At 48.7% G+C, this 69166-nt stretch overlaps 3 protein-coding genes and 1 pseudogene across 8 annotated transcripts; all 4 read right to left on the reverse strand.

The window, feature by feature from the left end:
• Positions 1-1263: 1263 nt before the first annotated feature.
• Positions 1264-20951, reverse strand: BCL7B (BAF chromatin remodeling complex subunit BCL7B). 2 transcript variants are annotated; one of them, XM_055341022.1, is made up of 6 exons: positions 20742-20951; positions 16325-16400; positions 6094-6190; positions 3750-3920; positions 2544-2623; positions 1264-2323 (listed from the first exon to the last, which is right to left on the reverse strand). In XM_055341022.1, the coding sequence occupies exons 1-6, from the start codon at positions 20831-20833 to the stop codon at positions 2231-2233; spliced, it is 609 nt and encodes a 202-aa protein (XP_055196997.1). In that variant the 5' UTR covers positions 20834-20951; the 3' UTR covers positions 1264-2230. The 2 variants fall into 2 exon arrangements, with proteins under 2 accessions (XP_055196997.1, XP_055196998.1); XM_055341023.1 differs by having other exon boundaries at positions 16325-16417; positions 20742-20858.
• Positions 20952-28629: 7678 nt separating this feature from the next.
• LOC129519910 (ATPase inhibitor, mitochondrial-like) lies at positions 28630-33510 on the reverse strand (annotated as a pseudogene).
• A 49-nt stretch (positions 33511-33559) lies between these two features.
• TBL2 (transducin beta like 2) lies at positions 33560-45348 on the reverse strand. 2 transcript variants are annotated; one of them, XM_055340733.1, is made up of 7 exons: positions 45168-45348; positions 43558-43688; positions 43127-43311; positions 42502-42653; positions 42015-42141; positions 41435-41587; positions 33612-41210 (listed from the first exon to the last, which is right to left on the reverse strand). In XM_055340733.1, exons 1-7 carry the CDS (start codon positions 45295-45297, stop codon positions 40748-40750), a joined length of 1341 nt encoding a protein of 446 aa, XP_055196708.1. In that variant the 5' UTR covers positions 45298-45348; the 3' UTR covers positions 33612-40747. The 2 variants fall into 2 exon arrangements, with proteins under 2 accessions (XP_055196709.1, XP_055196708.1); XM_055340734.1 differs by lacking the exons at positions 43558-43688; positions 45168-45348 and having other exon boundaries at positions 33560-41210; positions 43150-43225.
• Positions 45349-49585: 4237 nt separating this feature from the next.
• MLXIPL (MLX interacting protein like) lies at positions 49586-68031 on the reverse strand. 4 transcript variants are annotated; one of them, XM_055340930.1, is made up of 17 exons: positions 67683-68031; positions 63654-63760; positions 59511-59593; positions 59283-59372; positions 58921-58965; positions 58216-58417; positions 58010-58090; positions 54623-54792; positions 52771-53317; positions 52428-52492; positions 52198-52348; positions 51926-52041; positions 51715-51834; positions 51401-51528; positions 51196-51319; positions 50665-50794; positions 49586-50371 (listed from the first exon to the last, which is right to left on the reverse strand). In XM_055340930.1, the coding sequence occupies exons 1-17, from the start codon at positions 67973-67975 to the stop codon at positions 50253-50255; spliced, it is 2571 nt and encodes an 856-aa protein (XP_055196905.1). In that variant the 5' UTR covers positions 67976-68031; the 3' UTR covers positions 49586-50252. The 4 variants fall into 4 exon arrangements, with proteins under 4 accessions (XP_055196905.1, XP_055196904.1, XP_055196906.1 ...); XM_055340929.1 differs by having other exon boundaries at positions 51926-52345; XM_055340931.1 differs by lacking the exon at positions 51926-52041 and having other exon boundaries at positions 51715-51860.
• Between the last annotated feature and the right edge of the window lie 1135 nt (positions 68032-69166).

Genomic DNA, 69166 nt, shown 5'->3' on the forward strand with positions numbered 1-69166 from the left:
AAAAGTCTCGAAAAGTTGGAGAAAATAGAAACCCAGTTCCCTGGTTACTCCCTACACATAACCCCATGCTTTGCTGTCTCCATTTGCTTGCCTGTGCTAACCTATCCTGAGTAGTCTTTCCTTATAATCAGGGAAAATTTTCAAGGCCCAGCCTTGACTGCCACCTCTGCTGTAAGCATCCTGTGATCTCAAAGCTTTTTCTCTGGACCCTCACAGTTCTCTACCTTCTCTACCCATGGTGACAGGTGCTCCTGTCTACCTTCTCTACCATACTGTAAGCTCCTGAAAGGCAGAGACTTTTCTACCAGTTGTACCATATACACAAAGAACCCAGAATATACTTTTAACCAATATTTATAAAAAAAAAAAAAAAGCCATTTTCCAAGATAAGAGTAACTTAAGCATGGAAATCTGCTCCCTAAGTGCTCAACTTTTCCATACTCCAAAACGCTCATGTGCAAAATCCATTAAGCACTGTTGATTTTTTGTGCTTATTCATATTCAGCGCATTTAGTTAGCAGGCTATTTTTCTTAAAAATTCAAATGTGCATACGCATTGGGCCTACTGATACCCAGAGGCAGTGTTTTGAATTATTTGTGAATAACTTGCGGTCACCGCTTGACGATTCTTCTCTTTTTCTTCTCTAACCCTTATCCCATCAAGATTCTGGAATGTTGTTGAAGATGGCTAGCCTGGTTTCTTAGAATATCATTGAGAAGTGGTACTAAAGTACAAATCAACAAGAGAAGAGAATGGTTTCTATTACATCTTTTTCATCCTCCCACATGTTCTTTTGTGGGCCCCACTCCAGCACCCTCTATACGAAGCTTTAGGAGGTTCTATGTAGAGGTCTACTCCCTCACCAGTCTGTCTCCTGAGGGACAGAATTCCTGGCCTCCGTGTGATGACTCCACAATATCATGAATGTACTTAGTGCCAAGGAGCTGTATACTTTTAAGTGGTTAAAATGGTAAATCTTATGTTATGTATATTTTACCATAATATAAAAAAGTAAGAAAGAAAAAAACATTCATGAATGCCTCCTAAGGACCTGGAGCCATGGCAAACATACATTGGCTGAATTCCCTGTACACAGGGACAGAAATATAAATCAGACTACATGACAACTTCAAAGGGGGTCTCCAAATCATTTCTATCAGAAAATCTCTTTGTGGAAGTAAAATAATTGGTAGGCATTCAGCCAACACCCTACTAGCCCCTGCCTCCATGACCTTCAAGAATGAAGCACTCAAACAACAAGATGTATTTCAAATAGTTTAATTTTAAAAATATTCTATTCAGTGCTAAAATAGGTCTTCACTCACTGTTGCCCATTTCCATTTTCTTAAACTTTTTTGAACAAAAAATAAAATCACAAAGTTCAATTAAACATGCAGATTTCAAAGAAGAGGGAACTTTCTAGAAAGTCTGAGCTGAAGGAGTACTGTGGGGGATGGGTACTGTTGTCAGAACCTTAAATCCTTGCTGGGGCAGAGTCTGTGGCCGGAGGCAGGGGACTGTAGCAGGAGCAGGGGATATTGGGATAAAATGTACAGGTGAGAACAGGGAAAGCTCTATGTGTGCGTGTGTGTATTTGGTGAAGAGGATGGTTACAGCAGGGGACAAAGGACTGTCAGCAGCTGGAAAGCCCATGAGAGGCAGGATAACCTCAAGAATGGGCAGAAGTGCCAGGACAGCAGGAAACCTATACAAACTTTTCTGCCCTCTTGTAGAGAAGAGCCTTTCCCTTCCCTCCAAAGTCTCCACCAGGCCTTCTCCAACAGCAGCTTACAGGCTCCTAGCCCAATGGGAAAGTTCATAAACCTACAGTCTCCATTTAAGTTCAAGTAACTTAGGCCCTCTGTCCTCTAGAGGGTACCTTCCACATCTCTTTCCTCCTGTACAAGCGCCAGCAGCTCAGTCCAGAGGTTCTGGAGCAGAGACTGCTACCTGGAGGTGACAGATGAACCTTGGGACAGCTGATACTGGGGTGCAAAAAAGACATAAGTACTCCTTTTCTCAGGAGCAAGCAGACACAGGCGCCAGGGACAGGAAGATGATGCTACAACCCCAAGTCCTATGTCCAACCTTCCAGCCCATCCCAGAAGGCTCCTATGTGCAGGCTCTGGACCCCAGTGCTTGCCCTTACCCCAGCAACAAAGCACGCCCAGAACCAGAATGCAATAAATAGAGGCAGGGGGCCAGGAGGCAAAGGGCACCAGGATGCTGCTAGCTTTCTGATGCTGTCTGCGACACTGTGGGTTGGTCCACACAGAAGCGTTTCAGGGGTGGGGCACCTGAGTCTTCCTCTTCCTCAGCAACCTAGGAATAGTCAGAGTATGAAATTATAATAGGGTCACCCCTCTCTACCAGAACCTTCCCATTCCCCCTAATTACAGCCCAGAAACCCACCCCCAACCTTCCTGCAGACAGCATTTTCCCTTGCTGCCTCCCCCCATATTCAATGCTATAAGATCCAATTCACATCAACAGACTCCTTACTTTTTTTTTCTTTTTAGAAACTGGGAAACTGTGTTCTTACCTGTGTCTCTAGTGGAACTGGTTCTTCCTTCGTGAGGGTGGGAGGTTCATCAGCAACTTCTGAGGCAGGGAGGGAGGGCTCTGAAAAAGCAGCAAGGTCAGGGGTGCCTGGGTGGCTCAGTTGGTTAAGGAACCAACTCGATTTCGGCTTAGGGTTGTGAGATCGAGACCCATGTTGGGCTCCATGTGGAGCCTGTTTAAGATTCTCTGTCCTCCCCACCCCCCAACCGCAAAAGCAGTAAGATGAGTACAACTGCACAACCTCTCCTCCCCAGGCAGGAGACTCCTGCGGAATCTGCCTCAAGCTGGGGGAGCTTCCCTAAGAGCTAGGTGAAGGTACGTTGGTGAAGAACACCACCAGCTGGAGAATCAGTATATGTTATCAGAAGAAATGTGAAGGATACAATGCAAAGAGCATAATTTCTGAAGTCAGAAGGAGGGATACTGGACACATCCATTTCTACCGGTTATTAGCTATGCAATCTTGGACAAGCAGTTTAACCTTTCTAAGACTCCACTTCCTCATCTATACAACGGAGATAATACCTATTTCACAGAATTTTGTTGTTGTTGTTGTTTTTAAAGACTTTATTTATTCATGAGAGACACAGAAAGAGAAGCAGAGGCAGAGGGAGATACAGGCTCCCCACAAAGAGCCCAATGCAGGACCCGACCCTAGGACCACACCCTGAGCTGAAGGCAGACACTCAACTGCTGAGCCACCCCAGGCATCCCTATTTCATAGTTGTTTTTTTTTTTTAAAGATTTTATTTTTACTTATTTATTCATGAGAGACACAGAAAGAAAAAGAGGCAGAGACACAGGCAGAGGGAGAAGCAGGCTCCATGCAGGGAGCCCGATGTGACACTCGATCCCGGGTCTCCAGGATCATGCCCCGGGCTGAAGGCAGCGCTACACCGCTGAACCACCCGGGCTGCCCTTTCATAGGGTTTTTGAAAGAATTATACCAGGCATCAAATATGAAAAGTGCCTTACACAGAGTTTGGCGATCCATTATGTTGTTCGCTTTCTTCTTTCATTCCATGAGGGTAGAAAACACAACCCTTCCCCAGAAAAGCCCAAACCATTAACAAATGGTTCAAGACTGTCAGGCCCAGGGTACCTTCTCTAACCTTCTCCTCTAAAGAAGTAAACATCAAGAACACAGGCTTCTCCAGATGCTCATCCAGGGTCAACTGCAACTCACCCTCGAGGATCTCCTGGCCCAGAGTAGGGGGCTGGGAGTCATCTGTGCGGAAGTCAGAGGTGTGTGCTGGGCTCAGGGACTCACTCTGCTGGGGGCTGGGGCTTGAGTTGGTGCTGCTGTCCACCTTGAGTTGATAGACATCAGACACGGAACTCTGGTTGCTGTTTTCATCTGAAAACCAAACATGACAAAGGCAACAGCTGAGAGTAGTAATTTTTCTTGAGAGCAACTTGGTACAGAGCTGAGGGCTTGGTGTCTCCTTAGGCAGCCACAGTCACAACCAAATGTAATGATCACTGCTCAAGACATCCCCTGAGCCAAAGGCAAACAAACAAAGGCAGGGCAAATTATTAACAGTTTAAGTTGATTAAACATTTTCTTTCTCACATCATATTCTAAGCACCAGATCCAGCCAGAACCTTTAAGTTTATGCAACATTTATATCTCAGGAAGGTCAAGAGAGGCTTAGTAATCCTGTCTTTATTACTTACCAATTATAGTTTGGACCTGGTATTTTCTCCAGTGGGAAGGAGTGATGTAGCTGTGCCTCCCAACCTTTCTCACAACACAGGATGAAGAGAAAATGCTAAAATCTGCCTGGCATTCTTGGCTATCTCAAGGAGGACCTGGAGGTGGTCACACTCAGGCTCTACCTCAAGGACCAAGAAATTCACACCTGGGAAGGTCTGTCTGAAGGCTACAAGTCACCACCTAAGTTAAAAATTCAGGAGTCAAAAACTTGTTTGTCTCCCTCACCTGCAGCATCTGGTCAACAAATCTGGTCCATCCAACTGCTCTGACATCACTTATGTTCATTCCTTCCTCTCCTGCCACCTTAGGTCAGGCCTCATTATCTCTAGCCTGGCTTCCTGCAACAGCCACCTGACTGTCCTTTCTTCAGTCTCCTGTACTCACACCTGTGCTTCTCACTATTGCTGGAGTGATCATTCTAAATCCTTCAGTGGTTCTCTGCTGCCCAAAGGATATAATCCAAACTCCAGGGTTTCCCTGGGCAGGCACAGATGGCCCTATTGCAACCCACAAAATCTTTTGTGATATCTAAACTCACTGCCTGCTGTTCTAACACACACAAGCGTTGGCTCTGGCCAAGGGAACTAACCTAAGATCTGCTTCATGCACAGATGTCTGGTAGGACTTGCTCTTTCCAGTCTTCCTGGAAAGCCCCGATACATGCCACTGTTCAGCTCAAGCATCACTTCCTCCATGGAGCCCTGTGTTCCAGGCTCCCTTGGGTGGAAATGACTACTCTCTTTATTATGCTCCTGTTGTAACCTATGCACACCTACATTCATTATTTTATATGCCAATTTCCTTCCATAATACTCTGTGCAAGCAGGCTTTGTGGCTTACTTGTCCTGGGATCTCCAAGGCAACACACATTATCTGGCACATAGTAGGAGTTCATTAAATGTTCACTGAATGAAAGGGATGGGATGGTGCCCAGACTGAGGAAATGGAGCCTCCTATGTCTCCCAGAGCTTTGTGATTATTGGACACCCCACACATAGCTAGAAGACTGTTCCCTTGTATTCTCATTTCTCCATCATACTCATTACCTTAGCAGGCAGTGGAGAGGTAGGGAGGGGGAATACCTGCACACTCCCAGTCTCATTCCAAAGGGAAAATTGTACACCCTTTCTAGTCTTTACTTCTACAAAGATCAGGATCTTCTACCCTAAAACAGAGGCAGCATTTTACTACAAAAAGAATAAAGTTCCATTACTTCTAAGTTTAGGCAAACACTTCTCTGAGCATAGGCTTTCTTCAACAGGGCTGATAACTGCCTGCTTTACATCATAGGCTGAGGTAAGGATAAAAACAAGAAGTTCACTGCAAGTCCTTCTGAACAGCAGCCACCACACAAGTGTGAAGGTAGTCCTGGGCCTGCAGTGCCAACACAGGTGGGGCATTTACTGAAGACCGGTTCAGGAGGTGGAACTTTGCTCAAAGTGGAGAGGAGAGGCCCTGGCTTTGGGTGGCCTACTCTAAGACACTATCATTATCAAACATACAATATAAAGAAAAGAGCTTCTGATCCAGAAAGCCAGGACCTAACACAGTGTCTGTCACTTACTGGTTATGTACTTTGAGATACAGAACTTCACCTCTCTGAGCCTTGGTTTCCCTAAATAGAAAACGAAGTTCCAATCATCTACCTTGCAGGGTTGTTATGTGGTTTAAACAAAAAGATGATGTGAAGTGCCAGCAAGATACCAGCAGAACAGCAGGCACTGAAGTGACACATGGAACTATTCTTCTCATTCTTAATGGGTTCATCTAAGTGCTGCTTTTCCTGCAAGGAAGACATATGGATGCAACTCACCCTGGAATTCAAGAAGGAGAGAGGAATTGGCTGAGGCATCAGAGGGAAAGCCATTAGGTTCCCGGGCTGCTGAACTGTTCGATTTTGACTTTTCTTTCTAGAAAAGGAAAAAAAGAGGAATATGACAGAGCCAAGTAGGAGACCCACAGAAAGGGAGAAGGGTGCTATGTGAGACACCACAGAGGTCTGGATTAGGACTGAATAGGAATAATGACAACAGTGTGAAAATCCAGGAGCCAAAGAATAACAGAATCCTGGACGAGGTGTCCTCAAGCCTTGGTGTCTCTATCTTGTAAAATGGATCCTGCCAGCACTAATGTCATGACTCAGAAGTAAGGGGCAGATACACAGGCTTCCACTAGAGCTCCTGTGGTTCTCTTCTGCTTTCTACCCTGAGCAGAATGCTCTATCTCACCCTTCCCTATGTGGATGGATGAGAAATACAGAGTACTCATCTGAGAAGGATTCCTGTTTTCGTAGCACAGCAGGAAAAAGGGAAAGAATGGGCCTATGATTGGACCCAAGAAGAAGTCACTTTATATATAATATAAGCAGTGATAGGACCAATCAACCCATCCATTCAGAATGATCACCCGATGTCTACCTTTGCCTATAACATTTCCTTCAAACAGGATGTAGGTTACACACGTGAGGAAATCACATGCGAAGGTAAGCGCTAGCTTGCAACAAACAAGCCCAAAGGAAAGGAAATAAATCCATCCAAACATTTGCAAATGAGAGAATCCCAACAGCCAAAAGTTTAAATCTGGGTAATCTCAAATTTGCTAATTTATACATGTTTATTTATTATACACACATTTAATTTTTGTTATAACTTTCAATCCTCTCTTTGCAATGCATCAACTACACAAATTCATGCACCACTTTCCCTTCATTTTTCCCACATGCAGACATGATTTTAAAGCATTTACACTTCACATTTAACCACAGAAGCTGCATAAACACAATTTTTAAAAATGTATTTATTTAGAGAGAGCAAGCATGTGCTTGCGCGTGGGGAGGGGCAGAGTGAATGGCAGAGGGAAAAAGTGAGAGAGAATCCCAAGCAAACTCCACGTTGAGCACAGAGCCCAATACACCATGATCATGACCTGAGCCAAAATCGAGTCAGATGCCCAATCAACCAAGGCGTCCCCACTGAAAACTTTTAAATGTACACTACATGAAGTTTGTGCCAATTTTTTAAAAAGATTTTATTTATTTACTCATGAGAGAGGCAGAGAGAGAGACAGGCAGAGACATAGGCAGAGGGAGAAGCAGGCTCCATGCAGGAAGCCTGATGCGGACCATGATCCCAGAACTCCAGGATCACGTCCTGAGCTAAAGACAGACACTCAACCACTGAACCACCTAGGCGTCCCTAGTTTGTGCCAATCTACTCTCTCATCAGTTATATCTCACTTCCTTGATCCTTCCCACTTCACCAATTTGATCATTTCCAATTTTTCCTAATGTAGCAGGTCTATACTAGTACCTTAGAAGATGGCACATGACCATGGACCACTGGAGGGCAGATAAACTGAGAGGCCTCAGCAAACACTGTGAGAAGCCCTTGGGAAACACAAAGGGAAGAGGGTCCTGGGCAGAGATGGGGAGGGGATTTCTACCGGTGCTTCCTACCCCATTTTCATGCCCAAGAGATTTAACTGCCTGACCTTTGGCCCTTTTGGGTAATAGAACCACTAGGGCCAGGGCTGGATGAAAAATCAAGGATGACTCCAGAGCTCCCCTAACTTTCATCCACCAGTCCCCTGGGGCTGGCAATGACATGGAAGGATGGCGGCTCCCAGATAAAGGTAGCACTGAAGACTGGTACTAGAGAGTTCCCTGGGAGGCAGGGGAAGAGGGGGCAAGGGAAAGGCTGAATCCTGAAGCTCACTCAATAATCTGAATTCACTCAGAGGGAAACCAGAGCCTGGGGCTTATATCCTCCTTCAGTTAGGTATTGCTCGCCAAGGCAGCTCAGAGTCCCCAGGGAATAAAAAAGGAGTGCACAGAAAAAACTAACCAGACACTGCACCATTAAAGACAATAAACAGAACAAGCTATGCCAGAAGGAGACTAACAGAACACAAGAATTTAAATAAAACGTAAGTCTTGGGGCCTGGGTGGCTCAGTCAGTTGGGAATCCAACTCTTGATTTTGACTCAGGCCATGACCTCAGGGTCATGAGTCCCCCCCACCAACTTTGGGCTTGGCCTGAGTGTGAAGCCTGCTTAGGATTCTTTCTCTCCCTCTGCCCCTCTCCCCATCCCCAACTTGTGCCTGATGCTCTCCCTCTAAAAAAAAAAAAAAGAAAAGAAATTTTAAAAAGTCTTCTCAGAAAGATAAGGATGCTGGAAAGTTGTTTTGAAGAACCACCAATTGAGGAAATTTTGTATGAACAATTATTGAAAATAAAAATTATGTGAATGAGTCTAGTAGCAGAAATAGATACTGCTAAAAATGAGCAAAAATTGGACTGAGAAATCAGAACACGGAGAAAAGAATGAAGAGATGAAACAAGAGGAAAGGGAAAAAATAAAGAAGCTAGATATGAACACCACAGGATATTCTTACAGAAGTCCTAGGAGAACAAAGACAGGAAAGAAAGTCTAGAAGTTTCCCGCAATACAAGAGGACCACCTATGAAGAATCAAGAAGAATTAGTCTGACATTAGATTGCTCAATAGTAAAACCAGAAGCAAAACAATTGAGTAAGAGTTTCAAAATGCTGAAAGAAAATAATTTTGAACCTAGCATTCCAGATGTAGGTAAAATGATCAGATAAACATGAAAATGAAACAAAGGTTTTTTCAAGAGTAAGAAGATATTTTCAGAAAGTTTTCTCCACAAAAGCTCTCTTTAACAAAACTCTTGAAGGATACATTCCAAGAAAAGACATGAATCTAGGATAAACCAATAATAAACCAATAATAAATAGGTACAGTTAGTATATAATCAGTAACACTTACTTTGTCTAACTAAGCAATGACTAAAACAAGAAATATTTGTAAAAACTGAAATACATGAACTGAATATCTGATCTGAAATTCCAGCCAAAACTAAGGACAGGGTAGGGATGGAAGTGGGGGGAGGGGTGAAAGAGAAGTGGTTAAAAATGTGTCATGAGTATTACCAAGTTCCAAGGGTAAATGCAGATTTTTAAAGATTTTATTTATTTATTCATGAGAGACATACAGAGAGAGGCAGAGATATAGGCAGAAAGAGAAGCAGGCTGCAATGTGGGACTCAATCCTAGGACCCCAGGATCACAGCCTGAGCCAAAGGCAGATGCTCAACCACTGAGCTACCCAGGTGCCCTAAATGCAGATTTTGATAAGCTTCACACATTGACAGGGAAATATAGTAAGTATAAGTCTTATTAAGTTAGAGGTAGACAATAGAAAAATGAAAATACAGAACTTTCAAATCAACAAAGAAAAGTTTGTTTAGCCATCATGAGAAGAAGACAGAAAAGAAGAGCATATTATGGCAGAAATCCTTGTCCATATTAATAGAATTTTTAGGTGGTCACACTTCCCCAGCCTTCCTGGACCCTACATGTCATACAAGCTATTACAAACACACATAGCAAGTATACATGTCCTGAGGCAATTTCTAGGAGATTCCTACTAAAATTCATGAAAATCCCATCTGCCCATCCTTCCAATCCTCTGCTGTCTAGAGCCTAAATATGTAGAATGAATGGCTGGACCTTGACCTTGGAATACAAGGTCAAAACTAGAGCAGAGGAATGGGGAATTACTTAATGGGTATAGAGTTTAGTTTTGCAAGATGAAGAAGCCTGGAGAAACTGTACACTTAAACATAAAAAATAAAAAAATATACTGTACACTTAAAAAAATGGTTAAGATGGTAAATTTTATGGTACATATCCTTTATCATAATTTAAAATAAACTAAAATTAAGTCATTACTCTCTTAAAAAATTTAAAAAAAAAAAGGAGCAGAAAGGTTGGAAGAAGCCTGGGCCCTGGGGACTTCTGGAGATCCATAACGAGTCCTGGACTGCATGCTTCTATTCCTCTAAGAAAAAGAGTAAAATAAACTTCTTAAGCCATTGCTATTTTGAGTTTTCTGTCACCCACAGCAAAACCTAATGCTGATACACCCAATAAAAAAACACGAAACAGAATTCCAAGACATACCAATCAAACATAAATCAAAAGGAGACAGGGTAGAAATTATAATGTCAAAGTTGAATTTGAGGTGAAAAAGGGCTGGATATAAAGGACAAAGAAGGACATTACATGCTGGTAAAATGAATGACAGGTGAAGATGATATAATAATAATGGCACAATCATAAATACATCAAAAACAGAGCTTCAAACATAAAGTAACAAGTGACTCATCAGCCATGAAGAAGCAAACAAGTCAACAATTTCACACACCCTTCTCAGAATCAGAAACAGTTAAGACAAACATAAAAAAAAAAGCAAAGATACAGAAGATTTGAGTAACATAATAAATGCTTCAATTATTTAATTTCATATCTAGAGAGTATATTTTAATCACAAGTGAATGATCTGAAAATCATGTACCAGACAAGATCACCAAAAAAAGTTCCAATAATCCCAAGAACTAATATCCTACCAATTCAATAAAATCAGTACACCCATTTTTTAAAAGATTTTATTTATTTATTCATGAGAGACAGAGACAGGCAGAGGGAGAAGCAGGCTCCCTGCAGGAAGTCCGATGCAGGACTCTATCCTGGAACTCAAGGATCACACCCTGAGATGAAAGTAGACACTCAACCACTGAACCATCCAGGCGTCCCAATCAGTACACCAATTAAAAAGAAATAGTTCAAAAATAATCTAACACATCTAGAAATTAAAAATAATTATATTAAATAAACTTTGGATTAAAGAGGAAACCAAACCAAACTCTTAAAAAGAGTTTTAAGTTTATGAAAAACTTAAAACTTAATTACTCCCTCAAAACAAAAAACAAAAACCTTAATTACCCCACTGATGACATTCATACATGTCAAAATTTGGGAGATGACTAAAGTGAAATATACTTCATTTTTAATTAATCTCTATGTCCAACGTGGGCCTCAAACTCATGACCGTGAGATCAAGAGTTGCACGTTCTACCAAGTGAGCCAAGCAGGTGCCCCAAAAGCAAAGTATTTTTAAAAAAAGGGGGGGGTATCTGGCTGGTTCAGTCAGAGGAGCATGTGAGTCTTGATCTCAGGGTTGTGAGTTCAAGTCCTATGTTGGGCAGAGATTACTTAAATAAATAAAACTTTAAAAAATAAAAATAATTTTTTAAAACTAGAAAAAAAGGAAGTTCAATACAATAGGCTAGAAAAAGAACAGAGTAAACTCAGTAAAACAAAAAGGAAATAATGGCAAAAACTAATTAAATAGAGAACAAAGCAAACAAAAGATCAACAACAACAACAAAAAAGATCAACAAAAATTACAAGATTTTTAAAATAAAGGCTTTAGGAGAGACAATAAATCAGATCATATTATGGGAAAAACAACAAATAATTGTAAAAAAGGTAAAATAATTATCAATATAACGAAGACTTTAAGGTACATAATAATATGAATAACTAACTGCATACCAACACATGTGAAAACTCTGATCAGTGTTCAGAGGTACTGTTGGCATCTGAGCATCCCAATTAATTCCTCATTGTACAAAGACTGAGTCATGCACTACTAAAAGTTTAGCATTACTGGCCAACTGAAAAGTACCCTGCCTCATTTCTAAACACAACTGGAGAAATGAAGAATGCGGATGACCTAGCACTGAACCCTATTAAAGAACCAATGGCCTATTTGGAATGCATAGTTTCTAGGAAGTATATAAAATGCAGAATAAGTACAAAAAAAGGAAAAAAAAAAAGGAGAAAACCTAAATACATCAATCACCATTAAAGTTACCATGATGATAATCAACATCCCTCCACTAAAGGCCCAGAGAGTACTAAAGGTGACCTCTACCAAACTTCTTCATTTTATACTAGTTGTTCTAGAAATCAAAAAAGGGGAAATTGCCTAACTTGTTTTAGGAGGTGAATGTAATTTTAATATCATAACAAGGTAAAGATAGCATAATAAAAGAAAATTATAGACCAATTTAACTTATGAACCAGATGCAAATATCTTAAATGTAATATCTATGAATGGATTACTACATCCTACGGTGGGGGGGGAGAAAGCAGATCCAAGTAGAATATCTCTTAGGGATACAAGAATGTAAAAGTTTCAACATCAGAAATTTAGTAATATAATTCAGCATACTAATACATCACAGATGAGAGAAGGATAATTGCATGAATACTTCAGTAAATGCAGGAAAGGCAGCTGGATAAAGTCCAACATCTATCCATAATTTTTTTGTTTTTTTAAGATTTTATTTATTCATTCATGGGAGACACAGAGACATAGAAGGAGAAGCAGGCTCTCCACAGGGAGCCTGATGTGGGCTCAATCCCCGGACCTGAGATCCCCTAAGCCAAAGGCAGATGCTCAAGCACTGAGCCACTCAGGCATCCCTCTATTCATAATTTTTAATGAATCTTAGAAAAATAAAAAGAGAAGTGAATTGTTATTTTGATAAGGCTATCTTCCCAAGAGAGAAAATTCATCCTACTTAAATACAAAATACTGATGGTAAATAAAAGTTACTTTAGCCCAGGAGGAAAGTACAATAACAACAAAATGGAGAGCTCAAAATCAGATCTAGATATGAATACGGCACACAACAGAGATAACATCACAAATCAGTAAAGGATAAGTTATTTAGTAAATAGTAGTAGGGCAAATAGCTCTCTGTATGAAGGAAAATTAGAATTAGATCCTTATCTCCATCACTAAAGAAAAACAACACAAAACATAACAAGAGATGGAGATGTTCTTTATGATCATGCAATGCAGAATAATTTTGAAACAAGAATCAAAAAGCAAAAGCTGAGGTACCTGGGTGGCTCAGTTGGTTAAGCATCTGCCTTTGGCTCAGGTCATGATCCTGAGGTCCTGGGATGGAGCACCTCCTCCCAGCTCCCTGCTGCTCCCCCCCCCACCACCACTCCCTTTGCTTGTTTTCTCTCTCAAATCTTTACAAAAACAAACAAACAAAACAACCAAACAAAAAACCCACGAAAAACAAAAGCCATAAGAAAAAATTAATTTGACACAAAAAATTTAAAGGAATTAAAGGCTATTACTCACAGTTATTAGACAGGCAACGTGTCAGACAAAGGTATCTGCAATGTACAAAACTAACCAGAGTTTTTTGTACCTAGGATATTAACAAATAATCCATGCAAATCAGAAAGGGAAAGACAGGAAACCCAACATAAGCAAAAGAAATCAAAGAAGGTATTTATTTTATTTTTTATTTTTTTTATTTTTATTTTTTATTTTTTTGGTATTTAAATGGATAAAAAGGAAATCTGAATGGAAACCTGAAGAGATGAAGTCATTCACCTCATAAGTCATCAGAGAAATGTAAAATAAACAAAGAGATCTAGCCGACTGGCAGGGTTGGTAGTATCAACTGCTGGTGAAATAGAAATGTGAACCCCCTGGCACTCCTGGGGAAGTGTACTAACTACACTGGTGCAGCCCTAAGAGAGAGACTGGGCAGCAGTTAGAAAAAACAATTGGCATGTACACCTTAACAGCAATCTCACTCTTGGGCATTTATCCCAGAAGTCATCTCGAAGAATGGTTTAAGGGATGTCCATTGCAACCATCTGTGCTCCCAAAAAACTGGATGCAAACACACAGAAACACCCAAATTCAGACACTTGAAATATGGCAAAAGTGGCTCTACAAAGCAGGAAGAAAAGAACAGTCTTTTCAATAAATGGCGTTGGGACAAATGTACATCCAGGTGGAAAAAAATGAAAATTGGCCCATACTTCAAAATATACAAAAATCAATGCCAAGTGTGTTATAAATGAGAACTGAATAGAAGACTCTGTGGAAGATTATCTTTGTGGGCTCAAAGAAGGAAAAGATTTTACGACATTTAATAGTACTAACTTTAAAGGAAAAGATTAATTATTTTTGTCCGCATTAAAATTAACAACTTCTGTGACAAGGCAGCCTAAGTAAAGACAGTACAAAGGGAAGCCGTGGAACAGAAAAAGGTATGGATAGTATATAATCAAGAAAGGATTTGTTTGTCTAGAACACTGAGAATTCCTACAAGTCATAAGGAAAAAACAATCAAATGGACTTAAAGAGGCACTTCCTGAAACAGGAAATTGGAAAAGTTCAAGCCTAAACACTGAAAAGGTGCTCAATCTCATTAGTAATTACATAGTCACCAAATTGAAATCCCAAAATATCTTTACATGTAAGAAATAATAGCAACTGTTGATGAGGGTTTGGAGCTCTGAGAACTCTCCTGGTGGGAATACAAAATGGTACAATCACTCTGAGAAAGTTTAGCATTAGCTACTACTATAGTTCAATATACCCATACTCTCAAGACTCAGCAATTCCACTCCTCGGAGCAAATCCTAGGAAAACCCCCACATATGCTGACCCATAAACTGAGTAAGAACGTTCACCAGGAACATTGTTCCTATTACCCTAAACTGGGAACAACTCAAATATCCATCTACAGGAGGACCAGAGAGGTAAATCATGGTACAGGCCTATAATATTCCATATAGCAACGAAAAGGGACAAATGGTTCCAAAGACAACATGGATGAATTTCACAAACACAATGCTGAGCAAAAAAAGCAAGACACACAAAAATAGATCCTTTATAATGCCATTTACATAAAGTTAAAAGTGTTTACAAATGAATAGAGCAGTGATAAGAAAAGCAAAAGTAAGAGGGAGGCTTCCTCTGGCGAGGGAAGGGAAGCCAGAAAGAGTTAAACAGAGGCCTCTGGGGAAATGAGCAATGCTGTTTTTTGACCTGAGTGGTTTTTACAAGGGTACTAGCTTTATGTTTTTTCATTATACCATATTATGTTTTATATATTTTTCTGTATGTGTCTTCTATTTGAACTTTTTGAAAACAATTACGGAAAAAAAGTTGGGAGACCATCTCAGTGTTTATCACTCAGGGAAGGTATAGATGAATGTGGTCACTGCATATAAAAGAATACAACATAAAATTCAAAGGTAGTAACTCTATTTACAATTATAGAAACATGGATAGTTCTCAAAAACAAGGTTGAACAAAAGAAAAGAAATGGGTTTTTAGTACAATGCTCTATAAATTTTAAAGAGCAAACATGATACAATGCTATGTATTTTTCTTTAAAGATTTACTTATTCGAGATAGAGTCAGAGATATCACACTCACCACAGCATGAACAGGAGGGGAAAAGGGAGACAGAGAGAGAATCTGAAGCAGACTCTACAATGAGTGCAGAGCCTGACATGGGGCTCAATCTCACAACCCAAAACCAAGAGCTGGACACTCAACCAACTACACCATCCAGGTACCCCAAAGCCATGTATTTTTCAAGAATACACAAATATCCATATAAACCCACAGAAAAGGAATCAGAAAAGTATAGATACATATAAAACACAGGGCACTTGGGTGGCTCAGCGATTGTCTGCCTTTGGCTCAGGTCATGATTCCAGGGTCCTGGGATCGAGTCCCACATCGGGCTCCCCACAGGTAGCCTGCTTCTCCCTCTGCCTATGTCTCTGTCTCTCTCTGTGTCTCTCATGAATAAATAAAATCTTAAAAAAAAAAAAAAAACAGCCATCCATATAAGTCCATGGAAGAGGAATTATAAAAGTATATATACATATAAAACACATACAATAGACTATATAGTGAACAGCTATTCAGATAAGAGCAAGTTAGCAAATTTTTTCTCACAGGGCCAGATAAATACTTTAGGCTTTGCAAGCATTTAGGTCTTATGGCAACTACTCAATTCTGCCATTATAACTCAAAAGCAGCCACAGACAATAAGGAAACCAATGTGCATAGTTGTATTCCAAACTGACAATCACAAGGAGCAGGCCTGCATCGTGGTTCATCAAGCCTTGAAAAAAAGGAACAGGTTAAGGAAAGGGAATAAAGGAGGGAAATAATAGTAAGACAGACTTTGCATGGATCAACCACAAAGGGTGCCATGAACTACTTTCAACTCAATTTTGGGGAATAAATTCCTTTATAATTAAGAGACAATGAAGGAAAGAACAAAAGGAAGTGAACAGTACCTTTTTGTTGTTTTGATTTTCTTCCACACTTACCTCCTTGCTGTCTGTCACAGGAACCCATTTAAATATCCTAAGAGATGTGTCACCCACAGTCACCCACTTTTTCTCCCTGAAAGAAAGACACTTCTTAAAACCAATAAATAACGAAAGATATTTCGTTCATAATGTGATTTTCTACCTCTCAGATCATTCCTTCAGTCTTTCAAAATAATTTTTATTTTTATTTATTTTTAATTTTTTTAATTTATTTTTGATAGTCGCACAGAGAGAGAGAGAGAGAGAGAGAGAGAGAGAGAGAGGTAGAGACACAGGCAGAGGGAGAAGCAGGCTCCATGCACCGGGAGCCCAACGTGGGATTCGATCCTGGGTCTCCAGGATCGCGCCCTGGGCCAAAGGCAGGCGCTAAACCGCTGCGCCACCCAGGGATCCCTCAAAATAATTTTTAATTTAAGTTTATTTATTTTAGTGATCTCTATACCCAACGTGCGGCTTGAGCTTACAACCTCAAAATCAAGAGTCACGTGGTCTTCCAACTGAGCCAGCCAGGTTCCTCAGGTTTCTTCAATCTTGAATGTCTTCTAAACTTCCTTTCCAGGGACGCCTCGGTGGCTCAGCAGTTAAGCATCTGCCTTCAGCTCAGGCCCTGATCCTGGGTCTGGGGTTTGAGTCCTGCATGGGGCTTCCTGAGAGGAGCCCACTTCTCCCTCTGCCTATGTCTCTGCTTCTCTCTCTGTGTCTCTCATGAATGAATAAATAAAATCTTTAACAAATAAATAAACTTCCTTTCCATCAAATTACACATTAAAAAAAATGTTTTATTTATTTGACAGAGAGAGAGAGCATAAGCAGGAGGAGCAGCAGGCAAAAGGAAGGGAGACAGAAAGAGAAACAGGCTTTCTGCCTGACAGGGGGCTCAATCCCAGGACACTGGGATCATGACCCGAGCTGAAGGCAACACTTAACTGACTGAATCACTCAGGTGACCCTGTACCTTACCTTTCGATGCAAAATCATCACTTCCAGAAAGACTTCTCTATCAAATTCCTTTGGCTCTGAATCTTCTGCTTGCCTTTTCTCAGTGTACCAAAGCCCTTTTTATCTTACTGACTACACTCATATCAAGTACCAGCACATTTTCACACTCAGGTATCTACCAAGCATTACTTTATTTTACAAAAATTAATTGAATTCCACTGATATTTATAAAGCCCTATTAAACAAGGCCCTGCAAGGATCCCTGGGTGGTGCAGCGGTTTGGCGCCTGCCTTTGGCCCAGGGCACGATCCTGGAGACCCGGGATCGAATCCCACATCGGGCTCCCGGTGCATGGAGCCTGCTTCTCCCTCTGCCTATGTCTCTGCCTCTCTCTCTCTCTATCATAAATAAATGAAAATTGAAAAAAAACGAAAACAAAAAAACAAGGCCCTGCAGAAGATAAAGAACATGTAAGATATGGACCCTCACAGGAGCACATAGCAATAAAAAACTCAACAAGGACATTGTTGTGACACATCAAAGTGATAAGGAAGCAGAGAAAAAGGCTGAAAGATGGTAAGGCAGGGCTATGGAAGGAGAATTCCTAGGTCTCCTGTGGAACTCCAGGTTGAAACACAATTCCATTCAGAAATAATCGCAGGCGCAGAACACGATGCTTCCAAGTCTTACACTAGTTTCTGGAAGAGATTGAAGACGGAGCCACGCAAAGACTGCTTTAAGGTTTTGTCTTACAGGTAAAGTTACTTTTGAGGTAAGCCTTAAAAAAATTAAGCCTTGGGCAGCCCTGGTGGCTCAGCAGTTTAGCACCGCCCTCAGCCCAGTGATCCTGGAGTCCCGGGATCGAGTCCCACGTCGGGCTCCCTGCACGGAGCCTGCTTCTCCCTCTGCCTGTGTCTCTGTGCCTCTCTCTCATGAATAAACAAATAAAATCTAAAAAAAAAAAAAATTAAGCCTTAAAAGAATTAAGCCTCGGGGCACCTGGGTGGCTCAGGGGTTGAGCATCTGCCTTTGGCTCAGGTGATGATCCCAGGGTCCTGGGATTGAGTCCCACATCAGGCTCCCCACAGGGAGCCTGCTTCTCCCTCTGCTTATGTCTCTGCCTCTCTGTGTCTCTCATGAATAAATAAATAAAATCTTTAAAAAAAAATTAAGCCTAAAAAAAAATTTCCCCCAGTTTTGGGGGAATGCAAGTGACATTCTTGAATAAGGATTAGATTATGGACAAGCAGAGCTGGGGAGCCTGAAGAATGACTTGTCAAAGTTTCAAATCCAAATGTGAGGTTACAGAAAAGCAAAAAAAGCAAGTGTTGTGACTGCTGATACTGATGATGCCGTTCAACAAACAGAAAGAAGAATCAACTACAGACTTCGCAAACTGAAATTAATTCCTGGACTGACCACTCCACTTCCTCATGATCCTGTGCTAGACCTTGGGCACACAGGCAGCAAGATGTACAGTCCCTGCCCTCACAGAGCCTCATTCCAATTGGAAACAGAAATCAAACAACTCATTTCATAGTTGCTTAATCATTAGACTTAACCACATCAAACTGCCACTTCAGTTAAGTTAAAAAGTCAAATATAGGAAATGTCTTATTATTCAATCTAATACAATTGTGGAAAGTTCTATGAAGGGGACCTGATTTAGACTAGGAATCTTAAAAGGTGTCCCTTGAGAAAGCAATTTTTGTGAGTAGTTAACTGGTCAAAGAGAGAGTAGTTAACTAGTCAAGGAGGAAAAGGTAGATGATACCAGGCTTCCTGTGGCTCCCGCTGAAAGATGGCAAGCCACACGGGGAAAGAGGGCAGTCTGAGCCAGTCCAGTGAGGCAGGAAGACCATCTTTGGTCTTTAACCTAAGAGCAAGAAGAGGTCACTGAAGCATTGTTTCTACAGCAGGGGAATGCTATGATAACATTTACACTGAAAAGTGAAATCACTCTGAGTGCAATGTGATGAACGGACTGGGTAATGAGAGTTGAAGAAAGCCAAGAGTTCCAGATGAGAAAAGATGGTCGTCTGGCCAGACTGCTGGGGCTGGGGGTCGGCGTTCAGCAGAGATGGCCAGAAGAAAAAGAAAGGTGTGCTGATTCTTAGGTTTCACCAAAAAACAAACAAACCCCAACCCTAGGAGGATTAGATTTGGAGGGGAAAAAATCATTAATTATTTAATATATATGAATCTCAACTACATATAAAGCTCTTATATATAAAGAAATAAGGAGGGGCAGCCCCGGTGGCCCAGCGGTTTAGCGCCGCCTTCAGCCCAGGGTGTGATCCTGGAGTCCCGGTATCGAGTCCCACATCAAGCTCCCTGCGTGGAGCCTGCTTCTCTCTCTGCCTGTGTCTCAGCCTCTCTCTCTCTCTGTCATGAATAAATAAAATCTTAAAAAAAAAAAAAAAGAAGGAAGGAAGGAAGGAACGAACGAACGAACGGACTTGTGAGGGAGGGGGATCCCTGGGTGGCTCAGCAGTTTAGCGTCTGCCTTTGGCCCAGGGCGTGATCCTGGAGTCCGGGGATCGAGTCCCACGTCGGACTCCTGGCACAGAGCCTGCCTCTCACTCTATCATAAATAAATAAATCTCAAAAAAAAAAAAAAAGGAACTTGTGAGGGAAACGAAGAGACACGCAAAAAACAGAAACAACACCTGAAGTAATGATGCCCCTGGAGTGGATAGAGGTCTCTGGAAGGAAGGCTAACCCCTACCTGGGCTTTAAAACTATTACTAGCAGTCGGCCAGATTAAGACTCAAGAAGTTGGAGCAAACAGTTGGCTGTTAAGCTTTTAATGTGATGATGCATCGAAGTTCCTGATACAAAACAGGCGGCCAACCGGCCCTGCAATGAACATCACACAAGCCGTTTCCAAATGAGGGTAGGTCTCGACGACTGCTTTATCAACAGCACGCAGCACCGAGGAAAAACAGCCTACCCAGCTGGCTGCGAGCGGGCCAGTGCACTGGGGGAAAGGCGGGTTTTGATTCCCTTGACCACGGCTACTCCCGTGGCAAGTAGGTTTAGCGAGCAGCTCTCACCAAACTTAAAACGAGTTAACACGTACAGCGCTCGGCCTGGCTGGCGGGAAACCCCCACAGATTGTCAGCTATCACGCCGGGCAGCTCAGAAGCAGCAAGGCTCCCGAGACCGCCGGGTGGGGCGCGGCGCGCGAACGAGGCCACGCAGCCACCACGACGGCCGGAAGCCCGCAGCCCCTCCGGGAGACGCGCGGCCCTCGGGCAGGTGGGCGGGCCCGCGAGCCGGGCGACCCCCTGATTGGCGGCAGCCGGCGCGCCCTCTGACCTCACGCCGACGCGAGCTGCACCCTCCTCCCGCCTTCTCCCGCTCCCCCCTCCCCCCAGCGCCTGCCGGTCGGCGCCCACCCCGCCAGCCAGTCTCGCGCTCCTCTGGGCCTGGGCTGGCGACCCCGCCGGCACCCTCGGGTCCGGCCCCTCACCATTTCCGCACTTTCTCGATGGCCGCCATCACCTTCTTGATGTCGTCCTTGGCCCGGCTGCGGGTCTCTGCCCGGACCGACCGGCCCGACATGGCGGCAGCGGGAGCGGCGGGGGCCGGGGCACTGCTCCCAAGACACAGGGAATCGCGCGCCTCACGCACCGCCGCCCGCCCGCCGCAGCAGCGTCACCGCAGCCGTCGCCCCCTCCGTGCGCGCGTGCGCGAGGAAGCGCGCGCACCCGCCCGCCTCTTGGGGCTCGAGGCCTCAGCGCGCCTGCGCGCCCCGCCCCGGGCGGCCCTCTCTGGGCGCCCCAGGAGTCTCCCCTCTGCCCCCGTGCAGGCCGCGGTTCCCGAAGAGCGGCGGCACGTGCTGCGGGCAAGGCGAGGTGCGAGGCGCTGCCCGTGGGCTCCCTTTCAGGGTTTGGAGGTCGGCACCTTTGCCCTCTTGCCGTGGTTGCTGCCTTTAGCTACGTTTTATGCATTTGACCCGAAAGGGTGCACGGTTCTGTTGCCTCTCCTCTCCAGCTCCCTTGCTTTCCGGATAGTACTGTTGTGCTCTAACCACAGAATCTCACACCTTTCTTCAGTATATTCTCCTAACTTTTGGCACACCGGCTCCCTTCCTGGAATTCTCATCACTTTACCTGTGAACTGACCGCGTAGTCTACTAACATCCAGATCCAACTCAGAGAAGCCTTCCCCTGCTATCCTCAGGTTCCGCTTAGCACTCTACATCACTGTCTGATTTAATCCTGCAGTCGTTAACTGAGTGGTGCTTGCGTTCTGCAAGGCTACGTGGTCAATGCTGAGGACAAAACCTGGGTTTTTGCCTTCTAAGAGCTTCCAGTTTAGAACATCCAGACCAGAAAACAGGCCTTTTAAATGCCATTTTATAAATGATAGGCCAAAGTAGTCCTAATCTAAATAAGGGGTGTCCAGAGGCTTCCGGGAAAATATAACCTTGAAGTCGACCTCTGAAAACAGGATACAAGTGCAACTGATCCAAGACATGTGTCCACACATTGTAGAACATGCTCAATAAATATTTGGGTGAATGTTGAATTTTGAAAGCAGCTTCTTTGCTCTCCATCCCCTCCCCCATATTTATTGATGCCTGCGGTATTTAGGGAGGCTTCATAGAGTAACAGCCTCAGGAGACATAAAGTAAGCAGGTGACAGTTTGCATTGATTGATTGGCAGTGGTTACTTCTCTCACCTCTAGAGAAACCTCCTTCTGTATGCCTCAGAAAAATGCCTAGCTAACTCGAACTCGACACAGCCTCTGACTATGTTCAGGCATTCATGACTAACATCACGATTTGATAAGCATATGCTGTCTTGCTAATGAGAAGCCTGGGAATAGCATCTGCCTGACTGAGGACTGGAAGAGCTGAACCAGCATGTGGAGAGAAGGGATGATTCTAGAACTAATGGGATCAGAGGTGGCCTGTTTCTCAAGCCGAACTGATCCAAAATAACTCATTGCAAGTGCTGCCTGAGCACCTGTTATATGTCCTAGAGCATGTAGGCCACTGTGATGCCAAGATGAGTAAGACACACTCCCTGCCCTTGAGGTGAGGATAAAGAAAGCAGAAGAAAAAACACAAGGCAGAACATGCATGCCAGGTGTCATGAAAGAGGCCAGCTTTCTAGGATTCTCCCAATTCTGTTCACAGATCCCGCTGGTGCAAGTACACAGCTTAACAACCCCTGGCAGTGGGCAGCCCCGGTGGCACAGCGGTTTGGCGCCGCCTGCAGCCCGGGGTGTGATCCTGGAGACCTGGGATCAAGTCCCGCATCGGGCTCCTTGTATGGAGTCTGCTTCTGCCTGTGTCTCTGCCTCTCTCTGTGTGTGTGTTTCTCATGAATAAATAAATAAATCTTTAAAAAAAAAAAAACAACCCCTGGCAGTTATGTCTAACTTCTCTCTCCCCTTTGTCTAAGTGCTGGCCAGCCTCCCCTCTGAGTTTCTTGCCTATAGCTTCTTTCTACTCCAAGGCCCACTGCTCCTTCCAGCAGTGCACTAGCATCCTGCACCCAGCTGTCCTCTAGCCAGTCATCCACCTTCCTCAGGCCATCCCCTGTTCTGAACACTCCATGATCTCCCTGTTTTCTGCCCACATCTGTCCACCTAGCCCTATTCCCTACCTCATCTCTCCTGGAGCTCTCTCTACATAAGAGAATGATCAAAGTGGGCACCTACCAACTACTCCCCAGGGGCCACACAAATGCCCTCTGTTGACAACCTTTTCTTTAAAAAAAAAAAAAAAGTTGCAGCTTGGGGTGTCTGGGTGGCCCAATTGGTTAGGTGTCTGACTCTTGATTTCAGCCCAGGTCATGGTCTTGGGGTCTTGGGATTGAGCCCCATGTCAGACTCTGTGCTGAGTGGGGAATCTGCTTAATGATTCTCTCTCCCTCTGCCCCTCCCCCTGCTCACATATGTACACGCTCTCAAATAAATAAATAAATCTTTAAAAAAAATTTTTTTAAATGCATCTTGACATTTTCTAGATGAAAACCCTGTGCTAGATGCTGAGGGGGATAACAAAGATGACCCAATCAAGACCTCTGCTTTGGGCAATTTGCATTCAAGGCAGTGACTTCCCCTCTCAGAGTAAAAGAGAACGTGGCCTAGAGTGCCCCACCAGGTCCCATATCTCCTTGCATTAATTCTTTTTTTTAAAGATTTTATTTATTTATGCATGAGAGACACACACACACACACAGAGGCAGAGACACAGGTAGAGGGCGAAGCAGGCTCCATTCAGGGAGCCCAACGTGGGACTTGATCCCGGGTCTCCAGGATCACACCCCGGCTGAAGGTGGCGCTAAACCGCTGAGCCACCCGGGCTGCCCTCCTTCATTTAATTCTGACCTCACCTCCTATAACTATACTCATTGCTGTCTCTGCTCCAACTATACTGCCCTTCTTTGCTCATCTGAAGACACCTAGTAAAGTTCTTGCCTCAGGGCCTTTGCACTGCAGGCCCCTTTACCTGAAACACCCATCCCATATGTATTTCATGGCTCACTCTCACATCCTTCAGGTCTTTTTTTTTAAGATTTTATTTTATTTATTCATGAGAAACAGAGAGAGAGAGAGAGAGAGAGAGAGAGAGAGAGACAGAGACACAGGCAGAGGGAGAAGCAGGCTCCATGCAGGGAACCCGATGCGGGACTCGATCCCAGGACCCCAGGATCATGACCTAAGCCAAAGTCGGATGCCCAACCGCTGAGCCACCCAGGCATCCCCTCCTTCAGGTCTTTACTCAAATGTTACCTTCTCAATGAAGCCTTTCCTAGCCCCTTTCAAAGAATGTAGTATCTATCCTCCCACATACTCTAGATCCCCCTTCCACAATTTATTATTCTCCAGAGCATTCATCACCCCCTGAAATGCTATTTTTCTTGTCTCTCTTGCTTATTAGCTACCCTCTTTTTTTTTTTTTTTTTTTATTTATGATAGTCACACAGTGAGAGAGAGAGAGGCAGAGACATAGGCAGAGGGAGAAGCAGGTTCCATGCACCGGGAGCCTGACGTGGGATTCGATCCTGGGTCTCCAGGATCCGCCCTGGGCCAAAGGCAAGCACCAAACCGCTGCGCCACCCAGGGATCCCTTTTTTTTTTTTTTTTTTTTTTTTTTTTTTAGCTACCCTCTTTTCAGTGGTTCCGAGAAGGTACAACATGGTCTGTTTTGTTTTGTTCAATGATTATCTCTAGCAGCATCTAAAACAGAGCCTGGGGACACTCAGCTCACTCAGTCAGTAGAGCATGTGACTCTCGATCTCAGGGTTGTGAGTTTGAGCCCCAAGTTGGGTATAGAAATTATTTAAAAATAAAACCTTTAAAAATATAATAAAACAGAGCCTGATATTCAGTAGATGGTCATTACGTATTTGTTGAATGAAGCCCAACCTCAATGTATCCCTTCCATGAAGCCTTCCCCAGATCACTCTGAGCAGGAGAAAGGATGCCTTCCTTCCCTGAACCCCCACAGGACCCTGAACACAGTCTGCATTATACTCAGTGGCAGGGATTTCCAGGGAAGGCAAGAGAAACCACCCTGAGGACCACATGACACTGGCTCTATGTCCTCATATGTCCTGAAGATCCTATGTTTAACCACAGTTTGAAGTTCTTATACTTGTTCATTTGTTCCTTATGATCTGGTATCCCCTGAAGTGTCAGTCCTGTGAGGGTGGGGGCCCTGTTGTCCAGTTCACCATTACATCCTCAATGTTCAGCATGACACCTCACATAGGGGAGGTACTTACTAAAGAGAGATAGGGAGAATGAATGAATGAGGAATGCCATTCTTCCCCCCAGGCTCTCTCCAGAGCCCACATCAGCTGTGCTCTCCCTCCCTGCTCTATCCACATGACCCATAGAGCACCCTGCTTTCTCTCTCAGAACATTGTAGCCTGACATAGCAGTCTCCCTCAACCAGCATACATGCCCAAACCCAGCACACCTGTGATTATCACAGCTCTTATTTATTTATTTATTTATTTATTTATTTATTTATTTATTTAAAGATTTTATTTATTTATTCATGAGAGACAGAGAGAGAGGCAGAGACACAGGCAGAAGGAGAAGCAGGCTCCATGCAGGAAGCCCGATGTCGGACTCGATCCCGGGACTCTGGGATCACGCCCTGAGCCAAAGGCAGACCAACTGCTGAACCACCCAGGTGTCCTTCTTATTTATTTTTTTTAAGATTTATTTATTTACTTTGGGGGGGGAGGGGAAGAGGGAGAGAGAGAGAGGTTCCCAAGCAGACTTCCTGCTGAGCATGGAGGCCAACATGGGACTCAATCCCATGACCCCTAGACCAAGACCCTAGCGAAACCAAGAGTGGACGCTCAATCACCCAGGGACCTCAACCACAGCTCTTCTAAAATCCTTTCTGTGGCTCCCCATTGCCTCCATTCAAAACCCATTCAAAATGCTGTAGCATTACTCAGGTACCCCAGTATAATCCTGGTCACAGGGAAAAGAATGCTAGGAGACAGAAGCCAGGGTCGGAAGCCCAGCTCGGCCACATATTTGTGTCGTGGCTTTGTGTAGGTCACTTGATCACTGAATCCCCGGTTCCTCTTGGTTTTCATTTCCTTTGTCAGTGAAATGAGTTCACTAACAATGGCTCTATACTTCACAGGTTGTACTGAGGATCTGGTGAGGTGAGGAGTGGGTGAACTTTGTGCCTAGTAGGGGAAATACTTATTTTGGTTTCCGGCATCACCGCTCCTACCTGTTCATAATTCTAGCTAAACAAGGCCTGATCCCTGTTCCCCTCTCATCTTCCCCCTTTTCAAATATTCATCTTTCAAGAATCAGCCTGCTCCACAGTTGTACCCAAAACATGATTAATCCCACCCTTAATCAGACCCCCAGAGCACCGAGTTCACCCCTGTCAGCCCTCTCCTTTTATTTTACCTCCTGAAAAGCTGAGATCCTCACAGGGCTGATTCAGCAGAGGACAGGGCCCAAGGAACCTGGTGATGCCCATTGGTTCCATCCTGGAACCCTGGGTGTTCATTTCCCACACTGGTAATTCCGAAAACCTATTTGAAGACAAGCCTCGAGGAGGAAGAGCCTGAACTATGCTGGAGTTCCTCTCCCTTCCTTCTTGGGTTGTGTCAAAAGACCGGTTGAAGGAGAAGACAGAGGACCAGGACTTTGGAGCTGTGCTCCTTTAGAAAGCCACAGAGGCCCAAGAACCAGTCCTAAGGAGTAAGGGAAACCTATAGGGGGTGTGAAGACCTCCCCATGCCTTTGTTTTGTTTTGTTTTGTTTTAAGATTTTATTTATTCATTCATGAGAGACACAGGAGAAAGGCAGAGACACAGGCAGAGCGAGAGGCAGGCTCCATGCAGGGAGCCCGAAGCGGGAGTCGATCCCGGGACTCCAGGATCAAGCCCTGGGCGGAAGGCAGGCGCTAAACCGCTGAGCCACCCAGGGATCCCCTCCCCATGCCTTTGTAAGCAGGGACAGTGAACCTTCTGGAATTCTTTGAGAGCTCATATGGACTAAAAGTGGAAGGTTCGATGAAGGCTTCAAAACAGTCACAGGCGGTGGGTTCTTCACACATTGCTAATGAGTAGTGCCAGGAAGTGAGGAACAAGGAATAGCCAGCAGCGAAGAGCTCTGCATTGTGGGAGCTCTCTCCTTTCTCCCTCCTGATCACCTTGGCGGCTGCTCCTGGCGGTGGCCCTCCTCCACCTAAGGCAGGAAGGTGGCAACCAAAAAGATGAAAATGTCGCTGGTGTCTATCAATTCTAGGCTCCAACTTGTTATGGAAAGTGGAATGTACACGCTGGGGCATGAGACTCCGAAAATGATCAGACATGGCAAAGCAGAGCTGGTCATCCTCACCAACAACTGCCCAGCCTTGAGGAAATCTGAAATAGAATACTAAGCCCTGTTGGCCAAAACTGGTGTCCATCTCTACAGTGGCAATGATAATGGAATCGGGCACAGCTTATGGGAAATTCTACAAAGGAATCACTGACCACAGTGATTCCAGTCTCATTAAAATCATACCAGAAGGGACACCTGGGTCGCTCAGTGGTTGAGCATCTGCCTTCGGGTCAGGGTGTGATCCCAGAGTCCTGGGATCGAGTCCCACATCAGGCTCCCTGCATGGAGCCTGCTTCACCCCCTGCCTGTGTCTCTGCCTCCCTCTCTGTGTCTCTGATGAATAAATAAATAAAATCTTTAAAAAAAAAAAAAAGAATCATGCTGGTGAAAAGTAAATCACACAAAATTTCTTCTTAATAAAACTAGCCAAAAAAATAAAAAATAAAAATAAAACTGGCCAGAGCTTGTTTAAATTTATATATATATATATATATATATATATATATATATATATATATATATATAGGCACTGAGAGAGTCTATAGAGAGCCCAGTGGTGTTCCCAACTATGAGGAACTCCCTGCCACCACCACTACCACCAAGAAGCTTGTTAAAATGCAAATCCCTGGGCCCTGTTCCCAAGGTTTTGTTTGTTTGTTTTAAGGATTTTATTTATTCATTTATGAGAGGCAGAGACATAGGCGGAGGGAGAAGCAGGCTCCCTGCCTGATGTGGGACTCGATCCCAGGACCCCGAGATCACACCCTGAGCTGAAGGCAGATGCTCAACTGCTGAACCACCCAGGCATCCCTGTCCCCAAGATTTTACCTCCATAGTTCTGTGGTTCAGCTTGGGCATATATATTTTATTTTTGTTATATTTATCTTAATATACAATACCTCCATGTGCTGGAAAATTAAAAGAGTACAATGATGTTAATACTTCTGAAGTTGGGTGATGGATATGCAGGGGCTCACGATATTGTTCTATTCTTATTATACTCTGAAACTTTCTATAATAAAACATTTTTTTAATAAAACATTTTTTAAAGGTACACAGTGAAGTTCAAAGGTTAAAACAATAAAACAGGTCTTTCTCTTTTTCCCTCCCAGGTCCCACAGTCATCCTGTGCCTCACTGCCTCACCTTCCAGAGTCAGTCTACATCCATGGTCTCAACCTGGCCACACCTTGGAAGCCTCAAAAGGTGTTGAAGGCCTGGGTTCTTCTCTCCTCTCACCCACCCCCACCCTGCCTCCAGAGATACTGATTTAAGAATCTGCAGTGTGGACACTAGGGTTGTTTCTTAATCTTTCCAGATCCCTCTAATGTATTGTCAAGGTTAAGAGCGACTAGTCCACACAATTATGAACACACATACATAAGTACTCAGTGTTTTGTTTTTCCACTCAAATTATAGCACATGCTATGCATTTTTCTCTGCTTTGATTTTACCTAATGTACCATTGTATTTGTTTTCTGTTGCTGAGGTGGCAAATTACAAGAAACTCAGGGGCTTAATGTATTGTTTTTTATTTTTCCCATGACAAGTACACTTTTTTAAAAAATATTTTATTTATTCATGAGAGAAAGAGAGAGAGAGAGAGAGAGAGGCAGACAGGTAGAGAGAAGCAGGCTTCATGCAGGAAGCCTGAAACAGGACTTGATCCTAGAACTCCAGAATCACACCCTGGGCCCAAGGCAGATGCTTAACCTCTAAGCCACCCAGGCATCCCAACAAGTATACTCTTTAATCCTCATCCTTTATTTCACTCATCCCCCACCCACCTTCCCTCTGTAACCATCAGTGCGTTCTCTGTGGTTAGGAGTCTGTTTCTTGGTTTGTCTCTCTCTCTCTCTCTCTCTGTCTTTTTCCCTTTGCTTATATGCTTTATTTCTTAAATTCTGCATGAGTGAAATCATATGGTATTTGTCTTTCTCTGACTGACTTATTTCACTTAGCATAATACTCTCTAGTTCCATCCATGTCATTGCAAATGGTAAGATTTCTTTCTTTTTATGGCTGAGTAATATTCCATTATATATACATACTCAGAAGCTTTCCTTCCCCTTCCATTTTTTGGAATAGTTTGAGAAAAATGGGTGTTCACTCTTCTTTGAATGTTTGGTAGAATTCACCTGTGAAGCCATCTGGTCCTAGATTTTTGTCTGTTGGAAGGTTTTGTTTTTTGTTTTTTCCACTGGTGACAATTTATTATAATCTGTTGGCAGCACACAGATAGATATTAATAAAACTAGAACTATGTTTCTATAGAAATGGGTGATGATATGTAGCCATTCTATGGGAACTGTGTGCCATTAATCATCATGTTTTAGATTTTTTTATTTTCTTCTTGTGCCATTCAATTTCTTTCTGCAGATGCTCAATCTCCTTTACATGATGAGTGATCTCATCTTCATGGTGTTTCTTCAAGGCTGCCAGTTGTTCTATAGTATGTACTTGGAAGTATCATTCCTCTTCAGCTTGCTCTTTCTTTCCAAAGGCCCCACCTGCCTCCTGGATCAAGCTGGCGGTGCTGGCATCCTCTGAGTCTTCTGATCGTTCAGAGGCGAAGCCTCAGGTTTACAGTGCCCTAAGCCCCACATGCCCAGCCACATCTGTGTGGACACCTCCATGACAGCCATTGTCAGAGTAGACCTTCACAGTCACCCCTGTTGGGAGTTTTTTGATTACTGATTCAATTTTTTTTAAAGATTTATTTATTTATTTTGAAAGAGAGAGACAGAGAGAGAGAGAGAGAGAGAGTGCAGGGGGAGGAGCAGAGAGAGAGAATCTCAAGCAGACTCCCTGCTGAGCATGAAGCCTGATGTGGGGCCCATTCTCATGACCCTAAGATTATGTCCTGACCCAAAATCAAGAGTCAGACACTTAACCAACTAGCCACCCAAGGGCCCTAATTACTGATTCAATTTCATTGCTGGTAGTTAATCTGTTCAAATTTTCTTTCTCCCTGGTTAAATTTTGGTAGGTTATATGTTTCTAGAAATTTATCCATTTCTTCTAGGTTGTCCAGGTTGTTGACATATAATTTTTCATGATATTCCCTTAAAATCCTTTGTAGTTCTGTGGTGTCAGTTGTTATTTCTACTCTTTCATTTCTTTTACTTTTTTAAAAATTTTTATTTACTTGAGACAGAGTGCGTAGAGAGAGAGAGAGAGCGCACATGAGCAGGAGTGAGGGAAAAGCTGCTCCCCACTGAGCAGGGGACTCGATCCCAACCTGAACCTAAGGCAGACACTTAACCAACTGAGCCACTCAGGCACCCCTCTCCCTTCACATCTGATTTTAAGTCTCCTCTCTTTCTCTCTCTTTTTTTATGAATCTGGCTAAAGGTTTACAGTTCTTTTTATCTTTTCAAAGAACCAGCACCTGGTTTCGTCGATCTGTTCTAGTGGGGATTTTTTTAGTTTCTACTTCATTTATTTCTGCTCTCATTTTTATTATTTCCTTTCTTCTACTGGTTTGGGGCTTTGTTTGTTCTTTTTCTAGCTCCTTTAAGTGTAATTTTAAGTTGTTTATTTGATATTTTTCTTGCTTCTTGAGATAGGCCTGGGTTGCTATAAACTTCCCTCTTAGAAACACTTTGGTTGCATCCCAAAGATTTTGGACTGTTGTTTTCATTTTCATTTGTCTCCATGTATTTTTTAAAATTTTCTCTGATTTCTTGGTTGACCCCTTCATTGTTTTATAGCATATTATTTACCTCCATGTATTTATGCTCTTTCCAGATTTTTCCTTGTGATTGATTTTTGGATTCCGAGTATTGTGGTCAGAAAAGATTCATGGAATGACTTTGTTGATCTTTTAGAGTTTGTTGAGACTTGTTTTGTGGCCTCATATATGATCTATTCTGGAGACTGTTTCACGTACATTAGAAAAGAATGTATATTCTGCTGTTATAGAGTGGAATGTTCTGAATATATGTTAAATCCACCTGGCTCAATGTCTCATTCGAAGCCACTATTTCCTTATTGATTTTCTGTTTGGATGATCTGTCAATTGAGGTAAGTGAGGTATTACAGTCCTACGAGTGTATTGTCTTATAGATCAGAAGTCTGACATGGATCTCATTGGGCTAAATCAAAGTACATTCCTCCCTAGAGGCTCTGAAGGAGAACCTGTTTCCTTTCTTTTTCCAGCTTCTAGAAGATGCCCACTTTCCTTGGTTCATGGCTCTTTCCTCCATCTTCAAAACCACATCAGGTTGAGTCCCCTTCATGCTGCCATCTCTTTGATTCCCTCTTTTGCCTCACTCTTCCACTTTTAAGGATCTTATATCCCTGTGATTACATTAATCCCACCCAGATAATCCAGGATCATCTCCTTATTTTAAAGCAAGTTGATTAACGACCTTAATTCTAACTGCTACTTTAATTCCCCTTTGGCATATGTTCCTACAAAATTCTTATGTTGAAATCCTCGATCTCGGGATCCCTGGGTGGCGCAGCGGTTTGGCGCCTGCCTTTGGCCCAGGGCGCGATCCTGGAGACCCGGGATCGAGTCCCACGTCGGGCTCCCGGTGCATGGAGCCTGCTTCTCCCTCTGCCTGTGTCTCTGCCTCTCTCTCTCTCTCTCTCTCTCTCTCTCTCTCTCTGTGTGTGACTATCATAAATAAATAAAAATTTAAAAAAAAAAAAAAAAGAAAAGAAATCCTCGATCTCTTCACAGGCCCACCATGGTGTTGGGAGGCAGGGCCTTTGGGAGGTGCTTGGGTCAAAAAGGTGGAGCCTTCATGAATGATATTTGTGCCCTTTCTAAAGGGACCCCAGAAAGGTCGTTTTTTTTTTTTTTAAGAGAGAGAGCAAGTGCAAGGTGGGGGGGGCAGAGGGAGAGAATCTTAAGCATACTCCACACTTAGTGCAGAGCCCAATGAGGGGCTCCATCTCATGACCCTGAGATTATGACCTAAGCTGAAATCAAGAGTTGAAGCTTAACCAACGGAGCCACCAAGGCATCCCTGAGAGCTCTTTTGCCTTCTTTCTACCATGTGAGGACACAAGGAGAAGATGGTCATTTATAAAACAGCAAGCATGCTCTCACCAGACATCAAATCTGCCAGTACCTTAATAGTGCTTAGACTTAGCCATCTTCCAAAACTATGAGAAATAAATTTCTGTTGTGTAACCCACCCAGTTTATGGCACTTTGCTATAGCAGCCCAAACTAAGACAGCATATAACCTAACAAATTTGCAGGTTCCAGAGATTAGGAGGTGGACATCTGCTACCACATCATAAATATTTGTCCATATTAGGGGAAAATGTTTTTGTTTTGTTCTGTTTTTTTAGAGAGAAAGTGAGCATGGGGGAGGTGGGCAGAAGAGGAGGAGAGAGAGAGTCTCAAACAGGCTCCATGCTTGGTGTGGAGCCTAATATGGGGCTTGATTCCACGACCTCGAGATCATGACCTGAGCTAAAACCAAGAGTTGGACAATTAACTGACTGAGCCACCCAGGTGCCCTCTTTTCTTTGTTGGGGAGGATGTATTTCTTTAAAAGATGATCTTATGTATAGCCCAGTTTGGAAGTCAGACTGGACCCTAGCTCAGAAAAAATATCCAAGCTTGAGTCGGGAGCTCTGACTTGGCTTATTAGTTATTTAAATATTCTCCTTACATAAAAAAAAACAAGCAAACAAAAATATCCTTTGAGATTTGTAACCTAAGTATGTGCAGCCTTCTGCCTTCTCCCCATAGCCACAGGAAGGAAACATCTCATTTCCACATAGTCCACAGAAGGCTCAGCAACTATGTATGGAGGAAATGAGAGACAAAGAAGGGAGGGAGGGAGGGAGGGAGGGATAGAGGGAGGGAGCTCTCCTTACCATCCTCCTGACACTGGGTCTGCCCAGTTTTCCATCTGCCTCCCTGAATGACCCTGTTCTCTCTTCTTCTCAAGCTTCTGTTGCTACTCCCACTAACCTGGAGAAATAGGACACACCCTTAGGCAGGGTGTAGCATAAGGAATAATGGAGCTACTTCTGAAGTCCCAAACAAATCCCAAATATTATAACAAGTGGTCCCTTTTATTCTAAACACTTAGAAAATGACAAGGGTTGTGGCAGCTGTGAGACAGAGCCATGATTGAAGACCAAGAGAAATGCTGGGTGTTGTTTTTATATAAAAGCAGTGTGGAAACAAGTAAAGCACCATTGCCCAATCCAGTGAATGTACTCAGGCAATGAAAACCCATGACTATCCTAAACTCTTGGTCAACAGCCTCTTCCAACTTCTTTCTTTCCTCCATAAAAGTAAGGCCCTTTTCAGTCTGTACTAAGTGTATTAATCAGGATAGGTTAGCTGCTATAAGAAACCACCCCACTCGTTCCATGCCTTTTCACACAATATGAAATTTTTCTTAAAGATTTTATTTATTCATGAGAGAGAGAGAGAGAGAGAGAGAGAGAGAGAGAGAGAGAGAGAGAAGCAGGCTCCATGCATCCATGCAGGGAGCCCGATGAGGGACTCAATCCCGGGACTCGGATCATGCCCTGGGCCAAAGGCAGGCGCTCAGCCGCTGAGCCACCCAGGCGTCCCTCACACGATATGAATTCATTTCTTGTTTATGGTCACAATACAATGCTGGGGTCAGGGAAGACCTGCTCCACAGAGTCATTAGGGGCCCAGGTTCCCTCCATCTACTGACTCATCCATCTGCAGCCTCAGCTGCTGGGGATGGTTTGTGTACATGTCCATGTCCCAGCCTGACAATCATTTTACCTATAAATGCCAAGGAAGAAAAGTTAGTTGCGCATTTAAGATCTGATAAATTAGGGATGCCTGGGTGGCTCAGCGGTTGAGCATCTGCCTTTGGTTCAGGGCATGATCCCAGGGTCCTGGGGTTGAGTCCCACATTAAGGCTCCCTGCATGGAGCCTGCTTCTCCCTCTGTCTATGTCTCACCTCTCTATGTCTCTCATGAATAAATAAATAAAAATTTAAAAGTAAGATCTGATAAATTAGCTGGGTCTGAAAGATACGATAGTAAATGAGAAGGGGGACCTTTTAGCAGAGAGGGAAGTGATGACGCTGTCCAGCAGCACCAGAGGCTGGGTGCTGAATCTTCCAACTTCACCATGGCCTCTAGATGTTTTGTTACTGATGAGGAATGGGCCCCCCACCCCTTGCTCCCATCAGCTGATTCCTCAGAATCAATATTGATTGATATTGCTCCCAATGGTTGGGAGTTCCAGGGATCCTAGAGTCTTAGAGAGACCAATGGAGCAAGTAGGTCTGAGGGGTCTTGTGGATTGCAGCTACCCCCGCTCCACCCTCACTGTATGGGCAGGAAATCTTGGTCGCTAGTGTCTTGAGCTCAAATTTTCTGGGTATGATGGAGGTAAACTAAAATTCTGGAAGGTGCTCAGGGTGGCAATAGCCTCCAAACCCCAGGGTTTGGCCTTCCAGTGCTGGAGGCTTAATGATTTCCACCCTTGGGAGCAATGAGCCCCGGGAGTATCACATTTGGGTGTGAGCTCACGATGTCATCTCAGAAAGTAATGGAACGATTTCTATTGGCAGCATAGTTGCACAGTGAATGGGGTAAGTGGAGGCCATAGTGAGTTCATTAACTGTTGAGCATTATTAACACTCAGGCAAGGCAGTAGTGTATGAAGAATATTCCAAATCAAGGCAGAAAAGCACAATGCAGTGCCTCCCACACTTTGGTACCTGAATCACCTGAGAGCTAATAAAGAACCCAGAGGCCCTGGACTGCTGAAGCAGTAGAGAGCCTGGGACTTTGTATTTATACCCAGGTCTCAGGTGATTCTGACACCTGCCATGGCCTTAGAACCAAGAACACGAGCTCTGGACACAGACTCTGTGGATCTGAATCCCAGCTCAGGCATGCGCCTGCCTGCTCAGCAACTCTGGCAATGCTGTAGATTGTTTGGGATACGGAAATTCTACCAGTACCTGTCTCAGAACTGCTGGCAGGGTGGAGTTGTTAGGAGCACAGCACCGAGAAGGGTGTCTGACTAAAAGTTAAACTCTGGCAACGGTACCCATTCTCAGGCCTGTTTCAGCTGTGGCAGGAAGGTGCCATTAGAGAAGAAAAAAAAATGAAAGGAAGGGATTAGAGGGTTAACAGGATATTCAATACCTGTAACTGAGATGTTTACAAAAACAAAGTCCTACTCGAGGGAAGTCCAGGTGGCTCAGCGGTTTAGCGCTGCCTTCAGTCCAGGACGTGATCCTGGAGACCCTGGATTGAGTCCCACATGGGGTTCCCTGCATGGAGCCTGCTTCTCCCTCTGCCTGTGTCTCTCATGAGTAAATAAATAACATCTTAAAAAAAAAAAAAAGTCCTACTCGATTAGCTAGCATATGCTACTAGCCAGTGAGCAGTTTGAGACTTTTGAGCAAGAAGTTGAGTGCCCATGTTGCAAAGAGGAAATCCACAAGAGGAAAAGGTCTATGGGTTTATTGAAGGCGGGAATGCTCAGCAACCACGCCCCACCTTCCATCCCCCTATCCAGCCCCATGGCTTCCTTCCTAACCTGTGGGCTTGATCCTAGGGCATAATAGAGGAATGATCAAGGTATGAAAGGCTTCCATAAAGGTGCCTGGCTGCAGCTGCTCTGTGGCATATCTTGGAAGAACTTAAAGGTGAGTCTGAAGAGGCAAGTAATCAGTAACCTGTTAATTAATATACAGGCTGCTTCCACATATCCAGAACTTCTAGAAGAGCTCTGAGACATACTTGGCTAAACCTTGTGAACTCCCAATACTCACAGTATTTAATTTCTGATGGGTTAAGGAGAGCTTAGTTTACAGGCAAAAAAGTGTGGTTAACAGGGTAACAATGTTAGATGTAGGCCAAGAGAACTCCTTCTGGGGAACCTGTCCTGGCCCCCTCAACCTATGTCCCTCTCCATGAGACAAACGATTTGCAGGACCAGGGACATGGGGATACCCAATGCTTGTGTCCCCATCTTACCCACCAGACCACAGTTTAGATACTCTTACCCACTTTACACCTTGTCCAAAACTACCCAAGCCTGCTTCTTCTAAAGCCTATAGGAACTTCTCCCCTGGGTCCATTTTCACAAAGATGGTGCTGCCCCATGATGCACACTCTTAAGGCCCACGTGCTGGGTGGCCAAGGGAGAGTGGTTTGCAGTGATGACGACACTTGGGAAGTGTGTGCTGGAGTTTCCCTTACGATGTTGCAAAGAACCAGGTGGGAAGAGGCCTAGGCCATGGGATGGCCAGCTGTGACACCACAGTGACTGGACCTGAGAATTCTAAATTCAAACTTGGCTTTCCAGAATGTTATGTCGAGGTTAGGAGGATGGAACATACTTGGGCTCAGCTTGACTTATAACTGAAATATTAAGATAGAGCACAGGAGTCTCCATTCATATTCCTACCTCTGGCTTTACAAATGTTGGGGATGCACCTGATGGCTAAAGGTATGTACTTTAGTATCAGATAGGCCTCAACTAAAATATTGGAGTGTGCCATTTACTATGTGCCTTGGGCAATTTACATGAACTCTTTAATTGACGTTAAGGCTCTTTTGTTCCAAGTAAGAATATCCCAATTCAAACAGACTTAATCATAAATAGGAATTTATTGGTTCTTCTGACAAGTCCAGTGGTAAACACGTCAGGTGTGTCTGCATCTGACAGCCTCCCTGGCACGTGGTCTCTAGCTTCCTTCTTGGGCAGGACTACCCACCGTAATAACCATCCAACCTACTTACTAAGCAATCTCCACAGAAAATTCAAGACACCACTTTTCTACAGATCTGGCAAAGTCCAAGGGCCTGATGATTGATTACATGGCCACCATGGAGGGTCTCAAGTCTCTCTCCTCTAAGTCACATGGATTAAGAGTCATGGAAGCGTAGTTCACCAGATAAAAATTAAAATGCGGTAAAAAAAAAATGAGTTGATGGGGATTAGTTGCATAGTACTCAAGTTAGCCACTACTTAATGCGATCACAAAAATGCAGAGGGGTTCAAACAGGGTGTGCAGAATGGGAAGCAAATAGAAATTTTCACGCTCATTTTCCAACTGCCCAAAATTCTGCAATCAGAGTTGGCAGCTTGAAGAACTGGAGACTTGGAAATGCACTGACAGGCTTAGAAGACACATGGGAATTTTGTGCAGAAATCATGCTTTCAGTTGTCATGGCCAATCCTGCAATGCCAACCGATACCCATCAGGGTGCCTCTGCCTCGAGAGCTGGGTGTGAAACCAAGCCATGCTCACCAGGAAGACTCCTCTGGAATTGTGTAGAAAGTACACGAATCCCCAAATTATTAAGTTTCTAGGTCTGTGGCCAATTTGGGGGCAATGTTCAGTCTATCCAACACTGTCAGAGGTGACCCACTAACACTGATAACAGGATGTGCTTCCTACTCGCCTCCTGTCACCTCCAGGCACAGAACAATCTTACATAGGAAGATCCTTCTTACATAGGAAGATCCTTCTTACCTTGATCGAAATTGACCAAGACTATCGACAGGCCTTTAAATGTGCACTTTTGTGGTTTAAAGATTGTCTTGTTTTTGATGACTGATAAAAACAGGCTATATACCACCATTCAAAATATTTCCCCGGCTTTTTATTTTGAAAAATTGCAAACCCACAAAAGTTGATAGTAATACTAAAATATTAATGCTGCCTTCACACACACAAAGTTTGAATCACGGTACCTTCTCCATGCTTACAACAGAACCAGCCTCATCTTAAGTGAGAGGAGCGCTGTCCTCAGGGAATCTGTGAGGACTTTTTTTTTTGTAGTGCTTCACTTGTCTTATTAGAAACTCACAGCCCTTTATAAGACCCTCAGGTCAGGATTTATTCCCATTTTACAGATGTGGAAACAAACTCAGAGAGGCCCAGTGATCTATTTGCTCAAGGCCTTAAGGCAATAAGTGACCGGCCCAACTTGGAACCAAAGACTTCTGATTTCAGTAACTCAACATACTACAGTCACTTGCCTCCTGGATACACAGTAAGAGTAAAGCCAGAGCCAAACAGATATGCAAAGTGTTTTAGCTTCATTCTTCTGACAACCTGAAAGCAAATATTCAGAGACCCGTGTGCATAGTGTTATTAATCAAAAGTCTGTTATCAGGAGCATAAACCCAAAATGAAAACTGAGTGGGATGAGGCTTACTGAAATGTCTTTTAACTGCCCCTGATTTGACTTCAATATTTATTGAGTGCTTACTGTCCCTGGTATTGTGGTTGGGATAGAGAGCAAATAAGATAAAAGATCCTGCCCTTGCGGAGTTCACATTCCTGTGGCTTAATGAACGATCCAGAAGCTGCCAAGGAGAGACTGGTGGCCTGCATCTGGCTCACAAGTGCTTTGTTTGGTCTATACAATGTTTTTGTCTTTGTAAAATAAATCACCAACTGCTAGCTTCTATCTAACAAGCAACTTCTGCTGAATTCCTGAATGATAAGTAGCAGCCACCCCTACCTCTCACCCCAGACACATGACCTCTAGAAATCACTTCAGTGTTCCCCATTTCCCACCATCTTACACCCAGGCAACTGTGGCCCCATTCATGCATTTGCATTTTCCACCTGACATCCATAAGCATTTCAGCTGAAACCCCTGGGGCAAACAAATATCCAAACAAGATCATTTCAGATAGCATTAGGTAATAAAAATAAAGTAAGCTAACGTGACAGGTGTGATATGATTGGTGGAAAGGGCTACTTCACACTGGATGGTCAGGGAGGGTCTCTCTGAAGTATAACTGAAATGAAGAACTGAATTACGACAAGCATGACAAGTCTACCAACAGAAAAGAAGAAGGCGTCCAAGCAGGAGGAACACAGCACAGGAAGAGCTTCTGGTTGAGGCAGGATATAAATTGGCTTGGTTAAATCTGTAACACCAAGTTTGGGGTGGCTGGGAGAGTGGTAACAAGATCAGAGAGGAAGGAAGAAGCCAGATTACATAGGACCTTTAGGCCATGACAAGAATTTTGGATTTTATTCCAAGTGCGATGGGAAGCCTTTGGAAGGTTTTTGCTTGGGAACAATGTGATCTGGTTCACATTTTCAAAAATCACTCTGCTAGTTTACAGTGACTTAACAAGGAAATAGAGGAAGCAGAGGCATCAGTGAGGAAGCTACGCTATCACAGTCCAGTAGGTGACAGTGGCTAGGACCAGGATGGTAACAGAAAGATGGAGAGAATCAGATTCAGGATATAGATTCTAGAGTCTAACCAAAATAATTTTCTGGTGGGGTGGGTGGTTAGTAGTGGCAATCGGCCAGAAGGATTAATGAAAAAAGGAGTAATTAGGGATAATTCCGAGGTTGTGCTTGTTCAAACATTTATGAGTTGGGAATGTCTAGGGGAGGCCCCAATTTTACAGGAAGAGACAGCAAGAATGTGATTTCAGATGAATAAATTTTGCCAAGATTCAAATCACCCTGGATCCTCGTTTCCATTCTCCGACATCCAGACAGTCTCAAATCCAAAAACTTTGAACTTCTTAATGCCTAATCTCTTACCAACTCTATCCCTTCAATTTCAAATTCATTGCCTATATCCTGATTCAATCCTCCCTTTGCCTTGACTTTTACAACAGCCTTCTACAGTTATGAATTAACTAGCAAAAAACACTTTATAGCCATGTTTCCTTCTCTCTCAGAGGCCATCTTTGACGGCAGAGATCATGTCTTGTTCATATTTATCTCCAGTACCTACTGCTGTGCTAGGCACAAAGCAGGCACACAAATATCTGACAAAATACAAAGAGGTCTCCTCAAACAGGATACAACCTTAAAGAGAGGAGTCCTATCTTGGAATCCTGTGATTCCCTACACAAATTAAAGCAGAATTGGATAAAAAATATATCATCAAGTTCCACAAACTTTGCTTTTCCAAGATGTGTTTCTCTTCTTTTTATTTAGTTTTAAACTACACCCAGTCCTACTTTTACCTGGTAGTTGATAACTGAGATTGGCCGACAGATAACATATGTTGCTACTCTTTTCCACCTCCAAATCTAGAGACTTTATACAGGCATATCTTCACACCATCTTTGTAAGGAGATCGAGAGAGGATTAGTCTCCATTTTACAAATTAGGAAACTGAGGCACAGAATGGAAAACCTTAATTCTTTTTTTGATGGAGTTAGAAGCTTCGCCTGTATTAAAACTAGCTCTTCCCTGACAACATACCACAGTTCTGTAATTGGAAGGCATCCCAGGCTCCTATCTCTGCAAAACTACTGGTCAGTACTCAGGCGTCCCCATGGTTTTGTCTCCACAATTACAGACTCCTTTGGGTACCAGGGTGAGTTGCCACAAGGTCAAGGCCATGTCCTCTCTCTCTTCAATGTACTATTTCCCTCAGTGCCTGGTGAAGACAGATTCCTCCCATGGGCCCAGGAGAAAGAGAAGCACCTTGGTCATTAGACTGGAGGGTCAAGTAAGGCCAGGAGTCATAATGAGTAAGGAGAGAGAAAGAGAGAGATATCAAAGTAGGCAATAATAGTTTCAATGGGGAAAAGGAGAGAGGAGTCACCGAGAAAATCAGAATACTCCTTTCAAAAGGTTTCCAGCTGGTTGAGTACCTGGGAAGAAAAGTGGCAGTAGTGGTGGCGGCAGCAGCATGCCAGATCCTTCCTGCCATACCCTCCCAGAGTCATTTCTTCAAGGCACCCAGGCTTCTCAGAGCCTCCTGGGCCTGGGTCAGCTGCTGCTGTAGCCTTTGGCGGGTGCTCTCGTTGGAGGCTCGCTTCAGGAGGCCCTGCATTTCCTCCACCACTGCCCGGTGGCCGGGGGTGTTGTGGAAAAGCCGCACTGCCCGGTCCCCACAGGAGGCCAGAAGCCGGCCAGTGATGTCAAAGGACAAGTCAGTGATACACTCCCCATGGACCTGCTCAAAGCACTCTTCCTTCTCACCCCGCCGGGTGTTGTAGAGATGAATACTGCTGCCACTGGCCAAAGCCAAGACCTGGGCGTCAGGGGAGAGGGCCAGGCGGCAGAGCATGGTGCTCGCCTCTTCAAAGCAGCCTGTCCTCAGCAAGTAGGGATCCTGTTGCTTCTTGTATTCCACATCTGTGTCCCACAGTTTCCACGTACCATCCTTGGAGACTGAGGCCATCCTGCAGCATGGAAAATCACGGCTCTAGCCCCAACACACGCTGGAGGGGAAGGCACTGGGACAGCAGGAGGGGCTCCAGCTAGGAAGCCAACTGCACTGCTGGGGCTACTTCCTGCCAAGGGCCAGGCACTCTACCTACTTCAGAGCTGCCACAGAGATGGGCAAAGAGCTGGCTGCCAAGAGGGGCTGAGAGCCCCAGTAACCCATGAGAGAGGAGGCACTTACCTGCGGGAGTCATTGGAGAAAGCGAAGAAGTGGACGGCTGCAGAGTGCCCCTTCAGTTCAAAGGCTCGCATGACCTCCTGGAAATCGCCTTTTTTCCCAAAGCAGACTTCCCAAACTTTTACATCTGGGGTGAAGCCACAAGAGGCCACAAACCTGCCACACAACCAGGTTCCTTTACAACTTAAAGAGTATCTCATTTCTGCCAACCCAAAAGAGTATCTCATTTCTGCCAACCCACTAAACTTCATTCCTGAGAAAATTAATAATCTTCTATGTCAACAACGTTGTGTCTTTTAAAACCGCTTATCTAAAAAAAAAAAAATAAAATAAAATAAAAATAAAAATAAAACCGCTTATCTACACAGGATTTCAGTTCATCCTCATGCCCATGGTATAAGATACATAGTACCCCATCCCAACCTTTTAAAAACTATACATGACAAAAAGGGAGACTAAGGACTTGAATCTAGGTGTGCTGATTCCACACTGTATGTTCTTTCTGCTATTTGAAGCTGGCTCTCTGCTCTGTCTTTGGCCACAACTTCTGCCCATCCTAGATGCTAAGGCCCTCCTTCCTCACCTGCTGCAGGGGGATATAGCAGCATAGGTATTGTTCATCTGGTTGGTGTTGATCGTAGACAGCACATGACCTTTCAGATTCCAGATGAGGATCGTCGTGTCACTGGAAGCGGTCATGATGAACTTCCCTGGGGGTGGGGGGGTAGGAAGTAGGGGGAGTGGTGGTGGTGACATGAACTGAGTCAATGACTCAACCAGGTGTCATTCTCTAAGGAGACACTTCAGAAGGCCTCTGCTTTCTCAAATACGCATGCGCCCTTCCTGGGCCAAAGGTCCCCAGACATAAGGATTTTGCTCAAGCCTATGGGTCTTACTGGCCTCCCCTGGGGAGCTGCTATGGCTCTAGGACTCCAGGAGAGCCCAGAGCCAGAGCCCCTTTGTCACACTGGAGCTGAGCATAACTCTCAAGCAGCATTAACTCATTCAGCAAATAAATGGGGCTCTTCCTTCTAGTCCTTGGTAAGCTCCATCTCCTGAATGCTTCTTACCTGTGTCTGCAATGCCAATGTTGACGACGGGTGCCTTGTGCTTTTTAGGAAAGTCCTCTGGGTTGGCTGTGAAGGTATAGCCCCCATCTTCTCGCTTGGTCATCTTAAAGACACGAAGGGTATCTCCATTGGCCAGCCAGACGATGAAGGCTCTAGAGGCAGGTAGCAGACAAGTCACTCATTTGTTTGGACACGGAGGCCTATGTGTGAGGTTTGTATGCTAGGCTCCAAGGAAAATCATGGTCTTCCTTCATGCCCCAGTCCAGCCCTGCAACTTAACTCCTTTGTTCAAAACCTCTTAATACTTCTCAGAAGATAGGACTCGCATGGCTTTGGCTCCTTTGGTGTCTCTCTAGAGTTTAGAAAACCATTATAATTTCCAGGACGAATCTGGAGCCAGGTTTCGGTACTTCCCAAGTAGGAACATATCTTCCCCTCTCTGCTTCCTTTCTGTGTAAAATGCAGAGACCTCTAGGGAGCCCCAGGCAGTGCTTAAGCTGTTCAGATACTCTTTCTGCCATCCCCAGGGAGACCCCCATCCCCACTATCCCAAGTCAGGTATGGGAAAGACATAAGCCTGGGACTGGGCTTCTGCAGGCAAAGCTGAGGCTCCATCCTGTCCCACCTGCAGTCAGGGCTGAAGCGCACCAGGGTAGCATGGTCCAGCTCCACGTTGGCTCTCAGGCTGCGGTGCTCCCGCTGCAGGAAGTCCTTGGTGCTCCAGATGCGGACAGTACGGTCATCTGCACAGGTGGCCAGGTACTTGCCATTGCTGCTAAAGTCCATGCAAGATATGTTCCCACTGTGGCTCTAAGGGAAGGGTTGCAGGAAGTATGAACAGGGACCCCTTGGGCAGATGGGGTCTGCTGCCTGGATTAACAACAAGCTGCTGATGGGGTATGATGAGGGATTGGATGGGGCATCCCCACTAACTTTAGTCAGAGGCAGAAGAGTCTGTCATGTGCACAGAGCCTTAAAAAGGAAAAGTCTACGTGGGGGCGGGGGGGGGGGGTGTGAGTCTCTGTATATGTATGCTGAGCATGGGTATCCATGTACCTTTAATGCCGCAGCCAGGAGGCGGTGAGTGAAGTTGTGCTGCTGAGGCTTCTCCTTGCGAATTCGTTGATGCTGTTTCTGCTTCTTGGACTTCAAGGACTTGTCAGGTGGAAATCCATTTGCTTTTTGGCCTATGAGGAGGGACTGTGTCATCTACCCATTCACTCACTAAGCATTTCTGACCACCTGTGAGTGGCCAGGCATTGAGTGGAGCAGCAAGAGACGACCAGATAAGGCCCCAAGCTTGAGAAGAGACGGTGAGGTAGGCAAAAAACAGGGGCTTAGGAATCAGACTGGGTTTGGATTGTGTCTCTACCATTGAGTGACCTTGAGGATATTACTTGCTATTTGTCCATACAGTACCTCAATGCAACTTAGAAAAGGCACTCTCCGGGCCTGTGCAGCTCAGCTGGTACATGGCACAGCCAGCTAAGTGCAGATCCTTGGCCAGACATCCCTAGGTAGGGAATTATGTGCACAACCAATTTGGTGGGCCTGGCCTTGGGCAAGCTCCTTAACTGCTCTGGCCCTTAGTTTCCTTAAAGAGAAGTTGTGAGTACCCAACACAAGCATTAAAGGTTCAGAGGACTCCCAGAGAGAACTCAGGGATGATAAGTAGTCAACCCCTGTTGAGCACCAACCCTGTGCCGGGAATGGTGCCAGTCACTTCTGCATAAAATAGCTATTTTAATTGAGAGTCAGGCCAGGTGCAGAGCTGGCATGTGTTACATTACTCCAGATACCCCTCAATTCCTACAGGGAATAAACTCCTGAGGCCCATAAACAGAGACCACCACAACCTGCCCTCTCCTGTCAGCATCCTGCCCTCCTCTCCCCTCACACTAAAACCCCACCAAATGCCCTTTGAGAACTGCTTGCTTCCATGCACACTGCCTTTGCCAGCGATGTTCTTCCTTCCTCCTTGGCCAAACTCTTGACACACCTGTCCTTCGAGACCCCACACCATGTGTTTCCTACTCAGTGAAGCTTTCCTTCACCCGCCCCTCCCCACCCAAAAAAGCAGGGCTGACCACCCCCACCCTTGGGTTTCCTGGTTGCTAGTACTGACCTCCTCTCTGAAACCTATTACACTCTATGTTTCACTTACATTTCCGGATGATCTCCCTTATGCAACCGCGAGCTCCCTAAAGGAAAAATTCCTCACACCTACTGAGATGATAGTAGCTACTTAACAAACGTTGCTCCTGTCGAGGAACTAGTCCGAGTGGTTACAAATACGCGTCTCCCCTCACCGCTCCCCGCTTTCCTAAAATAACGAGCAAGCAGCGCACCCGAGAGCCTACTTAAGAGCTCTGGAAGCAACCGCGGGAGACCGGGAGGCCCAGAGGGCAGCGCCTCGGCCCCCTCCACCCCCGCCGCCCGGCCTCCGAGGAAGCGGCAGCGCGGGACGCAGCCTGCAACTAGCGCTTCCTGAGGTAACTCGCTACCTCGGTAACTCGTCTCGGAAAGCGAAGCTCATTTCACAAAGGGAGAAACTGAGGCCCAGAGGGTCCGCGGCACCCCCGCCGGCCCAAACCGCACGTCGGACCACGGGGAGGCCAGAAGCAAGGTCCCCGCGGGGTGTCTCCACTCGCCCCCGCCTCACTAACCCGCGGGCCGGCTGCCCGTCTCCTCCTCCGCGCGCAGCCACCCCCGCGCTACTGCCGCCGTCGCCATCAGGGCCAGCAGCCCGAGCAACAGCGACAGGCCCATCAGCTCGGGCATCTGCGGTAGCTCCATGTTGGCGGGCCCACTGCCACCTCAGCCTCCGACGACGCGGACGCCGACGCCTCCGCGGGACCGCGCACGCACGCGGGGCGGGGTCTGGCCGTTGGTGCGCCCCGAGGGGCGGGGTCTGGCCGTTGGACAGTCTATGGGGCGGGGCCTGACAGTCGGAGCGTCCCGGGGCGGGGCCTTGTGGTGGGCGTGTCTCTGTGGGGCGGGGCCTGGTCGCTGGCGCGTCCCGGGGGGCGGGGCCTGACTCTTCTGGCGTTTGGCTTGCGTTGTCTCCAAAGCTCCAGGGCGAGATATGCAGGCTTTGCTGAGTCCTCCTCCTCTTTTTTTTTTTTTTTTTTTTTTAAGATTTATTTATTTATTGGGATCTCTGGGTGGCGCAGCGGTTTGGCGCCTGCCTTTGGCCCAGGGCGCGATCCTGGAGACCCGGGATCGAATCCCACGTCGGGCTCCCAGTGCATGGAGCCTGCTTCTCCCTCTGCCTGTGTCTCTGCTTCTCTCTCTCTCTCTGTGACTATCATAAATAAATAAAATAAAAAAATATATATATAAGATTTATTTATTTATAGTAGACATGGAGAGAGAGAGAGAGAGAGAGAGAGAGAGAGAGAGAGAGACACAGGAGGAGGGAGAAGCAGGCTCCATGCCGGGAGCCCGACGCGGGACTCGATCCCGGGACTCCAGGATCGCGCCCTGGGCCAAAGGCAGGCGCTAAACCGCTGAGCCACCAAGGGATCCCCCAGTTTAAGATTTTATTTATTTGTTCATGAGAAACAGAGAGAGAGAGAGAGAGAGAGAGAGAGAGAGAAGCAGGCTCCATGCAGGGAGCCTGACGCGGGACTCGATCCCCGGTCTCCAGGATCACACCCTGGGCTGAAGGCGGCGCTAAACCGCTGAGCCACCTGGGCTGCCCTGAGTCCTCCTCTTGAGTAATTCACTGATAATCGTTTATTAAAGGCGCTGTTCCAGCCATCACCACAGTGGATCCTTTCGAGGAGGCAAGGCAGAGAATAATGGAAGAGTGGGTGCCAAGACCAAAGACAAAAGGAAAATCAGGAGGCAGTTGCCAGGATCTAAGAGGGAGGTGATAAGGACCTAGACTTAGGTGTGGCCTGGGGAGTGGAAAGAAACTTTACAAGATTTTTAGCGAGATATTTTAATTTTGAAATTATAGATTAACGAGAAGTTGGGAGAACCAACAGGAAGGTTCCCTGTATCTTCACCTGGTTCCCCCCACTTAGTAACATCTCATATAGCTATAGTGCAATATCAAAACTGGGAAATTGGTATTGATATGATCTACAGAGCTCATCTAGATTTAACCAAAAAGGAAATATTCTGAAAGACTTATTGATAAAGTTTGAGTTAGACTTGCTTGCCTGGAAAGGAAATGTTCCCAGAACAGGGAGCACTGCCCCCATCAGCCTCCCAGGCCTGCAACCCAGAATGAGTTGAATTACCAGGGTCAGAGATTCCAGATTCAAAGATTTTCATGCCCACCAGGGAGCCTCTACTGACAGTGCAGGCTCTCCAGCCTTTAGAAGGACCTTCTAGGAAGAAGGACTGCTGGAGAGACCAGGTGGGGGACAGATACACCCATAAAAGCTCGACTAAGGACATAGATCCAGTCAGAGAACAAATGGAGTGTGGCCTCATTTCCTTCCCTTTTGTCCTGGGGGGTGGGGTGGGGTTGGCATTGACTCAGCTGTGGGCTGGTGCCAAACCTTCCACATTGAGGGCTTCTGATTTAATTGGTCTAGACAGGACCTGGTTGTGAAGACTTTTTAAAGCTCAAATGCACATTTAAGTTTGAGAAGCAGCTGTCAAGGATATGGTAGGCTAATACAAGACTATGTAGAAGGGGATGTTCTGTTGGACCAGGGTGGTGGCTGTAGAGATGGATGCATACAAGGTCAATGGGCCAGGCCTTAGTCACAGATACTACAGGGCACTGGGATGTTGGGAGGAGCCAAAGATGGCTGTTTTCAGCTTGCACAAGTGTCTGGATGGTGGCATCATTCCTGGGAATGGGGAACATGAAGAGGACCAGGTATTAGGAGGGACAGTGGGCTATAGTCTCAGAAATGAGGAGTTCTGTTTTGGTTCCTTTGAAGTTAAGGAAGCTATGAAACATCCAGGAGGGGTCAGGGTGGCAGTTGGATATATGCTTTTGCAGCTCCAAGGGCAGAGCAAAGCAGATACAGAAGAGTGGATCCTTGGCAGAGAAGCCAAAGGGAATGGTATTCCCTGAGACTTGCCACATAATGAGAAGGAAGTGGTCCAGGAAGGGGCAGGTGGAGAAAAAGACTCCCACAGCAGATACTGGGAAGGCACAGTCAGGGAGGAGGGAGAGCCTGGAGAGAATTCTGGATTCACTGGGAAAGGCTAGTTCTAGAATGGGGTCCAAGGGCCTGGGGGAAAGCAGGATGAACACTGCAAAGTGGTCATTGGATTTTGCAATGAGGGAGTCAAGTTACCTTACTAAGAGCAAGTCAGTGTAGGGGTGAGGCTGGGGTGGAAGTGGGGACCTCAAAGACAGGGGATGAGTGGGAGGGGAGAAAAGAGGGGGAGAGCAAGTGTAGGTAGCTCTGTCAAGGGAAGGTGGCATCTGGCAGGGGGATACAGGGTCCAGGGGATGTCGTGGGGGGCCCTTTCTGGAAGGGTGTGAGTGAGTAAAAACAGCAGAGCACACTGTTAGGATTTTACTTCTCCGAGAGCCACTTCAAAACTTTGTCTGAAAAAAAAAAAAAAACTTTGTCTGCAGCAACAAATAGCACTTAACACCTAGGTGCCCCTGTTACCTGCACAGTAGAGAGAGAGATGGCTAAAAGCAGAGACTAGAATCACACAGTCTGAGTGGGCATCTCACTAACCAACACAGCCCTGGGCTAGTTAATCTCTCTGTGCCTCAATTTTTCATCTGTGAAATTGGGATTATCAGTAATTATGATGATAACTTTTTTTTAAAGATTTTATATATTTATTTGACGAGAGAACTAGAGAGTACAGGTGAGGGGAACAGCAGAGGGAGCGGGAGAAGCAGGCTTCCCATGGAGCAGGGAATCAATGTGGGGCTTGGATCCCAGGACCCTGAGCTCATGAACTGAGCCAACGGCAGATGCTTAACAACTGAGCCACCCAGGTGCCCCGGTGATAACTCTTAAATGGTGTCATATGCTAGTTACTGTTTAAATGCTTTATATATATTTACTCTGAAATTCTCATAACTGGCCTATAGAGGAAGATGTTAATATATAATAAGTGAGTTAATATAAATAAAGTGCTTAAAATAATGCTCAGCAGACAGTAAACATTAGATAAGTGTGCAGTTAGTTTTGTCATCCCTGTTATGATAACACACAAATGAGGGCAAGTGGCCACAGAAGACTGCCTGCTATTTATGTCCCACAAGCATCCACAGAAGTCCTGAGATGTGAGAGGCTTGAACTAGCTCCATGGGGAGAGGGATCCAGCCGTGAACGGAATCCCCAGCACCAAGACCATTGCCTGGTCCACAGCGGGCCCTCAGAAAAGATTTGTTAAATGACTCAATAAAAAAATCAATGAAGTATCAGGGCCATTCACCCCAACTCCTCATCTGAGGTATCAGTTCCTTCTAAGACATCCTAACCAAGTGACCATCCACCCTCTGCTTGCACATCTCGCATAATGGAGAGGTCACTATCCACCCCCACCCCCCACCTGTGGTAGCATGTTCTCTTTAGATGTTTCCAGTGGAAGGCCCTGTCATTTCTACTTCTTGACTCAGCTCTGCCCTTTCCCAACATAAAAAGTGGTAAGCCGGGGTGCCTGGGTGGTTCAGCAGGTTAAGCATCTGCCTTTGGCTCAGGTCATGTTCCCTGGGTCCTGGAACTAAGCCCCTGCTCAGTGAGGGCCTGCTTCTCCCTCTCCCTGCAGTCCCCTTCTGCTTGTGCTCTCTCTGTCAAGTAAATTTAAAAAAAAATTTTTTTTTAAAGAAGGTGGTAAGCTTTCCTGAACCTTTTCCTGCCTATGCAAAGAGGAGTTCCAGGATGAGTGTCTGTCACCTCTCACCAGGATGCCAGCAATAGCCTAAAACTGTACTCCCTGCCTCTGCCCTTAAGGGCCCCTCTGTGGTGTATTCTCAACTCCACACCCAGAGGGATCCTGTTAAGAACTTACATCTGATCTTGTCCTATCCCTACCTACTCAAAACTTTCCAGTGCCTTCCAGCTCAGAGGAAAAGCTAAGGTCCTTTCAAGGCCACCTCCCACAGCCAACTGGCTCTCCATTCCCGAATGAGACACACTGATGGTCCCAAACAGTTTTTGTTTTTATTGGCAAGAATTCTTTACAAAATCCACACACACGCATTCACACGCACACAAGATGCCTGCCCTGGTTTGGCCACCACCTGCCCCGCTTTCTCCTGGGGTCAGACCTTCCTGGCGTCACCCAAGGATGCCATCCTGCAGCACCTCACCCCACACTGGGCTACCAGCAAAGGAACAGAGAGTGGGAACTTCCTTTTCTGCCCCTTTGCTGAGAAGTGGAGGCCTGAGCCCCATCAAGGGGGCGGGGAGAGGAGCAGGTGGGGGAAACAATTGTCCCCCCTCCTCCTACAAGCTCCCTGAATTGCCAGCTTAGGCCCCAAGTGTCACAGCTGCTAAGGCCTTGGGATCATCATCTGGTTGAAGCTTCTCCACCCCTATTTTGCAGACTAGAAAATGAAGGTCCAAAGAGAGAGTATGAGTCCCCCCTGCCCCCTCAGGTCTCAGTGTTCATCACTTGTGGGGCAGCAACTGGAACATAGCTCTTCCTGGCTTCCAGGAGGTGGAAGAGATTTGAGCCCTGCTAAACCCTCAGGAAAGGGCACAGCCAGACCTGGGGCAGGAAGGGAGTGCCCAGAAGTCGTCCCTGGAACCCATGCCCAGGGAGAGCAGCTCCTGGACAGCTGAGTGAGCAGCAGCATCTGGCCAACACTATAAAGGTTTGCCAAGGGTGCCTTCTGTGACTGCCCGTGTGGCTTGCTCGGGAATACAGGCTGGATCTGTCAGGATACTGGTAGATGTGCTCAGCTGGCGGAGAGAGTTCAAGACGGCTGGGGAAAGACAATGAGAGAATGAAAGAGAGAGGGGGAGAGACACCTCCCGGGGTCAGGGCCCTTCCCCTGGATGCTGAAGACAAAAGGGATGAGAGGGATATACTAGCTAGCAAGATCATCAGCCCCTCCCAGGACCTCCGTCTGTAGGTGACTTGGTAGGCAGAGGACTATTCAGCGTATGTGGTGGGATGGCTAAAACCCTAGGCTATTTCAAAGGCAGCCTGGGCCTGTGGTCTGAGCAGGGTGGACACCCCTGGACATTATGGTGGGCAGGCAGTTGGCTCACATACTTGGCCGGAGAGCGGGCAGGGAGCAGTACTGGTCCAGCCAAGCCAGTGAGGTCTGGCGGAGGCTCTGCAAGCTTGCTGTGGACACCATCCCGTTGAAAGACTCGAACAGAGGCCGAATGAGGATGCTGAACTGGGCCCAGGTCAAGGAACAGGCCTGCTGATCAGCCAGGACCCTCGCCCTGCTCATGTGTAGCCCTGACATCTGGCTCAAACCCAGGGAAGGGCCCGGCCACTGTGGCATCATGAACTTTGAAACCTGCTGCAGCCACCGCCCCCCATCCTGCCATGGCCTGTCGGGGGCCCTCTCTGCCCTTCTGGGCTGCATCCAGGGCCTCCTTCCTGAGTTTCCCTCTGCTCCCATCATAACACCGGGCACTCCTGCTGGCCAGGATGCCAAGGACCTGGAAGGACTTGAGTCTCTTCCCCTGGGGGCAGCTCTGGGCCCCTGCCTGGCCTGTGGAGCTAGCCTGCAGTCAGGCACAGCTGGGTCTGGCTCCAGCAGTCACGCCACCCCTGGCTGAATGAGGATACTACCCAGAACTTCCAGTTGTGCAGCGTCCGGGTGCGGACATAGTCGTCAAACATGTCTCTCATCTGGTCGAAACGCTGGTGTGTAATGGGCACCCCAGTAGCAGGCAGCTGCTGCTGGCACAGGCTGGGGGAAAGGGGGGCCAGTCAGGGCTGGGGAGTCGGGCAGCCTACCCCCTTGCTCCAGTGCCCTTGGTTCCCCACCTACTTGATGGCAGCATTGAGCTCCTCGATCTGGTCCCGTAGCTGCTGGGCCTCCTCCTGCATGGCCGCCCGCTCTTGCTGCAGCATGGCGATGTACTCGGCTGTCTTCTGCAGCGTGGTTGCTTTGCTCACCTGCAGGCATCACCAGGGTAGGCTCAGGTGCTAGAAGTGGCCCCACTCTGTGGCCCACTGAGGCACTGGGTGGAAGGAGGAAACTGGGTGTCCAGAGGGTCCTGGGATTGGGTCTTGGACGGTGGGAGGGGGGCCTACGAAGGAGCCTTATGGTTCTGGGGGTGCCAGCTGGGGCTGGGAGCTCACCTTGAGGCTGGGCTGGGCGCTGAGTGTGCCCACCAGCCCGTGCAAGGTGTCAAACCCCAGCTTGATGTTGAAGCGCCGCTTCTGCTCTGCAGAGATGTGTGTGATGCGCCGGTTCTCAGTCTTGGGGGGCAGACAGTGGGGTGAGCCTAGGAAGGAGCATGGAAGGGCCTAGGGGTAGCAAACAGATCTTGGGATGAGGGAATGGTGCCACCTTATTGTTGTCTGGACGGCCCCGGCTGAGGATGGGTTGAGGGGGAGAGACGTGGACGCTCAGAGTCCCCGGGCCCTGCATGGAGCTGAGCTCCCCAGACAGCCGCCGCTTACCACCTGTGACAGGGACAGACAGACCCACAGACAGACCAACACAGGGGAGAGGGTCCCATTGCCCTGTTCCTCTCATCCTGGCCTCAGATGTCATCCCTCCTTCTTCCTTCCCCTTTCTCCATCCCCTGGAGTTCTCCAAGCCTTGCAAGCCCTCTTTACCGCTGTGTGCTGGGGGTGAGAGCCGCTCCGCTTTGGGGACAATCAGGGGCCTGGGAGGGGCCAGTGTGGCTGGGCCTGGAGGTGGCCTGGGTGGTGTGGGGGCCGGGGTCGGGGGGAGGAAGGTGCAGGGGAATTCAGGGGCCATCTCCTGCTGGGGTGGAGAAGGGCAGAGAGTTAAAAGGAGGTAAAGCCTGGGGCCCACCCTCACCTCCCAGTGCCCACCATCTTACCGGGGACCCTGAGGGCCGAAGGAGGGTGCTGGACACAAGTGGTTCCAAGGTTTGCTCAGGCTTGGCTGTATACAGGCAGAACTATGAGGGCCACTGGGGCCAGCCTCAAGACCGTCCCCCCATCCACTGGGGGGACCCAACTCCCAAGGCCCCGTCTTGCCCTTCCAAAAAGCCTGCTTCCCTTCTGGTTTCAGGGCCCATGTCCCTAATTCCTTGCCACCTCCCCATCCTGCCAGCTGAGCCTGAGCCTGCCCCTTAAACTTCACCCTCTGCTCCCCCAGGCTCCCCACTTCTACATTTGGTCCCACTTTCCCTCTGTGGGATTCTGCTCTTCCCATCTCACCTGCTGTGAGCAGCTGTGTGAGGCAGGGGTTGCTGCCTCCCGCAGTGGCAGTGGAGTTGGCCGTGGCAAGGGCCAAGGTTGGGGGACTGGGCTTCCGCCCTCTAGGGGATGGGGTGGGGGGCCTGCCTCTGGGCCGCATGTTTTGGGGTACTGTGAAGTGGGGCCCAAATGGGGGCTCCAGATATCCCGAGGGTAGAAGGTCTATGGGGAAGGGGGGAGGGGCAGGGCCTGGGCCAGGCTGTGGGGTTGGTGGGAAGGCAGTGGGAGCAGGCAGTGGGGACACTCCTGGGGCAGGTGGGACGGTAGAGAAGGGGAATCTGGGAGAGAAGAGAGGTTCTTCCTGCAGCAAAGCAGGGGGAGGAGCCATGGGAGGGAAGGTGGGGGGGGCACAGGGCTCTAGGCCAGGCCCCTTGGCAAGGGCAGGGTATTGGAAGAGCGGTGGGGGTACTGGAGGGGGTGGCAGCTTGGGCTTGGGGTCTTCAGGAAGGAGGAAATCAGAGTTCAGGAAGGCACTGGAATCTAGCGGGCCAGGGCAGCTGCTCCGGGCCTGGTTGGGAAACAAACAGAGAGCAGGGGGGAACAGCTGGCCTTTGTAGCCACCCTGGCAGCCTCTTGCCCTGGCTGAGCTCTAGACTGGGCACTGGGAGAGACAGGAGAAATGGTCCCTCCTGTCCCCACCCCCCACACACCAAAGGAAATTGTGATCTAATGAGAGGTGGGAGTGGAACACACGTATGCACCTATTAGGTGTGAGAAAGAGCATCAGTCTTCCTGCCTATATTTTCATTTGCCAGATAATTTCTCCATCCAGCCACCAATCCATCCACTAACCCATCATCCTCCATTCACCTGTATGTCCTCTCACTGCGAGTTAAATCCTCTACCTATCTCTCCTCCAGCCCACCAGGTATTAGCCCATTCACCAATCTATCCAACCGTCTCTCCTTAATTCATCCACCAACCCATTTATAATCCATCCACCCATCCACCATCTGTTCCCTGACCAGCCACTTATTCAGCCACCAGCCTATTCATCGACCCATCAAACTATGCGTCTTCAAATCCATCTACCAGCCCATCCATCCAACCGACCACTCACCTACCTAAATGTACACCAACCCATGTAAGCAACCACCCCCATCTACAACCCATCTATCAATTCATCAACACCCCATCCATCTACACACTCATTGGGCAACCATTTACCCAGTGCTGCCAATGTGCTTGGACTGTGCTGGGTATGGAACATGGAGTGGTGAGCAAGGCTTAGCTCTTCCAGCAAGGAGCTCACTATCTAGTTGAGGAGATCTCTCAATGATGAACTACAAGAATGCCTGAACAGGATGATGATAGAGGGAAAAGGCTTCTGACCAAGCAGCAGGGAGGTGACATCTGAATTGAGCCTGTGAGTTCCCAATCCACAATGGCAGGTTCACCATTTCCTAAACACTCACACTGAGCTTTCTATTTTCTGTCTCCATGGGCTCATTTGTGCTTGTCTCCTCATCTGGCTTGCCTTCTATTGGTCTCTTTTTCTGTCCAAACCCAATCCATTCACTAAGCCCAGAACCTCCCCTCCTCCAGGAAGCCTTTCACAAGCAACCCACTCTTCAGTGGTACCCTGGCTCCACGCCCCCACCCCCAGCCCCCCTTCTACAACCACCTGGTCCAGTAATGCTTCACGATCTTCCATCCCAGCTGAATGGTGCCCTCTCACAGGGCAGGGCTCTCTCTCCCCCTTCAGTCCCTCTCAGTCAACCAAGCACAGGACTGGGCACTCAGGAAGTACCCTATCTCCCAGAAACGGGTAGGTGACTTAGGCAGGACTGAGTATAGCAGAGCGGGAGCTCACCTGCAGGCGGTTATGCCCTGAGAGGTGGGTCACGCCTGATGAGGCAGGGGGCACCTCTGAGCTCAGGATCCCACTGCTGAAGAAAGGGTCAGCCATGGGGCCAAAGCTGGGGGGCTCCGGGAAATGTGAAGGCGTGGGCGTCTGTGGGGGGCGGTAGCTGGTGAAGAAATCTGTAATTCAGACATACAGGGCGGTGGTAGTTAGGGTTAAGGCCAGGCAGGCCTGGAAGCTGTGGGAGGAGAGTGGGCCTTGTGCCCTGTCCCCAGGCTGGGCCAGCCTGATTGGCAGTGAGGTGGGGGTAGGCGGGGGAGGGGGGGCTTCCACAGGAGATTGTGAAATTGGGAGAGTTTCTGTCTGTCTCAGGGGAAGCAGCAACAGAGGTTCGGGTGGGATGGGCCTGCATGCAGGACAGCAGAGGCAGTGTGGGGGTGTGAGTGGGACCCCGGGAAATAGTCCTCCCACTGAACCCCACACTGGGCTCATGAGGCTCCCTTTCCCATCCCAACCCTGGACATTCCTCTCTTTTGCTTCTGTTACCAGCTCTGCTGGGGCCATAGAAAGGGTCAGGGTAATAGAGTGCCAGGGAGGGAGAGGGGTGGGGTGCAAGGGGTGGAGGTCTGGCATAGGGAAGAGCCCCAGAGTGACAGCAATTCAGGGGTGAGTTAGAGGTGAGAGGGGTCAGGAGGTCAGTGGGTCTGGAGTAAGTTGGTTTGTTGAAAGGTCCAGTGGGGCCTCAAAAGTAGAGCCTAGGAGTGGGGTGGAGGGCTAAGGGGGTCATAGCAGAGGTAAGCGGGTGGGCTCAGGGTGAGGGCAGGAGGGAGGGAGGGCTGGAAAGCCTGGAAGAGCTGGCGGGGAGGGGGCAGCCAGATTGTCTGAGGTGTGGGTTGTGTAAGCCCCAGGCTATTCTGGTTTTGGGAAGCAGCTGCCTGTGGCCTAACCACATCCCGGGCCTGGGCGCCACCCGCCCACCCGCTCCCTTCCGGGCACCTTTCTCTGACCCTGACAGCCTTTGGCCTGAACCAGCTCCCAAGGCCTCCTGGTCTGGTCAGACCCAGCCCCACTGGCCTTGAATGGGCCCTGGCTCCCTGGCCAGGGGAGCTGGTCAGACTTCTCTCCCAAAGGCCACTCTGAAGGAAACCCAGGCCTGGGACAGATAAGCCCACACCAGACCTGGAGGCTGATGGGGGTTAAACTTGTATGTGCATCTTATGTGACTCTGGTGACCATGTGTCACTGGAAGGCTGGCTCTGGGGGTGTCAATGTGTGATCTCATGCAAAACACTTCCCTGAGTGTGTGTGCCTGCCCCAATGTCTGTAGTTCTGCCTGGGTCTGTATGTGCCTGCCTTGATGTGAAGTGCTCCGCATGTGCATATCTGCTCTGTGCCCAGGTATGCGCGTCTGGGTTGGTGCGCATGTGTGCCTGCACACAGGGACTCATGTGTGTCCTTGACCACCCAATCAGAAAGGATCTTTTTGTCCTACTGCCTCCCTTTAACTGAGGGACTTGGTGGCAGAGGGCCCCCTCAGCCAGCAGAGACCGTCGGTCTCATCGCTAGGCCCCTTGAGGTCTAACTCTAGAACCAGCCACATACTGGCCTGCACCCTGCTGCTCCCTAGCTCCCAGCGCTCTGTGGGGCTCATAGGGTAATGAGCCCAGTCACTACCACCCCCTGTCATAGTCTCCCCTTCATTATTCCTTCCCTCTTCCTAACCCTAGCTGGTCACCCACAGAGCCCTGGTCCCCCCCAGCTTCTATACATTGATGTACATCCCTCCCTGAGGCCCTCTCCTGCTCCAAGCCTCCACCCCTTCCTTGAACACTCCTTCTCAAGCCCCCTCCCTCCATGGAGTTCTGGCCTTCTCACTGGGTTTCCTCTCAAGTGAGAAGCTCTTGGGGACAATCAAAGCAGTAGCCCTGTTGGCCTTGGCACTCCCTGCCCTCCCTGTGCGTGGAGCGCCAGAGGGGGCCACGCTAGCCACCTCCTCTGCATGACCCACATCCCCTACCCTTGGTTGCATGCTCACCTCCACCCCAGCAGCCACCCTGGATGGAGAAAAGTGGCTTCTTAGCTCCAGATTTGGCCCAGAGTCCACGGTGGAAGCAGTTTCCTACCTGTGGCAGGGGTGTCCCAGACAGGACCGCTGCCCTCCCAGGCTGGTCTGCTCTCTGGGCACTGCCATCAACACTTCTGCCCCCACCACCCCTACCCTGCCCAAGGCTGAGGCAGGGGTGGGGGTGGTTCCTCATTCCCTAGTTCTCGCCCCACCTCTTGATTGACAGGCCTAGGACCCTGTGGGGAAGAAGTGGAGGGGCCATTGAAACTAAGCCTTTATGCCAGAAACCCCCTTTCTACCCCCTTGGGCTTTGGCTGAGACAAGACAATCCTCTATGGCTACCTGACCTTGAGCATGGCTCCAGAGTCTCCTGAACAAATGATTATCAGGGACAGATTCCAAGATCTACAGCTAAGTAAAGAAAGCGATGTCAGGAAGTCTATTGGAAAACAAAAGGAAACATTTGTGCACAGGTGCTTATACAGACATGGGTATCTCCAAGAGGATACAAGAAACCAGTGACCTAGTGGCCCTGGGGTCAGGAAAGGGAGGTACATGTTTCTACATGTTACTTTAAAAAAAATGCTTTACCAGATTTAATTCCTGGGATTTTCTTAAAAACAACATAGGAAGTAGGTGAGGTCTGGGTGAGGTCTACATGAAACCAGACTGGTCAGAGTTGATATATGTTGAAATTGGTGATGGTTACATGAGGGTTCAGTGAACCACTCTCTCTCTACTTGTGTGTATGTTTGGAATGTTCTTTTTTTTTTTTTTAAGATTTTAAATATTTATTTATTTGAAAGAGCAAGCACAAGTGGGAGGAGGGACAGAGGGCGAGGGAGAAGCAGACTCCTCACTAAGCAGGGAGCCCGACATGGGGCTTGATTCCAGGGTCCTGGGATCATGACCTGAGTCAAAGGCAGATGCTTAATGGGATGAGCCACCCAGATGCATATTCTTTAATAAATAGTTTTTAGGGAGAATTGTGTAATCAATAAACAGGCCCAAACAGATCAAAGTCCCTCTCTCTCCTGAGATTCCCAACATCCACTACTTTCCTGGGAGCTCACAGAGCCTCCAATGTGCCTGGGCCCTGGCCCCTGCCTAGGTACCCAGTCTGTCCCTGCTGTCACCTGTGGCCGTATCAGTTGTATCCCACGTCCAGACAAAGAAAGACCAGGAAGGGCCCTCAGAAATCATTTAACCATCCATCCTCCAAGATGGGCCTAGGACGGGGCCTCAGGTCTGGTGGTCATCTAGGAACTATCCTCATGCTGACCCTCCCCCCACCACCTGTCCACCCTACCCAGCAGGGGACGCTGCCTCACCTGAGATCTCCATGAAGTCATCCAGGCTGGGCTGCAGAGGCGTCAGGTCTGGCTGGATCATGTCAGCATTGCCCACGTAGGCTGGAGAGGGCAGTGGTGAGGTCAGGAGTGGCAAGGCAGGATGGAGTGGGGGCCATCCACCCTTGGCCATCCTCCCTCAGCTTCCCGGATCCTCAAGGCCTCCCTCTCCAGATGCAGGCCCTCACCATCCTCAGGGGGCAGCTGCAAGGGTGCGGAGCTGGGCTGCGTCATGGTGAAGAGCGTGTCGGAGATGTCGGACAAAAAGCAGTCGAGGTCCAGAAGCTGCCGGCCGCCGGGCTCCTCCTCCGGGCCCCCAAGCAGCACAGGCACGACGCTGGAGAAGAGCTGCTCGCACCATCGCTCCGGTGGCTGCCAATCCCCTTCGGCCTAGGGAGACAGAGCCTTCAGCAGCCACGGGAGGGACGCAGGGGTCTCGTGCTGCCCCTCACCCTCCCATGTGCCCTGCACCTAGGGGATGACATGCTTAGCAGGTCTGGAGCCTCTGCGGGCTGGCCTGGCCCTCCTCACCTCTCTCTGGAGGACTCAGTTGGCTGCCTGGAAGGCCTATGGTCACACCCACTGGCTCCTAATGACTGACCCCCAGCAGATAGGGCTGGAGGGCCTGCTGAATGGATAAGGGTCTGCTTCCTGCCCCTATACTTTTTCCTGCCCGGAACCCCAGTTCTTAGGGACTTGGGTCTCCATGCCTCCCACTACTTGCTGGGCTAACCAGAAGACTTGGGGTCTTCCCACCACTGCGCTCAAAGACTTCCCCTCCTCCGGAGTGAAGGGCTCAATGAGCTAGAGGACAGCAGTCACACCCACTGCCCTCAAGTCCCTCCAGGACCCTCGCTGGCCCCTGCCTCATCCACCTGGAGGGAAGCACCCACCTGCTTTGGAGTCAGAAGATCCCCTTCCCTGCTGGATTTACGGAGCTGCAGGAATACACAGAGGTGGACACTGGATCGCCTGTCCCTCTTCTATCACTGCCCGCCAAGGCCTCCCCTGCTCACAAGCTCCCCGGGACGAAAGGGATCCCCAATTCCCTTCGGGAGCTCCCCTGCGCCTGGAGGTACGGAGGTGGCGAAGAGACTCTGGACCACACGGTGGCGCTGTCAGCCTGGGTCTTAATGGGAGGCGGGGTCGGGGGTTGGGTCGGGGTGGGGGTGCGAGGGAGACCCACCCAGCTCTTCCAAGAGCGGCAGTGGTCAGCAGCCACCCCCCCCCACCCCCGTCCCCCTCCCCTACTGACCCGTTTCTTGTAGTAGATGCGCCACTTGTGGTACTCGCGCATCACCACCTCGATGCGCCGCTTCCAGTAATTGCCCTCCAGGACGACGGCCTGGGGAGGGTCGGGGAGGGGCTCAGTGAGACCGCCGGCACCGAGCCCACCCCTCACCCAGGCCCCACCTGGGCCAGCCCCTCCTGCCCTGCGCGTGGCAGGGAGGCCTGCAGGCTCCGGGTCCCTGGGCTCTGCTACCTCTGGTTTCCGGTGCTCATCAGCCTCAGGCCCCTGCAGGGGGGTCACGAAGCCACAGACGGGGCTCTTCCTCCGCTCCACATCTGAGAGAAGGGGGCCAGGTCAGGAGGGTACCCAGCTTCTTCACCTCCACCCCAAGGGGGCTAGGATCCCAGGGCCACACTATGAAATCCTGCTTAGCTTCTGATGTTTAGATTAAGTGCCACCTCCTCCAGGAAGCCTTCCTGCCTGCTCTAGCCCTCCCAGAACTCCCTTTTTGGTGGGACCCTGTGAAAGGAACCTCCCTACACCTCCTCCGCCTCCCTTGGGAGCCCAGTAGGGGTGCAGGTAACACTGGCTGAATGGGATTGTGGGACAACAGGAACTGAGCTGCTCCAAAGTCAGGCATGCAGGCCAGGGCCTGGAGCCCTTGGTCCCCTGCCTCAGGCTCCTTGACACTACCCAATCTGATGCCAGCACCCCTTGTCCCCTCAGGCCACCTAGCTGAGCCATTTCATCACCTCCTCCACTCCCTTCCTTCTCTCCAATCCAATCTCCCTCTCCCCCAGGCTCCTTCTTTGGGGCCCATAAACACATACCACATGTGCCCCTTTGCCTCCTAAACTTTCCCTTCCCTTGCTACCCCAACAAGGTAATCTTTCCTTTCACTCCTTTGCTTTGTGGCTAGTTCTGGAAGAGTTGTCATCAGCACCTCCACTTGGTGCCTCCTGGTTTCCTCTTCACTTCCTGTAACTCAGCACTTGCCCCCACTGCCCAGCCAAGACCCTTACTCGTCCGCCTTCCCCGGGCCCTTCCTCCTGGACCTCAGGTTTGGAGCACTGAACCTTCCTTTGGTTCTCCTGCCTCTTTGACCATTTTCACTGGCTCTTCTGCAAGTCCTGCCCCCAAGCCTCTCTCATCTTGCCCCATTCCAGCTGCAGACTTATTTTCCAGCTGCCCATAGAATCTCTATCAGGATGTACCAAAACTTGGGGGGAGGGGGAATTTAAAAAAATAAAAAAGGATGTCCCAAAACTTGCCACTCTCAGATGTTTGGAAACATCCCTCCCAAGCCTGCGCCTCCTCTAGAGGCCAACACAGCCTCCCAATCACAGAAACTGCTCCATCAACCCCAGCATTCCTATCTGTGGACTAATTGCCTCTCACTCCTGAGCATGTGTAGCATTTCTGTTACTGTCCCCTCCCTCCATATTCTGTTACCCCGAGGGTCTGGTGTCATCTCTCACCTGGACCTTCCTGCCTCTAGCCTCACCCTCTCCAGCCCACCTTCCTGCTGTGGCCGGTAGACCCTCCCTGACTCCCTGTACCTCCCAGGTAAAGTTCACACCCCTTACCTTGGCTTCCAAGCCCTCCATGACTGGCCTCTCTGCTTCTGCCACCTTCTCACCTCCTTCACATGCTCCACCTTGAAGCCAAACAGCTTCAGCCATAGCCCACCCTCTGGCTTTATTCTACACAGATGCCCTTCCCTTCCGTCCTCTGCCTCACTCACATCTGCCCACCCATCAGGAGAGCCCAGGGCAGTTCCCTCTTCCAGGAAGCCCCCCCTCCTCTGAAACCCCACCGTCTTATCTGCCTCATTCTGCACTTGGCCTTGTCCATTTCTCTGCATGCTGGCCTCCCTGCTGAGAGTAAAAGCAGAAGCTGTTGTTCAGTAGCCTCAAATCCCTGAATCTGGCACAGAGCTTGGCACACAGTAGGGCTTCCGACCCCTGGGATCCCCATGCAGTGATTTTTCCCACCTCAGCCCTCAGCAGACCCTCTGGGACAATTAACAGACGGGGGAGGGTGGTGGGGGTGGGGGTGGGGCTACTACTCAGACATGAAATATATTGGGATCTTCAGCATTATTCATGAAATTCTGTCCTAAAGGACAGTCTCCAAAGTGATCCCCATGGGACTAGGGGAGGGGGTTTGTCCTGGTGGTTGAGCAGTGGCTTGGAAAACAAAGGGATGGGCCTCTAGGTGTATGTGGACTGCCAGGGGGTGACAGCAAGGAGAGTCTCAAACAGTACTGCCCTGGCTTCCCAGATAGAGGGAATGAGCACCAGAAAACAGTAAGTTTGTCCAAGGTCCCCAGAGGGTCAGGTCTGAGCAGACCTGGCCTGGCTGGGCCCTCCCTCCCATCCCAAGGACCCTGTACTCTAGACAGAAGGGCAGCGACCACATGACTCCTGGGTCTGGCTTGGTCATGACTGGGGCAGGCTTCACTGAACACTGATTAAGTTCACCCATTCAGGAAGCCCCTTGCACTATGCTGGGACAGATGCTGGGACAGGGAATCCGCAGATGAATCAGAGCACTCACAGATTAGTTGGAGAGATAAGGAAAGTACACACAGAACATGAGCAAGGCGGGGAGCCCAAACAGAAGAGGTGTACAGTGCTCTGGGAGCTCAGAGGATGCCAGGATAATTTGGGGGTGCAGGAAAGGAGGGGGTGTCTTGGAGCCCAGGAACTGGCAGACGGGTGGCAGGTTTGAGGGGGATGAGCCAGGCAGCTATCTAGCAGTCCCCACTCCTCTCCCTTTCCCAATAATATAATCACCTTCAGGGAGCCCCTGTGTGTGTCAGGCCCTGTGCTGAGATACGATCTTACTGAAAACTCACAGCAAACCTCAGAGCAGGACCTACTGTTACTCCCACTCTGCAGATAAGTGATCTTCAGCGAGGGAGGCTTGGGACTTTCCCAAGGTCACACAGTGGGGGCATCCTAGAACTTTACTCCAACCCCTCTCTGTCTGACACAGAACCTGGGGTGCTTCCAGCAACTCAGACAGTAGCCAGAGACCAGGGTCTGCCTGTCTGGCTGAGGACCCTGGGTGGCATCAGAAATTTTTTCTGCAGAGAGAAGTTGGCATCCCATCCAGCTTTGTGGGGGAGGGGTAGAGAGTGCGGGGTAGCGGGGGCAGAGTGACTCCTTCTGGCCTATCAGCTTCCTGGTTTGGGTAGGGCCCTTCTTACAAGTTCTCAGGTGAGGACTGGAAGCCAGCCAGCTGGGAGCAGTGGAAGGAGCATTGGGCTCAGAGGAGGAAAGCCCTGGACTTCTAACCAGTCACAGCTCTGCTCCTTTTCTGCTCCATGACCCTGAACAAGTTACTGGCCTTCTGGGCCTTACTTGTTCATCCATAAAATGGGGGTAATAATACCTATCTACTTGGGTTGCCAGGAAGCCTTGAATAAGATGGTTTATGAAGTACCAGGCGCCATAGATAAATAGAAACCAGAAAACCCTCCCTCTCTCTGCTTGGATGGAATCCAGTGGAGCCAGGACAGAGAATACTGCATTTGGCCCCTCCTGGGCTGTGTGTTCCCAGCTCAGGGCAGCCTTTGATCTTGTAGCAGGACTTGACTCAGTCAGACAAGGTCCCAATCCAGGGCCGACTGGTCTGAGGCTGCTCAGTCTCTGCTCCCCTGCTATGGTGGTGGTGGTGATGGTGGGGGCTCATGCCCCCAAATGAATGATTGTGACCTCCTCAATGGTATATCAGATTCAACCATCATTTATTTAGCACCAGCTATTGTGCTTTGTGCCAGGCCCATTCATACCTGTTATCCCCAGGCCAACCAGGAAAAGTAGGACTGTTGGCCTTATTTTATAAATGAGTAAATAGATTCAGAGAGGTTAGTCACATAGCCTGCAGTCACACAGCCGGCAAGGGCAGAGACTAGGTAGGAAAGCAGCTCTGGGCAACTCCCAAGTCTGCAGGCCCCTCCGCTCTACCACATGGCCTCTCTGGGCCCCCTGCCCCCCCAGTCTCCATGGGGGCACCTCCTAGGGGTTGCATCAGGGCTTCAGTGAAAGGTTGGTAGAGACCCAGGCAAGATCCTTATTTCCTATTTTCGATGTGATGCTATTGGCCCAGACAGCATCTAGCACCTCTTCCCACCCTGGCATTTGAGGTAGTCTGGACTGATGGAATGTAGAAAGGGCCTTGGATTGCCCTGCAAACCTCTGCCCACCTTCCAAAGGGTGACCCTTGCTGTGCCTGGCGTCCCTGTGGAGAGCACCTTTTGGGACACATTCCCTGAGACCCTCTGGAGGTCAGATGCCGGTCCTGGCCCTAAGGGTCGTGGGTGTTTCCTGGGCGCCCGCCCCTCCCACTGCAGCCCCTCTGCTGGGGAGGCCCCTGATGCCCACTCACACTGGATGTACCAGGCCCTCCAGATGGCGTTGTTGAGGCGGATCTTGTCCCGGCAAAGCAGCTTGAGGCCTTTGAAATTCTTCCACTTGGGAGACACCAGCTTGCCACTGTCAGAGGGAGACGGCTGGGTCAGGGAGGGAGGGGGGTATGGGGGGGGGGAGCTAAGAGGGGCCTCCCGCAGGGCTGGCTCCCCGCTCTTCTGCACACTGAGTACTCATGCATGCGGGCCATCAAAGGGCTCCCTGCTCCCAGAATCCTGCAAATCCTGCCCCACACTCTAACCTGCCTGAAATTCCTACCCTGAGTCTCAGACCTTTAAAAAATATTCCCCCAGGTCCCTGCTAGGGGCCCTTGTTTTCTCTGGTGGAAGCTGCTCATTAACCTACCACCAAAACTAAAGCCAGGGCTGAAACCTATTTACCAGGACAATAATGCCAGTGGCCTCACAGACATCTGTCTGTATGCCTGTTCAGGAGGGTTCCCAGACCCATTTCTTACAGAAGGAAACTGAGTGTCAGGAAGCCAAAGGGACATGCCCAAGATCACTTGGTGGAGATTCATTCAGGCCCTGTGGCTTTTCTCCACCTGACTCACTGTCCCCCCAGGGGATGGATAAGGTGTGGGGAGGGAGTCTCTAAACCAGAAGTGGCCTCCAAGCAGCCAGCTGCTTTTTCACTGCCCTCTGGCTTCTGCCCCCTCCAGAGTCCAGGGATGGCAATTTGGCCTGAGCTGGAAAGATGCTCCTTTCTCAGGGGTTTGTGCACGACAATAGCCATCAGGCTCCAAAGGAAGGCAGTCTGAGATGGTGGTGTGGTAGGCAGTGGGGAGGCAGCACCCTAATCCCGGCCCTAACCCTGACCCTAATCCTAGCAGTCAATCAAATCCATGAGATGGAAGGGCAGACCGGGTGGCTCAGTGGTTTAGCACCGCCTTTGGCCCAGGGCCTGATCCTGGAGTCCCGGGATCGAGTCCCGCGTCGGGCTCCCGGCATGGAGCCTGCTTCTCCCTCTGCCTATGTCTTTGCCTCTCTCTCTGTGTGTGTCTCATGAATAGACAAAATCTTAAAAAAAAAAAAAAAAAGAAGGGCTCTACACACAGGTGAGGGACTTGACTCTCACGGTCAGGATGTGCTAGACACAGGCGGAGTGTACCACCCCTAAGGAGCTGACCTGGGAGGTCAAGATGCTCAGCATCTAGACCCCCACTGGTCCCTCCCTTCTCCCTCCCTCCTCATGGTCCACAAGCCAGGGCTGGACACCAGCCCCCTCTGGCCCACCTTTTCCAACCCTTGCTCACATGGGAGGCTGAGGCCCCAAGGCTTAGTTTTTCAGAACACCAGGTCTGCTTTCTTCTGAGGCTTCTCCCTCATCTTGGGGGTATGGGGTGGGGGGATGGCAATCTGACTCCTACAACCCTTTCAGTGCATGGGTCACTGGGTCCCCTCTCCTCTCTGGTCTCCAAGCTCCTGTGTTTGTTTTTGGGCAGGGAGTGAGGAGGACTGCCATCCCAGGGTACCACAGGCCTCATTACCCAAATAGGGTACATAAGCCCATGCCTGTTGGCTGGCCCCCTCCCTCCTAAGTTAGATAAACACCATCTGTCTTGTAGGGAGTCATGGATGGGGTGCGCTGATACCTCCTGGGCCAGCTTCTTCTGTGGCACCTGGGGGAGACTCCTGAGTTTGCTGCCCCTGCCTGTATCCCAGCAACCTCTCAGCCCACTCTGATCACCCAGTGCCCCATGCCCAGCGTGCCTGCCCTCTTTCCATTTCCCAGCCGAGGCTATAATGTTTGCAGCCAAGGCAGTGGTGCTTGGGAAGATGAGATGGTGACAACATCCAAGTCCTGAAGGGAAGGATTTGGTCTGCACCAGGCTTATTGGCTAGGAGGGGAGGAGAGGTTCCCAGCCTGGGAAAAAAGCTTGGCACTAGGGTTCAAGGGCTTATGACCACCAGGAAGTCTGGAAATCTCAGAGATGGGTTGGAGAAAGCCTAGGACGCTTAGTTCAGCCCCACCCCCACCCCCTACTGGGTCTCCAGTCTACCTTACAGGAATTCCCTGAGAGTCTCTCTGACAGGGTCCTGCTTGGTCTCTCCCCAAGGTCATGCTTTCTGTAACTAGCCAGCTCTGACCACAAACAAGTGTTTTCTTGGAACTTCCAGAACCTGTCTCCCTGGGGCTTCTACCCACAGAATTGTGGACTATGCACCTCCTCCTAGAAGAGGAGTCCTCTGTCTGCCCACAGTGCCTGCTGAGGATGAAAGCTGGCCAGGCAGCCTGTGGACCCCTTGCCTTGCTGTCCTTTCCCATCCAGTCACTCTCTGGGTCACCCTGGCTTCCCCAACACTCTCCCTACCAGGGGACACCTATAATTAGGGGTATTCAAGGGCTAAAACACTCTCCCAGGCTGAACCTCAGATTTTTTCCTCTACCAAACAGAGGGAAGCCCAAGTCTCCTCTAGTACTGAGCCACCTCCATCCCTGGAGCTTGGGCTGCAACAGAGACGGAATATTCTGGGTGTTAGGGAGAAAGCACAGCCCTCTCCTCCCCAGCTCCCCTGGGTCACATCAGGTTCTAGTCAGCCTCTTAGTGTGGGGAGTTCTTGGAGTGTGCTCTGGCCCCAACCTTGCCTCTTCCCCTGAATCTCCCCTTTTGGCCACCCATGGTCTGGGGTTGGATGGGATTTGGTATAAAACAGGAAGCTGAAATTGGGAGCAGCTGAGAAATGGGGAGCGCTGAGAGAGCCCCGGGAGGAGGGGTGCCCACATTCGGTGTACCAGGACCTTAAATGCCCTGTCCCAGTCGGTCCCGTGATGTCCCAGGAGGCGGGGGAAGGGAAGAAAGGGACGGGAATTTGAACTTTCCTCATCGGTCCGGCGCCCTGGACGATCAGGTTGCAACATGACCTGGGCCCGGGGCCAGAGCGTGTGGGCCAAGGTTACATCGCTTCCAGCCAATGGGGTCGCGGCTGGGCTGCCGGTGGGGGGTGGGCAACACCCCCCGCAATCCCCACCCCAGCCCCGGCTCCCAGTCGGAGCTTCAAGGGCCGTTCTGTGTCCAGCGGTTCTCAGCAGGGGAGGAGGCGCCGCAGAGGAAAAGGAATATTTGCACAGAGAAAAGATCAAGGCCGGCCGATCCCCCTTTCACCTCTACGGTTTTCGGTTGATAATTTATCCTGGCCCCTCCGCTCCTGGGAACTTTGCTCCAGGGCACTGGGCCAGAACCCGGGTTCGCGCCCTCCCCTGGGACGCAGGCGTGGAGCCGGGACCGGGCGCGGTCTGCGCGGTCTGCGACGGCGGAGCAGGGGTCCTGGGCAGCGTTAGGCGCTCAGCCCCGCGGCAACCCGGGTCGGCGAGCCCTGGCCTCCCGGGCACCAAGCCCACAAGCCCACGCGGCGTGCAGCACCCCCTGCCGGGCGACCGCTGGGAACCCGTGCCAGCTGCGCCCCCCTGGGTCCGCGCGGGGCACCCTTCTCCCGCCTCCCTCGACCTAGCAGGTCAAGAACAGATAGATGTCCCGGCAACTGGGGAGTGCAGGGTGGACGAGCGCCTGGGAGTCGGGACAGTCATGGGCGTGAGGAGTGTCGGCAGGGAGCAGGCATGGAGTGGGTCTGGGCCGGTGCTGCGCAGGGAGTGGAGGGCTGAGGTGGTTGGTGGGGAGTGACCGCCAGAGTGGAGGGTGGGGATGGCTTAGGGTCCCCAGGGTGCGAGGGATGCCCTGGCATTTCTCTGGGGGCAGATGAGTCGGGACGGGGAGAGGGGCCCGAGGTGGGCCTCTGGCGGTCAGGGTGGAGGGCAGGCGGTCGGTGCCCTGGCTGGGGAGTGCAGGCGGTGAGCCACGGAAACCTGGAGGTGCGCACTCCGGGCGGAGGGCTGCGCCGGGGTCGCAGGACGCTCGGGGCCGGGGCAGAGGGGTGTCCAGGACGCGGTCGGAGTCTCCGAGAGTTTGGGGCCAGGGCGGGTGTCCGGGGCCCCAGCGCGTGGTCCCGCCACGGAGGGCCGAGGCTGTCGGGCCCGCAGCCGCCCTCACCTGTAGGCCAGGCTCATGCACTCGAAGAGGCGGGTGAGTGTGGGGTCGATGCTGCGCGGCCCGAAGTCTGCGGGCCCCAAGGGCCCCTCCTGGTCGCGCCGCCGGGGCAGCGAGTCGCTGTGCGGCGACGACACCATGAAGTGACCGCTGTGGATGACCTGCGAGCGGAGCAGCCCGCCCGCGCCGCGCCGCGCACTCGGGTCCTCCGAGTCTGTGTCTGAGTCCGAGTCTTGGCTGGGGACCCCCCGTGGGCCGTGCAAGCCCGCGGCCAGACCCGCCAACGCCCCGGCCATGGCTTTCGTCGCCGCCGCCTCGCCCCGGCTCGCGGGAGCCGCCAGCGCCGCAGGCGAGGTCCGACTGGCCTCATTAGCATAGCCCCGCCCCTCCGGCGCAACAGGTCGTTCGAGGGGCGGGGCCTCCTGAGCGGGCGGGGCGGGGCGGGGCTCGAATTAGCATAATCAATACACTGAGTGTGAGCGCCCGCGTCCCCACTCTGCCTGTGGGTCTAGAGTTTGGAAGAGGAAGAAGAGATCCTTATCTCCCCTCCCGCCCTTCCTTTTGGGGTGCCCTTACTTCGTCCGAAAGGGGTCTCAAGAAGAGTTCCTTATCAGTCGTTCACACCTGAGCCTGAAAGCGCCTCAGTGCCTGGCGTTCCTTGCTTCTAGGGTCCCCCCCCCCTCGCTTAACGCCCCTTACCTTAACTACACCCCTCCCTCCCCGCCCTCTCTGATCTCTCGGCTCACATTCACTCCCTCTCAGTCCTGCACACAGCTGGAAGCACCCACCTCTCAGAAGTCTTGTGTGGCCTGGCCCACGGGAAGGTCTCAGCACCCCCAGTTGCCATTATGATCATCACTACACCTGCACAGAGGCCCCAGAGGGTTAATGAGTGTGAATCCAGTGGCGATGGGTGACAGGTGGCAAAGTGGAGCCTTGGTCACCCTCCCCTGGCATCCCCCAGGCAGGCCACCTGTTCAACAGCTCTGAGCACCCCTTCTCCCAGGCCCTGAGGTCCAGCTCCTGTCCCTGCTCTCACCCTAAGGACATGAACTGGGGTGTTTGATCTGAGGCACTCACACTGTCACCTCACTGGCATCTTTAACAGTCCTCAGAGCTGGGATTCTTGCCCCATGTCAGGGGGTGTCACCAGAGTCCACAGAAGTGGAAACACATCTGAGTAGCTACAGAGGGCCAGCTATGAACCGATCTAGAATTCCAGACTTACCAACCAGGGCTATCTCTGATGGGGGATTGGAGGGGTAGAGGCCAAAGCTAACCTCCCTAGGTTTGGTGGGAGGTGTGACCTATGTCCGGTCACAGGAGGGAAAGAGGGGTAGGTGGTCAGCTGGGGCTGGAAGCTCAGAAAAGGTTCTGTGAGTGCTTTCCTCCATGCCCAGGCTCCCGGGATCAAATGGCAGTGCTTCAAGGGCCCCTGTGACCATCTGAAGCGCTGAAATGACATCCCAGGCTGCTCACAGGCCTAC

Source organism: Nyctereutes procyonoides, unplaced genomic scaffold (genome assembly GCF_905146905.1).
Source record: "Nyctereutes procyonoides isolate TBG_1078 unplaced genomic scaffold, NYPRO_anot_genome, whole genome shotgun sequence".
Classification (NCBI taxonomy): domain Eukaryota; kingdom Metazoa; phylum Chordata; class Mammalia; order Carnivora; family Canidae; genus Nyctereutes; species Nyctereutes procyonoides.

What these genes read in the sequence shown, in the direction of transcription:
- BCL7B (XM_055341022.1), bottom strand. Translation starts at nt 20,833, where the DNA reads ATGTCGGGCCGGTCGGTCCGGGCAGAGACCCGCAGCCGGGCCAAGGAC. An exon ending in TCTCCTTCTTGAATTCCAGG is followed by an intron (nt 3,921 to 6,093) that starts GTGAGTTGCATC and finishes TTTGGTTTTCAG; the next exon opens with ATGAAAACAGCAACCAGAGT. An exon ending in GGGCCAGGAGATCCTCGAGG is followed by an intron (nt 2,624 to 3,749) that starts GTGAGTTGCAGT and finishes CTGCTTTTTCAG; the next exon opens with AGCCCTCCCTCCCTGCCTCA.
- MLXIPL (XM_055340928.1), bottom strand. Translation starts at nt 67,975, where the DNA reads ATGGCCGGGGCGTTGGCGGGTCTGGCCGCGGGCTTGCACGGCCCACGG. An exon ending in CAGGGCATAACCGCCTGCAG is followed by an intron (nt 53,318 to 54,622) that starts GTGAGCTCCCGC and finishes TTTCCCAACCAG; the next exon opens with GCCCGGAGCAGCTGCCCTGG. An exon ending in CCTGCCCGCTCTCCGGCCAA is followed by an intron (nt 50,372 to 50,664) that starts GTATGTGAGCCA and finishes GTCTTTCCCCAG; the next exon opens with CCGTCTTGAACTCTCTCCGC.
- TBL2 (XM_055340733.1), bottom strand. Translation starts at nt 45,297, where the DNA reads ATGGAGCTACCGCAGATGCCCGAGCTGATGGGCCTGTCGCTGTTGCTC. An exon ending in GACGGGCAGCCGGCCCGCGG is followed by an intron (nt 43,689 to 45,167) that starts GTTAGTGAGGCG and finishes CCCTCCTCATAG; the next exon opens with GCCAAAAAGCAAATGGATTT. An exon ending in CATTGGCATTGCAGACACAG is followed by an intron (nt 42,142 to 42,501) that starts GTAAGAAGCATT and finishes CCCCACCCCCAG; the next exon opens with GGAAGTTCATCATGACCGCT.